The sequence below is a fragment of the Silene latifolia genome, chromosome 11, assembly GCF_048544455.1.
Source record: "Silene latifolia isolate original U9 population chromosome 11, ASM4854445v1, whole genome shotgun sequence".
NCBI classification, from domain to species: domain Eukaryota; kingdom Viridiplantae; phylum Streptophyta; class Magnoliopsida; order Caryophyllales; family Caryophyllaceae; genus Silene; species Silene latifolia.
This window is the reverse complement of record NC_133536.1, coordinates 22507775-22579863: the sequence shown is the minus strand read 5'-3', so window position 1 is coordinate 22579863 and position 72089 is coordinate 22507775. Positions and strand designations below refer to the sequence as shown.

The 72089-nt window shown below is 37.3% G+C and overlaps 5 protein-coding genes across 7 annotated transcripts; 4 read left to right on the top strand and 1 right to left on the bottom strand.

The window, feature by feature from the left end:
- The first annotated feature begins 18624 nt into the window (after positions 1–18624).
- Positions 18625–19607, top strand: LOC141613224 (uncharacterized). The gene is made up of 2 exons (XM_074431963.1): positions 18625–18701; positions 19144–19607. Exons 1-2 carry the CDS (start codon positions 18650–18652, stop codon positions 19500–19502), a joined length of 411 nt encoding a protein of 136 aa, XP_074288064.1. The 5' UTR covers positions 18625–18649; the 3' UTR covers positions 19503–19607.
- A 665-nt stretch (positions 19608–20272) lies between these two features.
- LOC141613223 (uncharacterized) lies at positions 20273–23931 on the top strand. The gene is made up of 2 exons (XM_074431962.1): positions 20273–21942; positions 23352–23931. Exons 1-2 carry the CDS (start codon positions 21499–21501, stop codon positions 23784–23786), a joined length of 879 nt encoding a protein of 292 aa, XP_074288063.1. The 5' UTR covers positions 20273–21498; the 3' UTR covers positions 23787–23931.
- Positions 23932–30542: 6611 nt separating this feature from the next.
- On the bottom strand, positions 30543–36516 carry LOC141613084 (uncharacterized). The gene is made up of 5 exons (XM_074431819.1): positions 36292–36516; positions 36042–36178; positions 35671–35726; positions 31202–31274; positions 30543–31041 (listed from the first exon to the last, which is right to left on the bottom strand). The coding sequence occupies exons 1-4, from the start codon at positions 36514–36516 to the stop codon at positions 31219–31221; spliced, it is 474 nt and encodes a 157-aa protein (XP_074287920.1). The 3' UTR covers positions 30543–31041; positions 31202–31218.
- A 3780-nt stretch (positions 36517–40296) lies between these two features.
- On the top strand, positions 40297–42453 carry LOC141613219 (putative disease resistance protein RGA1). Its single transcript, XM_074431959.1, has 2 exons — positions 40297–41777; positions 41982–42453. Exon 1 carries the CDS (start codon positions 40463–40465, stop codon positions 41405–41407), a length of 945 nt encoding a protein of 314 aa, XP_074288060.1. The 5' UTR covers positions 40297–40462; the 3' UTR covers positions 41408–41777; positions 41982–42453.
- Positions 42454–44561: 2108 nt separating this feature from the next.
- On the top strand, positions 44562–51128 carry LOC141611376 (putative disease resistance protein RGA1). Of its 3 annotated transcripts, none has more exons than XM_074429900.1 (4): positions 44562–44764; positions 45513–49700; positions 50600–50673; positions 50774–51128. In XM_074429900.1, the coding sequence occupies exon 2, from the start codon at positions 45795–45797 to the stop codon at positions 48819–48821; it is 3027 nt and encodes a 1008-aa protein (XP_074286001.1). In that variant the 5' UTR covers positions 44562–44764; positions 45513–45794; the 3' UTR covers positions 48822–49700; positions 50600–50673; positions 50774–51128. The 3 variants fall into 3 exon arrangements, with proteins under 3 accessions (XP_074286001.1, XP_074286002.1, XP_074286000.1); XM_074429899.1 differs by lacking the exon at positions 44562–44764 and having other exon boundaries at positions 45315–49322; positions 49419–49700; XM_074429901.1 differs by lacking the exon at positions 44562–44764 and having other exon boundaries at positions 45314–49700.
- Positions 51129–72089: the final 20961 nt, after the last annotated feature.

Below are 72089 nucleotides of genomic sequence, written 5' to 3'. Positions count from 1 at the left end.
TTCTGACTCTCTTTTATGCAGGATCGTGGAGAGTGCGGTAAAGGTGTAACAAATGTACAACCTGGACACCATGTAATTCCATGCTACCAAGCCGAGTGCAACGAATGCGAATCGGGTCTGTAAGTCGGGATTTTTGTGGAAACGGAAAGTTCGGGGGCAAAGACTCGGAGTTTGAGTTATGATGAGTGACCACAAGAGTCGTTTCTGTGTCCCGGGTCTTATCTTTTCAAATTGTTTTAACCAGGCTTCTATGTGATGAATGCTCCATGCTCTGCAATTTTTAAAAGCAACACTAAATTTATGTGCATAGGGATTGAATGCTATAGTTACGAATTATAAAAGACAGTAAGGTCAACAATAGGAGTTGCAGGTTGCTTGAATTTTGAATTTCTTTCGTGGAATGTAATAGGCTCTAATTTACTGAAAATTTGCTTTAAGGGAAGAGGATGAGGAGGGAGAGAAAGGAGGAGTGTGGATGTAGACGAAGGAGGAAGGAGGGATGAGAAAGAGGGGCAAATATTTGGGTGCTTTTATTTAGGCATTTTTTATGATATTGTTGCAAGTTTGATTGATTTTTGTTTCTTGATTTTGGGTTTTGATGGAGTTGTCGTAAATTGGTTTACGATTGTATTTTTATGTTCACATAACTGATGCATTAATAGTATTATTTTGGTCAGGATGCGCACAAATTAGGTCATCAATGAAAGAAAAGCTTTCCAAAGATAGTGGTGACATCGACTATATGCGAAAGAAATGTTTAGCAGACCATTGTATAAAAATGCTCCAGCCTCCATGATGGGGATTTTGAAGCACCAACGAGGAATGGTTGGGCTTAGTTTCGTGCATTACATTGCAACTTTAATTGTCAAAGGTGGGATAAATTTAATTATTGTCGTGTTATTACCTATTGGGACTCTAGAGTAAAAGAAATGAACCTATAAAAGCTGCCTTTTTCTTATGCTCCGTGTTCGGTTGTTCTCTAATTATTTTGCATTACACCTCGTGCTCTCATGTTTTCAAGCATCTTCGCCAATTATGCAATAACTACACTATACTTGCTCAACTATTTCTAAAATATAATGGACCATGCCCCTTGCTGTTGATATGCTTCCGACTTATCTTCACTTGGCATTTCGCCAAATTGGGGCACCGTGCCCGGTAGGGTGCGGTGCAACAACTAGTAACATAAAAAGCACCAAGTATACTCTTCTAAAGTCACGTTATCCTATGAAACAAAAAAGAATGTATTGCAATAAAAATAACAAATTAATGGAAAAAAAACAAACAAAGTCATGGCCTACGATATGATGCTCATGTGAAATTGACACGGTTAATGATGAAAATAATGAAAACATATGAGAAACATACTAAAAGTTACGAATATTGGTCAATGATGAAAATGAGCAACGGACTTATCGTCTATTCAATTTAATTACACGGTAAATTTGTATCACAGTTCTTAATGTCCCAATTAAGTAGTTCCATATACTTTTATCCGGTATTACGTCGAATTACCCATATAATATCTTAACTTATAAAAAAATTGATATTAAAATGTTATGATTCTCATCAAACTACATGAATTATAATTCAAGTGAAATATTTTTTGGAGTCTGTGTTAGGAACAAAAATATCAACAAGTTTCATATTACTGAGGTTATAATCATGCGTAAACTTAAACAATTAATTTCAAACGCCCATAATTATTACAGGTACAAAAGCTAGTTATTGCTAAAACATCACCAATATCATTATACGGAGTATCAAATATTGTCACAGAATACCATGAGGCACGTAAGATGGTCCTTTGACTTCTTTCTAATCCCATTAGACCCTATTACTAGGACTCATGGTGGCTCCTCATTTCATAATCGGAGGAGCCCGTATCCTGCCATCGTACACTCTCTTATTCCACGTTCAGGTTTAAGTTTAGGTTCAGGTTCAGGAGGTCACCCAATTTAAGGCTTAGATTGTTTAAGCTTGCGGTTTGGTATCGAAACAAACAATGTTAGGGATTAGAAGACGATTCCATGGAATTGCGAGAATTACGTTGGTCATTACATGTTGGGGGCTCGGTATAAAGAAGATTGTTCTATTGTGACGTATGGTAATAGCCTTAATATTAGTAACGGCATATATATTTGGGTGTTTGACATAGATGAGATTGTCCTCTCAAATTTGACATATTATGCTAGTCCTAATGTTGAGTTTGGATAAGCGTCTTCGCTTTTACGTTTATCATTGTTTTTTTAAAAAAAAAAAATTAGTTAAAATTTTCGATCTATAAACGATATTTGTTGCGCTTCTCTTAGCTTATTTATCTTCGTGGGTGCTCCGTTTTTTATATATCTGAGTTGATTATTTGTATTTATGATGATATAATTTTGGGTTATTTCATAACAATAATCCATCTTATTGGTAGTCTGCAATAATCACTCTATCCTAACAATAGTCCCAATTAAATCCAACCTACGCATCATGCCTTCTAATAACGAACCAACTGATATTTTTTGAATTTATGTTGGAATATTTGATAGTTTTTGGACAACTTAGCTGGTATATATGAAGTTTATGTTGTGAAGAAAACCACCCATATATTCTCACATGTGAGTGTTCCACATTGATAAACTTTATAAGGCAAGAGGCTACTCCCTCTATTGTCAATTGGTTTAGAGTGGAACCTCCTTGACCTTATGAAGCGGACTCTCTCTCCTTCATTTGGGTGCGGCTCAGGCCCGTTGCATGATTTAACATGGTATCAGAGCCCACGGTTATTATCCTGGGTATGATGAATTAACTGGGCTTATTATTCGCAACCGTTGGAAAATAATACGGTTTCCTTTGACGGCTGGAAGAGAGGCCTAATTGCCCCCCAAACCGATTTAAATGGGCCTCACATGTGAGGAGGGAGTGTGAAGAAAACCACCCATATATTCTCACATGTGAGTGTCCCACATTGATAGAAGAGGAGGGGAGTTACCACTTTATAAGACAATGGGCTACTCTCTCTATTGCCAATTGGTTTTAGAGTGGAACCTCCTTGACCTTATGAAGCGGACTCTCCCTCCTTCATTTGGGTGCGGCTCAGGCCCATTGCATGATTTAACATATGTGTAATATTTTCAAGTGATGAATTAAGAACTTGGTTTATTTTATACACATAAACATCACAAAATATCAGTTGATTCTCGTTATTAGAAGGTATGTTGTTTATGCTGGATTTAATTGGGATTATTGATATGATAGAGTTATTATTGCAGACCACCAATAGGATGGATTATTGTTATAAAATAAGTCAATTAACCTTTTTTTTGGTATATATTATGAAGGGCGTTCCCGTTCAACGAGACAAAATTCAACCAATGGCAAGTTCAAGCAATTGCACCAACAATACAATCGGTCCTTGACTTGTACAAGAGATTGCTAAAACTTGAAGTCAAAGTTGTTTTCCCGGAGCTAAAGAAGAATTAAATGATACTTCAAGTAAGTTTATGTACTTTGATTCTAGTTCTTCTGGTCTAAATAGGGTAAAATTTGCAAGATATTTTGTGATATATTCCACTATAACTTAATATTGTGACTCAGACAATGTTCTCGTATGTGTTATCCTTGGCGCTCAATTTATGTGGAAACAGTTATCCACTCGTCATATGCAAAGTGAATTGATCGAGTAGCTATTGAGGGGATGTGTAAATTATGATTAAAGATAAAATAAATACATTTATTATTTATATAGGTACGAAATTATTATGTCATAATTAACAATAAAAGGGTCATGAAATACAAATAAAAGGGTACAAAAGATTGATCTGTCAATAACTTATTGAAAACCATCTCTCCCAAATTTTAGTGTTAAAGTTAAACGCCTTAAGGGCTGGATCTAAAATATTAGGATTGCTCATATTAGATTGTTCGTAGTATGTATATGATCCTCATGTGCTAATATGGCTAATAGTGTGATTCCAGTTCAAGTTATGTCCATTAGTGATTTCAATTGATCTCCCTTGTGACGGGTTACCATTTGTGGCGGATATTTTGTGAGTTAAAATGGTAACAAAATGGGTTAGTGGAGAAAGGGGACCACATGAATAGTGTTGCAGAGAGAGAAAAAGTGGGTACTTTGTGAGGTAAAATGGTATCCGTCACTCAAGAGTGACGGATATGTGCCGTCACAAACAAGAATTTGTGCAGTGATTTAGTTCTATTTCCATACTCTTTAAAAAACCCAAAATCCCCTTACTGTAGCTGTAACAGTAATATTTACACTTCCTGACCATTTTGCCCTTCTCTATTTCCCTCTTATCTACGTCACTCTTCTTCTACACCATTCTTCTCTCTTTCACATAGTGCACCATTTTCTGCCATTTGTTCCATTATTCTCCTGAAGTGCATGCCTAAATCATCCCATTTAGTCCACCCAGTCTCCCTCTTACCCTCTCTCACACACATTTCCTTTTCCTTTTTACTAATTACATACCTCTGATCGAAGGACAACGGTAGTTGTTGAGGACGGAGGTTGGAGATCGACGGTATGCTGTCTATTTTTTATGTTATTTTTTTATTACTATCATGGCCATTTGATTTAGGTATCGACATTTTCAACGGGTACTCTTTCTTTGCTTTGATACTCAGCTATTTTAGAAGTTTAGAAGTTTGATCAAGTAATTTTTGATGATATATATAGGTATGATCTTGCGTGATGGTGGTTCCATCGGTTGAATTGATTAGCTAGGTTTTTAGGAATTTGATGGGTGAGATGATGTCGCGGATTTAATGGTTATAATTTTTGCGCCTCCAAGTACAATCGGGAGCTGTCGGTTCTGATGACGGTGGTGATACCGTTGATGGGCTGTTCTTGTTGCTGGTTCTCAAGGTTTTGGTCATTATGGTCACCAGGTAATTAAATCATTTCCTTTTAAGTTGCATGTCATTCGTTAATTAAGCATTCCCTTTAATTTGCATTTGATTTTAAACAACAACAACAACAACAAAAACGGCGTCGTCGTTGCGAAGGCACCGCCATGGTAGTTATTGTAGTCGATCGTTGCTCTCGGCATTGGTCCTTTCACCGTTGCTATTTTATTTCAGTTTAATCCCTGGCGATTTCCGATCTCGTCTAGGCCTTATTGTGCTGGAGTTGAAGTCAATATGTTTTTATCACCTTCTGGATTTGTTGATTTGATGTAGTTGTTTACGTGTTTTAGCATGCTGATTGTGCTGACTTTGTTGCAGGGTTTAATCCGATCGGGGAGTCAAAGTATACCAGCGATGTTAATTGGGTTGCATGCTTCGGAGCAGTCAAATGCTTGTGATTGGTCCTCCTATAGTTGCTGGAATTATGATTGATCCTCCTATAGTTGCTGCGATTATTTACATGGTACATGTATCGACTACTACTCTATACTCTTACAGTCTTACATACCATTCTGAGTTGTTATTGATTTTTGCTTTCAGAAAGGGGGTCATACTTTGCTATCTACCTTTGGGCCTTTATGTTTCCGCTATCTATTGTGATGATGCCTATCTACCCTGTTCTTATAGCTGCACTTTTTAACAAGTTTACATCGCTACATACACTCTAGCTTGACAGTTTTTAGCAAGGTTCCATCAGGTGTCATATATATTAACGGCTTCTTTACTGTGGCGTTGGGTGATAAACAGCTTCCTGAAGGAGAGTTGAGGCAGAAAATTGAGAATCTTGCTTCTTTACTGAAATTTCCGTTGAAGAAATTATTTGTGGTTGATGGGTCGAGAAGGTCCGGCCATAGCAATATGAGATCTCTTCTCTTGTATGAATATTCTGCCTTTCAGTATATTTTGTAATTTCTTGCTACTACAATCACTTCACTGTAAATTTTGTTTATGCTATGGCTTGGATGTGATTTCGGTGGCTATATTTAAATATTGCGTTTATTAGGTAGTTCTTTCGGTATATTTGCAGATTGATTTCCGAACTTGGTGAAGCATGATATTTTTGAAACCTTGTAACATTTTAGTCGATAGATGTCTGCATCTTAATACTCCATCTTACATTTGTTGATTTTGGTAATATCCATGAACAATCTCTAGGACAAAACAGGGTCGAGAAATAGAGTTGAAGTTTATTTTATGTACTGTGTGTAATACTAATTCAACTTATCTGACTTTATTTGATATCCGGTATTTCTTTCTCGAGCACAGTATGGTTATGGTTTTGTTCGCTGGAACCGTCTTTTGTTTTCTCTTGTTCCTCATCTAGAGCTGAAATTTGTTTCTTGTTGCTTATGATTGTCAACTATTAAATTGTAATATTTAAGCTTTACTCGAGTTCATTGACAAGTTTCGTCATGTTTGGTACTTTGCTTCTTATGTTTTCTTAATTCTTGACACTGAATGACTGTGATTTTGCAAAGTCTTTTAATAATACCTCCATTTTTTGCTTCTTTTCCCATTTGACTTTTTGGTCAAGAATTCCATATTTTGACCTTGAACATCTTAAAAGTTATAATGAATTGTCGCAATATATTTATATTTATCATTGAAAAAACTTTCAGAAATTATATTTTCAGCCAAAAAAATGGCATAAATGCACTAAAAACGTGGTCAAAGAATTGCAATGAAGACCCTGCAGTCAAACGGGAATAAAACATAAAAAATGGAGGGAGTAGTAATCCACGTCTCTGGCTTATTTGAGTACAATTTTGTTTGCAAGAGCTTTTGTGCTGTTATAGCAGCCAATAGGATACTTAAATTTTAGCATTGAATTGAACTTCTTGTTAATGATATTTTGTACCTTGCAACTTGGGAGTCCATTATGATTCACTCTCATTGGCAATTGTTTCAATTCTTGTCAGGCTTACATGTTTGGTTTCTTCTAGAACAAGCGCATAGTTCTTTTTCACTCATTGGTTCAACAGGTAAACAGTAGGGATTAACCCATCTTAGTGAAAGTCTGAAGTTCAAGCACATGAATGTCTCGGTAATAATGGAAAATGTCCTTTGAATCTTCATATTTGCTAATTGTTTCTGGAATTTGCTATGTTAATAGTATGAATCCTGGTACAGGGTTCTCCTGCGGTTGTCATTCGCTTCTCATAAAGGTTCAAGATTTAGATGAGCGGAAGTACACGGGCAATGGGTCTGCCAGAGGTTAGTGTACCCTTTGAGTTATGGTTTTAGTTTCGCAATTTTTTTTTTTTGAGGGAAAGCTTCGCAATTTCAAGATTTGTTTCCATGCTAGAAATTGTGCTTAGATGCGAGGTGCAGTTTAAAATAGGAGCTCTTCCGAAATTAGCAGTTTATACTTAAGGTTAGTGTGAATTTTAACGATGTCTTGATGAGGGGGCGTTTAGGTAGACGTATTACGGTTACATCTAACTTAATTTGAACAACTAGCTTTTTTTTTTTATAGAGAGAAAAGAAATAAGTTATAGTGCTTTATACATGCTAAATTAGCTAATTATAGATTTAAATGGTGGGAGGAAAGTATAGTCTAAGGAATTTTGTACGGTTTTTCATTGAATGCATACTAATAGAGTAATAGGATGGGCAAGAAATGTTACAGACATTCAAACAATTGGATTTTTTTTTCCATCAACTTTGAGACACATTGTTAAATTTCAGTTTGAATCTTTCAGGTATCTTACATGATTTTGCAAAGGCTTTCTCCCATAACTCACTTAATCAGTAACTGCGTAAAGAGAGTGGTCGTCATTGTCAGTGCTGTATTATTATTCAGGACAACAGTTTCACCTATCAATGCTCTTGGTAAGTGCACTAGCTTCGACCATCACCTTTCACTTCACCAAAAACACTATAAACAGTTTCACCTATAAACATGAGTATAAATCCAACTTGGTCTTCATTAGATGGATTTATACTCATGTTTGATTTGTTAATAATTATTATGTTGCATTGCTTGCTAATTTTTACCAATGCCTACAGAATTGTGTGGTAACTTAGTGTGCTTTACTATTCTTCTCGCTTCTCTTTTTCTATATATTTAACGCTTATTATGACTGACATTAAATTTCTTTGTTATTCCAGTGGCACACTAGAGATATATTGTTCGAAGGATATAAAAATTTAAGGTATTATTGGACCGCATACTTCTCTGGAAAAGGTTTGTGTCTTAAAGTGTTATATTTGGTATTATATTTCATTTCGCTCCTCTCTTCCCCTTACAGTCTTAAACGTTGCCTCATGCTGCAAGGCTATTTCGCCCTTTCAGTTCACCAAAAATAAAACTCGCTCGATTTGTTTGAACACCACATTTCCAAATGACGACATGACGTAGTATGTTTTAAGAAAGGAACAAGTGAGAAGGATGTGAATGTCAAGTAGCCTGAAGAGTGAAAGTAAAATCAGGTGGAGGGACAGTGGAACCAGGGTACCGAATTCATAATATGCCTTATTCAAACTGTCAATTCACTCTTGAATCTATAATGAATATGATACGTTGGAGTATTAAAGTCACATAACATGTGGATCCGTAACATTAATACTAATAGTGAATATGATACATTGGAGTATTACGTGAAGAAAACTTTGAAAATGAAAGCATTAAGCTTCGGCGCCTGAGGGTAATATTACGATTTTAATCTGCTGAGATTTTTTTAGAGTATGATGATTTCATAGTGATTTGTTGACTCCCTATCCTTGAAATTGACTTCAACCTTGGATATGCTGATTCGCTGAACAGAGGCAGTTTATACATTATTTTAATTGTTTACAGTGAATTTGTGATGATGTTGTCTCTTCGTGTTCAGAATGAAATGGCATCCCTTGAGCACAAGAAAGCGGAAGAGAATGTTCTAAGACTTTTTGAAGAGTAGCAGGTTATTACCTCGCCTTAAAATCAATATTTGTGTTTCTGTAACTGTGTTAGTAGCTCATTCTCCTGATCAAAATGTGTTTATCCGACTCGTGCGCTAATTCTGCCCATGTTTTGTTGAGTGAACAAGAGAACCACATAGGAAAATCTTGGAGCTTCAGAAAGAAATGGCATCAGTTGAGCACAAGAAGGCGGAAGAGAATGTTCTAAGACTTTTAGAAGAGCAGCAGGTTATTACCCCGCATTAAAATTAATCTCTTTGTTTTTTAACTGATCAGTTAGTAGCTCATTCACCTGATCAAGACGTGCCTATCCGACTTTCGCACTAATTCTGTCCATGTTTTGTAGAGGGAACAAGAATAACGACACAGGAAAATCTTGGAGCTTCAGAAAGAAATTGATCATAGGCAGGCTTTGGAGTAGTAATAGAGCAACTTAGAGGAGCTGTTCAATTTATGGAACATTTGGACATAGATGCCGATGCATAGGAAAAAACAAAAAGAGAACAATGAAGAGTTGAAGGATAAAGAAGAGGAATTGGAGGATTTAAGAGACCTCACCACGCTTTGACTATGAAGGAACGGAATTCTAACATTGAATTGCAGGATCATGAAAAGAGCTCATCAATGTAAGTATTCTTGTTCACCGAGTTATGTTCCTTTGGCTCTTAATTTGTACCCGTGTCTGGTGCGATACGCAAGTATATGTTTGAAGTTTGAACTCGATCTGTACTATGACGACTTCACCACTTCTAGATAAGTGGCGGAGGGAGGGTTGTATGACGAATAATGTAGAGAAAGAGATTGACATATTAAGCATTTGTATGATATGTAGTGATTTTAAGCCTTATTTGCAGAAAAATCTCTCCTTTCACTTTAAATACTGTAAACGCTTCAAATTTGTTACTCCATATATATTGTATTTCTTTCAAAGAGGTGTCCCTGAGCACGTATCCTTATTTTAGAACAAGAAAATCAGGTCGTGTTGAGTCCAGCAATCGAACTTGTAACTGAGTCTTGACAAAATGCTTTCTTATCCGTGCTTGAAAGCATCATCTGACTTCTCTGTAGGGACTGAAAGACGCTACCGAAGGCGGTCACCCTTCAATTGGTGTACAACTAATGGGCTCACTTGATCACAAAGAGTTTGAAAAGGTTGCCAGAGACAGGTACCCATCTGAACCTGTCCCTACGAAAGCTGAGGAGCTTATGGCCCAGTGTCGCCGATATCACATTGTAGATTGTGACGGGCATCCTTTCAAAGTCGTCGCTGAGCATGTAGTCAACAAAGTATATTTGCTCAACCAGAATGTTGGTGACGAAGAAGTCAAACGTCACTAATGATGTAGAGGTTAGTTTAGCAGATAAAGTTATAAATGGCCATATTCATGTAGTATGAATTAGCAGCAAATTTGTCGTTATGACCCTCGAGAATAAGAAAATGTACCCTTTCGAGAGGTGAGAACGATGCCAGGGCATTTGAACACAACCATTTTCATACTCAAATTGTGAACTAGATCAAACAGCGTATAAATGTGTATGACCTTTACCTTCATTTTCCGCTAAGACTGTTATTATTGTAGTTTCCATCCGTCTTGCCTGGGAATGAGTATCGAAGAAGCAAAGGAGTTGGATCACTTCCTAGGCTTTGATTGTGTGACTGAAGATGAACCTAAATGAGGAAACAATTCCTCTTCTGTATCACAGCTTAATTTTCTTGCTATTTTGATAGGTTTTTCCATGCATGGTTATTGATTTTTAAAGCTTTATCTATTTTTTCTCCCAAACCTTAGGGTTGTGCATGAGGTTTTGCCTTCTCCGTATTTGCTGGAGTCTTGTATAGTGATGACCTTATATGAGAATCTTTTCCTGTGCATGTGTTTTGGAGTTTGGAGTGGATTATTAGCAGCTCTAATGTGACTTTTATATTGTCCTTGTAGCTTCCAAGCCTTACAGTTGAAACATTGGAAATCGGCATAAAGCAAATTGCATGGGATCTTTTGGCAGGTTAAAGTCATACCAGCATGAAGATAGAAAGCGCAATTCATCTATTACTTTGGTCGCGCAATTCATCTATTACTTTGGTCCCTTAGGCATTTACTGAGAAGCTTGTATACAAGGTCAATTATTAGTTAATAGTTAGTATTTTATGGAGTTTTCTTCACGAGGACTTGTTGCTTTATTGTTTCCCATTTCCCTTTTCAACCAAAACCTCCCAAAAAAACGTCGAGCACCTGAATATTTGTACGAAATTTTCTTTTTCCCTTTTAGTTTTGCTTTGGTAGGTTGCATTTTATGTGCCATGTTGCGGCTCTGATAGCCATTGTAGTAACCCTAGAATGCGTTAAAACGTAACCTTTCGTTGAAACTTTATAGATGTTATACCCATGAGCTATTTCGGAGGTGTGTTATCATGTCCTCTTTTGTTGTTATACTTCCGGCTTACTTCCGCTTAGTATTTCACCATATTGGGGCACCGCGCCCGATAGGGCGCGGTGCAACAACTAGTATGTCCAAAAAAAATAGGATCTAAGCCTAGTTTAATTGCCAAATTAAATTAGATGGCATTAAGGTAGAAGAAACAATAAACCACTTTCTTAGGCTGTATATTGTGCACAAATTCTCATTATAGACGGACATTATCCGTTTATACGTATAGACGGGATATCATTTTCCCTCACAAAATATCCATTTGCCATAAAGTGGGAAGCACATGGGGGTGTCACACCTTGTCCCCCCTACCCATTTTATTAGAGGTCTTTACCCGTCTGTTCGCATCACCCGTCTATACTAAGACCTATTGTATATTGTGATAGATGAAACCCCCTCATACCATTTACTGAGCTGGAGTGGAAGTCACATTGACTCTGATATCATAATAGATGAACCATCTCAACCAAAATTTTAATATGTTGATTGAGGTTCACCTATCATATTATCAATTAGTTTCACTATAGACGGATTATCCGTCTAAAGTGAAATACGGGTCAAATATGTTTAAAGTGGTGATACTTTTGGACCCACCATGCTTAAAGTGGATGGATGTTTAGCATGTATATACGGAGTATATAACTATAATCGAATATCTTCTATTTATAATGAAAATTTGTGTTATATTTATTTCTATTACATTGTACATTTGTACTTCATCTTCAATTATTTTTAGATTAAAATATTGAAGTGCCTGTAAGCGTGATATTGTTAAATAATCTAATATGACATTTTACATTTTTACACGATAAAGACTTGTTAACTTCGTCTCAACAACCATCTACAAATCACATTTTTTAGAGAGTAAAAAGTATTTTACAAAACTCATTTCATATAAGAGTAGGTAAGTCCAAAAATTTGACTTGAATAAATTAAAGTGTCGAATAACATTTGAATTATTTAATGGTACATATTCATCATATTAATAAGACGGAGATATCATGACAAATAATATTATACTGGACTATTAAGCTTGTGCCATTGTGCCTTATATGTTTAATAACGCTATTTAAGTGAATATAGCAAATTTGATACTCCTAATTCAAAGTAATATTTATGTAAAACCGCATTTTAAAGTATTTGAATTAATTAATGTAATAGGAAACCGGATGAAGCTTATGTGAAATCAGTGGAGTACAAATCAAAGCATTGGCAAAATTGGAGAAAAAGGGGTGCAGAATAATAGGGAACTAGCTTTGTACCCGCAAAAATCGCGGACTTGTTCTATTTGTCTCATTTATTTGTTTTTATTGACGTCCATCTTTAACTAAAATATAATTTTTTTTTAATCGCGAATAAGCTATAAACCAAATATTTGTAAATATTTACTTCTTTTACATTATTTTTCATAATCAAAGTAATATAGATAGAAGTTTTAATTTGAATTTTATTTCCATATATTTTAATACATGTTAATATTATTCATGAATATTTTGTAGTCAACAATTTACTATAGCTAATTTTATAAATATAAATGTTTGTTTAAATTTTTTACAAATTTGTTATTTTTATGTATTTATGATGTACGTCATAAATAATTAAGCTAAAAACGGTTGCGTCGTTAGATCGATAAACAAAGCACTCCAAGATCGCGGTTACATATCTGATAGGTTTTTTTAAGAAAGTTAAATGGATACTATTTATTTAACTTTTCCTCAATGTCTATACTTTTTATCAAAAATATACATGTAAAATAGAGAATCTCGCCGATGATGAATGGTGATGCTTTGTAAGCCAACTAAAAGAGTAAAAAATATATTTTCGTTTTTCACATTTAGATCCAAATAATGTAATCTCCACTTTTTAGTAGCCTCCTCACAATCAATAATCTGCAAATTGAGATAGTTAAAATTAAAATTAAAATTAAATAAACATTATCTTAATTACAAAATTAACTATATAACTTATTAAACGTTTAAAATTTTAAAATCTTAAAAGATAGAAATATGGAGTACTTTTAAGAAGACTATGAACGTTTGAATCACATGCACATATACACCTTATTTTTCACTTTTTCGCAAGTGTGCTAATTACAATATTTAAGATGGCTTTGAAATAAATCAAAAGTAACAATATGAGAAATTGTGAAGCTTTAATAATCCAAGTTATTGGATTTTTCATTTACCACATATAAGACCTTTTAGCTACTATCTTTATTACTAATGAGGAATTATATGGATAAATTTTACGATTTAAAATTTTAAATAATGAGAGTAAATTCCTAATTTATTTTTGTAATTTAGTACATGATCTTATGGTTTCCACTAAAAATTATTATTAGTAGCTTTATAATCCAAATTATTAGACTTTTTATTTACTACATATAAGACCTTTTAACTACTATCTCTATGGTTAATGAAGAGTTAGATGGACAAATTATACGATTTAAATGATGAGAGTAAATTGTTACTTAATTTTTATAATTTAAATCATGATGGGTATTATGAGTTCCATCCAAAAATATTAGTAAATCTTATGAAGAATTTTAATAAATAAGTCTGATGTAGCCTTAATATTAACCAATATAAAAATGACATGTGAATTAAAATTAGATGTTTCAAGTAGCCTTTTAACTATATTGTATTTTATTTTTTACAAAAACAGAGTTATAAAAAAACAATTTACTAAGATCCTCTAAATTCGAATTAAAAACCAAAAATGTTTTGTTTTTATATCAAGTGAGACAATTACGTACCAAATAAGTTTTAATATCATTAGAACATGGTTCAAGGACGGATATCAAGTTTTTGTCAACTAAATCCTTCTGTTGCCTACACATTTTCCATGTAGTTTTTTTTAACACACTATGTTAATATTATGAGAAGACAAAGGAAGCATCACCTAAAAAAATAGAATAAGAAACAAACATAAATTTAACTTGTAAGAGGGTTTACATAAAGATAGTATAAAATAAATCTACCATAAAGCGATATTAGCGGATAAATTACAAAAAATTGTGCATTTTACAATAAGCTTATATAAATTAAACAAACAAAACTCGTAGAACATACCTTATGTATAACGTAATTAACTGCACAATCCAACTTTGCAATAATAAGAAAATTGTAGACCTCACAAACAGATCAGGTCGTGTCGTGTTCGTGTTCGTGTCAATATTAAACGGGTCACCACTACCCCAACCCTAACCCGACCCAATTAAATAAACGGGTCATTTGACTCAACCCTAACCCGACCCATTTAATTTTTCTATAACCCAATCCGACCTGTTTAACCCATTTATCTTTAAGCAGGTCATTTTTAACCCACTTAACCCGTTTAACCCAATAAACTAATACAACAAACTACAATTTATAATCCTAATATTTCAAACATGATGAATGAAAATGTTAATTCTTAAGTTGTTTTGTTGAATTATTGATCAAAGCCAAATATATTATGACAATTTTAAATAAATGGGTTATTCGTGTCGGGTTCGTGTCAAAAGACATCAAACCTAACCCGACCCATTTAAGTTTCGTGTCGTGTCGTGTCAACCCAATTACTTAAATAGGTCAAAACGTCTTGACCTTAACCCGCTAACTTCGTGTCGGGTTCGTGTCGTGTTTTCGGGTCGTGTCAATGATTGCCGCCTCTAGAAAATTGTACCATTCCATCTGCAAAAATAAATCAAGGTTAGAAATACAAATTGACATCAATAAAAGTTATTTAAACAATACCAAATAAAATACAAATCTTATGTATGATATAACTTTATTTTTTTCACAATGCAAATGATTAATAAAATTATATGCAATGGAAAGTTTCAATAACCTATGAATATGCCAAAAGGTTAGAAAAAAAGAGTAAAAAATAAAAGTGCTTATTTTAAAGACTTTACTTATATTAACTTAACATCAAATAAGAAGTTAAATTTTATGGGGAGAAAGGAATCATCAAAAAGGAAAAGGAAGAGTTAAAGAGAAAATGAAGAGTTAGAGATGAATAAAGGGTCATAAATGTGATAATAAGTATTCTATCTTAATTCTATGAATAAATATTATTAATTAGTCACATATTATCAAATGAAAGTTTCTTAGTGATTCTACGTTGTCGCATGTCTTATACATATGCTCAAAGTAGCCTTTTAATTATATTATTGTATAGATATGACATGTAGATTATGATAGGTAATTTAGCATGTCTTTAAGTTAGATATATAGATTTTGTATTTAGATTATAGAGTTATTGATTTTACATACATAAATATGGAGTAAGGAGAAATGTAATGTCAAGGTTTGCATAAGAGTGGTTAATAAATTATCTTATGAAATTAAAATAAGACATATAGTTGATGGTTGATAGTTTGGCTTACTTTTTAATTATATTTATAGATTATTATTATTATTAAATCCATTTTGCATGAGAGTGATTTAAAAATTATCCTATGAAATTAAAATTATCTAAATTTAGTTTTTTATCATTAATTATGAGAGTAACTTTTAAATGTGGAATTGATATTTTTTTTCATGTGTACTACTATGCTAGTAATTCCTCACAATTAATTGTTGTCATGTCACATTTGTCTATGTGGCGTTTAATATCTAGCCTTTTAATAATATTTATAGATTTATAGATATTGGAGATCAATGGAGTGATTTATTGGGACCTCACCCTGGCTTAAAAGGACCTTCAAATTGCCCGATCCTATGTACTATATCGCCTAATTTGTTCGAAGACATAAGAAGAAATTACATTATATAGTATGTTATTTTTACAACAACATAAGAGATATTGGGAGAGTTAGGTGTGTGAAAGATATGGACGACAAGGTTCTGGTTCAGGATAAGGAAATAAGGACTAGATGGAGTTCTTACTTTGATAATTTATTCAATGAACATCAGGAACAAGGTTTTGGGGATGTAGAGATAACTCCAAGCATGGTTAATCGGGAATTTGTGCGTAGAATACAAAAGAGTGAAGTTAGAAAGGCGTTAAGGAAGATGGGGTCAAAGAAAGCAGAGGGACCGGATTGTATACCCATAGACGTTTGGAGGTGCTTCGGGGAGAAAGGGATCGAATGGGTAACCATGCTCTTCAACAAGATTTGGAGGAGCAACAAGATGCCATCGGCTTGGAGGAGAAGCACTCTTGTCCCTTTGTACAAGAACAAAGGTGATGTTCAAGAGTGTTCCAATTATCGGGGAATTAAACTTACGAGTCATGCGATGAAGTTATGGGAGCGGGTAATCGAGCAAAAGCTTAAGAGATGTGTAGACATCTCGGATAACCAATTTGGATTTATGCCCGGGAGATCGACTATGGATGCGATTTTTATCATGAGATAGTTGATGGAATACCATCGGGACAAGAAGAAGGACTTACATATGGTTTTTATTGACTTGGAAGAATTTCCTATTACCATCGGGGTGCATCAAGATTCCGCACTTAGTCATTTTCTCTTTGTTATAGTTATGGATGAGTTGACAAAGGATATTCAGGATGACATCCCTTGGTGTATGATGTTTGCTGATGATATTGTGTTGATTGATGAGACAAAAGAGGGGGTGGAGAGAAAGTTGGAATTGTGGAGGCAGACTTTAGAGACTCGTGGGTTCAGGCTGAGCAGGAGTAAGACTGAGTATTTGAGGTGTCAGTTCACTAAGGTGGCGGGGTTGAGATCGACAGAGGCGGGGAGTATTATTTTCGATGGGAATGTTGTTGAGTATTTGGATTTCTTCATATATCTAGGATCTATTATTCAAAAATATGGGGAGTTAGACGGAGATGTGGCTCACAGAATTAAAGCGGGATGGTTGAAATGGAAGAGTGCTTCAGGGTTTCTATGCGATAAAGATATGCCCCAAAGATTAAAGGAAAAAATTTATCTCACGGCAATTAGGTCTGCCCTACTTTACGGCTCCGAGTGTTGGGCCGTGAAGCATTGTCACATTCAAAAGATGAGTGTGGCGGAGATGCGCATGTTGAGGTGGATGTGCGGACATACAAGGAAAGATCGGTTAAAGAATGAGGTGATTAGGGAAAATGTAAAAGTGGCGCCAATAGAGGACAAGATGATGGAAAACCGACTAAGATGGTTTGGCCATGTGAGAAGGAGACCTATGGACGCACCAGTTAGGAGGCTGGATACTTGGAGAACTGAAAATGTCCCTAGAGGTAGAGGAAGACCGAAACAGACATGGTTGAGAGTGATAGAGCACGATATGAGAGTTCTGGGGCTTGAGGAGAGTATGGTGACGGAGAGGGCACAATGGAGGGAAAGGATACATGTGGATTTTTAGTATTTGATGTTTTTTTACATATTTAGTGTTTTTTTATTTAATTTAAAGAAATTAAATTATTTATTCTTCTTTCCTTTATTACACTTTTTTACCAACCACTTTCTTATAGATTTTACCTGGTTCATTTCGGATCCTTAATTCTATTTCGGTTTTTAAAAATCGTTTTAATCTTTTCTCTCGATTTAAATTTTAAGTTTTTATAAAAGAAAGCCGGAATTCGATTTTAAAACCTCTAAGTTTACCTTGGCTTTCCATTACATTTTCGTTCTTCCTTTTTGTTTTTCATCTTCCCTTTTTTTATTCGCATTTTGAGGCGTGCGTTCACCCATGGACGGTTCGAAAGGATGATTCATGTCAGCCGACCCAAATTATTTTGGGATTAAAGCTCTGTTGTTGTTGTTGTTGTTGTTGTTGTTGTTGTTGTTGTTGTTGTTGTTGTTGTATGTTATTTTTGTTGAAATTACTAAAAATGTTGGACGACATGGAAAGAAATTACATTATAATATATTTTCTATTTTTTATTGTTGTACTTTCAAAGGTTAGACGATAAAAAAGAAATTACTTCTGTGATGTGTTATCTATCGGTGTACTTACTAAGGTGACAAGATTAGTGATACGCTTGCTATGAATCTATGATACGGAGTACTATATACTCGTAGAAAACAATAATTACCTAAAGATTTATATTTTGCTCGTGAAAAATCTCGGCTATGCCAGAGCAATTAGTCTCCCTTGTGACGGAAGGTATCCGTCACAACGGAGAGACGGGTTAAATTGATACCATATTGTTGTAAATGGGCGAAAATGACCCGTCTAGCATGGGAAATGACAAAAAGAGAAGAGAGAGGAGGGATTTGACATTTTGAATAAACAAAGAATAAATTGTTGGTTGGGTTTCCCATTCTGACGGTTTTCATCCCCCTCTCTCATCAAATCCGCCTAGTAAAATCCCAGTCAAATAATTTCCTTCCCTCTCTCATCAGATTTCCTCATCATCCACACCCTCTCTCTTCAAATCCTAGAAAAACCCAAATATTCAATATCTTCATCGTCTTCATCATCCCTGATATGCAAAATAGTCTTCATCATTATTCATCGTCTTCATCACAATGGGCAAGAAACAAATGGCTAGGAGGACACCGCCGAAGAAAGCAATGGATGGTATGATTTTTGTTTAGGGATGTTGCTTTTTTTTAGTAAACCGAATAAACAAATTCGTCTTCATCATTATTCATCGTATTCATCATCATTTTTGTTGAATAAACCAAATAAACAAATGATTATTTTTTATTAATAAACCGAATAAACAGATATTTTTGTTGAATAATTATCTTTTTGTTGAGTATTATGACATTGTTGTTGATTAAAATGTGAGTATTATGACATTGTCAGATTAAACACTGTCAGATTATGGTTTAACAATTTTTTTGTTGAATAAACACTGTCAGATTAGGGTTTTACAATTTTTTTGTTGAATAAACACTGTCATAATTATTTGATTTTTACAATTTTCTTGTTGAATAATGCATGCATGTAAATTTTTGGTTGAATAATTTATTGGGTTTTACAAAATCTAATATTTCCACTATTGATGGATGACTAGGTGATAAGAAAGGTAAAGGGAAGATTGCGACGCAGAAGGGTAAAGAAAAAGCGACATCGGGGATTTCCTTTAGAGATCCGGTGGATACGCAAGAAAATGAAGAGAGTGATGGCTCAGAGGAGATTTCAGAGGAGTCGGAAAACAGTGGTGAGGAGGAAGGCAGTGGTCAGGAGGAGGACATAGAAGACAGTGATCAGGAGGAGGAAGGAAGTGATGAGGAAGATAAGCATGTGAAAAAGTCAGAGGATGGGGGTTTGGCAGACGCTCTTGATAAAGTCGTCAAAATGGCAGCGGCTCTTGGTGTAAAGAAGAAGACGAAGGAAGAATCGTCCGTGGTAAACGGTAAGGTTCATATGTGACCATTTTATTTGACGAATGTGATCAATTTAACTGATAAATGTGCCGTGGTTAGCGTTATGTGGCTCTGTTAGGGTGAATTGAGGTAATATTTACAGGGTAACAGATATGCATAAGACATGGTCACAAATTTGACAGTTGTAAAATGTATCCACATTTGTTGTGATGAATAAATGTCACTGTTTGTTAGACTGGCCTGAACTAATATTGACAGGGTAACAGATATGCTAACACAAGGTGACATATTTGTCATATTTAAAATGTGACGACATTGTCTTGTGCTGAATAAATGTTAAATGGTTAACATATCCTTGTGGCATGTATTTGTGATGAAATGTGACCACCTTAGTGAAGGGTACTTAACTGAAACTGGTAACATCATCTGTATAACACATGGCGACATTATTAAATCATTATTATGTGACCATTTTTGTTGGACATTGTGACCATCTTAGTGAAGACTACATATAGCAACATCTGTAGAAAACATGGTAACATTATCAAATGTATATTATGTAACAACTTTTGTTAAGAAATGTGACTACCTTGATGAAGCCTAAATGTCTTAACATGGTATCATAATAGACAATAGATGAACACACATGAATTAAAATCATAACATCTATGTAAAACATGGTGACATTATCAAATCTATATTATGTGACCACTTTTGTGAAGAAATGTAACTATGTTGGTGATTTGTAAATATGTTGACATGGTAACATAATAGACATTAGATGAACACAGATGAATTAACATCATAACATCTATATTAAAAATGGTGACATTATTAAATCTATGTTATGTGACCACTTTTTCGTAGAAATGTGACTACCTTGGGGAAGGCTAAATATCTTAACATGGTAACATATGGTGACATTATAAAATCTTTATTATGTGACCATCTTGCATATATGTTAACATGGTAACATATACTTTAGTATTCAGCTGTAACCATCTTGCCTTATAGAACACATTCTAAAATGGTTACATTATTCCTCAGAGATGGTTACATCTGTAATATGTTGTGTGGTGACAATCTTACATGTAAATATGTATGCTTGTTTTTAGGGAGATTTGCATGCTAAAATGGTAACATAACTAGGCAGTATGGTGGCATGCTTTTGAAGTTTACAAAGTTGACCAATTATTTGCAGCAGATTCTTGAAAAGTAGCAGCTGTTGTCGAAAGACCGAAGAAGGTGGAGGTTGGTCAGGGATCGAAGAGAAAGTTACCCGAGGGGGCAGTGGTTCAGAAAAAGAAACGACAAAGGAAGGAAGGAACGTATGTTAACCATTGAATTGTTTCTCTTCATGTTACAGCCTTCACTTCATGTTACCCATGTTATCTTTTTTCTTTAACGACTAATTGTTTATCTCCTATCATAGGAAACTGAAGGCGGTCGAGGGACATGGATCACCAACGTCCCTGCACTATGTCATACAGCATTTATCGTCAGCTCAGAGGAAAGATGTGGAAGATATTGGGTTCGGAGGTCTTCTAGAACTGAAGGCGTCTAGGTTTATTCATACCGTGGTTGATTGGTTGTTGGAGCACTACGATACGCACACTAGGCTGATGTTATTCAACAGGTTTGATCGTTTCTCAATCAGTAAACATGATGTGTATGATGTCTTTATGTTACCATGTGGGGGTGAGGATGTGCCAACTGTTAATGACGATAAGGAGCTATTGCACGGATGGAGAGAGAGGTTCGGTGCTTTACCGAACAAAGAAATAGTGTTGGACAAGGTTAGGGGTGAGATGCTGCAATTGGTGGAAGGTGGATCAGAATTTAAGAAAATGTTTGTCTTGTTTGCGATGGGATCGTTCTTGGTCCCAACCGTTCACAATCGTGTTGACACTAGGTTGCTTGGGGCAGTGGAGGATGTTGCTGCCATACCAAAGCTGGACTGGTGCTCTTACATACTGGATCAGTTTGACTATTCTATTGAATCATGGAAAGGGAACGAGTCCAAAAGTATTGGGGGCTGCTAAATGTTCTTTCAGTTAGTCTACTTTCACCGAATGATTTGGAGGGGTGAGCCTGAGGCCAGAAGACTGCCTTTGATACAACATTGGCCATATGAGGCAGTGAAGAAGCGAGTTAAAGAGGAGTGCAAAGCTTACACCATCCATAAGGGCTTCGGGATAGGAGTGTTGGACCTGACCACGTATCCTATATCCCTTCATCTGGAGAAATCATTCTACAGACTACCGGTTGAAGGACTTGATCATGACGTGGAACCTATCAGGCAGGAAGCGGCTCGTCCGGCGGAGAAAAGTACGATTGCCGATCAGGAAGCGGAAGATGTCAGGCAGGACGAAGCTCCTCCGCTGGAGAAAGGTTCGACTGCCGAGGACGAGGGATGTAGGACTGTGTCTTTCGCACTACCAGATGACCTTCCTTCAGATGAGGATCTGCGCCGTCTGTACAATGACGTAAGTCCGACCACATTCATTTATGTTTGTTGCAGTTTGAAATTTGACAGCATGTTATGTCTTGAAATCTTTGAAATTGTCACATTTTTTATAAAATTGCGCCCATTCTGGTTTACTTATGAAATTAGACCAATTTAGTTTTGATATGTAGGAGTTGTGTTAGAATGAAATGCCACAGCAAGTTCTGTGTGTTTTTTACTATAAAGGGTGACATTTTGGCAAACCATGGTAACATTATTATGGAATATTAACATGTAGTGTGTCTTTAAACTATAAATGGTCACATTTTTACTTAAGATGGTTACTTTCTGATCTACTTTCACAATGTGACCCTGGTAGTTATGATATGTAGGTGTTATAGTATGTAATGTGTGGAAAGGTAGTGTGTCTTTAAACTATAAATGATCACATTTTTTATTAAGATGGTTACATTCTGATCTACTTTCAAAATGTGACCCTGGTTGTTCTGATATGTAGTTCTTTTAGATTAAAATATGACATCATGTTCTGATTGTTTTTTACTATAAAGGGTGACATTTTGGCAAGCCATGGTTCCATTATTATGGAATATTAACATGTAGTGTGTCTTAAAACTATAAATGGTCACATTTTTACTTAAGATGGTTACTTTCTGATCTACTTTCAAAATGTGACCCTGGTAGTTGTGATATGTAGGTGTTATAGTATGTAATATGAGGACATGTAGTGTGTCTTTAAACTATAAATGGTCACATTTTTTCTTAAGATGGTTACATTCTGATCTACTTTCAAAATGTGACCCTGGTAGTTCTGATATGTAGTTCTTTTAGATTAAAATATGACATCATGTTCTGTTTGTTTAATACAGTGAAGGTTGACATTCTGATAAGGAATGTAACCATTCTTATGGACTGTGAGCATGCGACCATCATCGGTCAGATATGTAGGTGTTGTAGTATGAAATGGGGGAGAAAGTTGTCTGTAGGTATCTGTTTAAAATGGTTACATTCTGACTTATGATGGTTACATAATGATTGACTGTTAAAATGTGCCAACGGTCGTTGTGATATGTAGTTTCATTAAGTACAGAAGGTTGTTTGTGTGTAAGTTGTCAGAATGTACCAATGTTCTATGTGTTTAAAACTCAAAATGGTCACAAAGTGACTAAATTTACTGATATTCCTGTGGACTGATGACATGTTACCATAATAGATGTGATATGTAGGTGTTTGTTGATCATTTAAAATGATGTCATTCTGTCTAAAGTTGGTTACATTTTGATTCAATGTTAAAATGTGAGCATAGTAGGTGTGATATCTACTTGTCTTAAAAAGTGTTATTAAAAGCTAGGTATGTTGAACCTTATATTGGGGTATTGAGGTTGTGCCAATGTTCTATGTGTTTAAAAAGTCATGTTTATCCATGTACAGGGGCGAGTACTGAAATGGTACCAGACAAAGAGGAACCAGAGGTTGATTTCGCGCTTACATCGTGAAGTGGCAGCAGAAATGGTGGCGGATCCTCCATTGTCTCAGCAGGTGCGGGAACAGCAGAGCGAAGATGGTGAAGCAGCGGGTGAAGTGGAAGAGACCTTGACGCAGAAATTGGATGGTGACCCCGCATCCTATGTCGACTTTATTGCCATGCTTGATCAGGTGGACCAGGCTTTAGAGAACGTGGTTCTCCCGCCCTCTTTTTCCTTGGGGATAGAGGACATTGGCACACAGGCTCCAGGCCGCTCGTACGAGCTCAGGTACACTCGTGCTAGAGATCGTCCGCAAGGTCTGGTTAACAACAGCTCTAAGGATGTCAGCCGTGGCCAAACCCGTCCAGTACCAAAGCCTGGGGGCGGTAAGAGGAAATGAAGTGGGGTCGCGTTAAGTTAATGTAACTGTCAGTTGTTAATAATGAAGACTTTTTAGCTTTTCGTACTGTTAAGGATGTATTATTTTGAGACTGCACTTTTTGTGCTTCGGGATGTGAAGGAACTGTGAAACAGTCCTTGTTTTGAAAACAACTTCTGAACTACCTGTGTTGTGACAATTAAGACTCGTGTGGTCACTTTATTAATAGTAATGTAGTTACAGTAATATGTCCCAATTTTATTAAGCAGGTGTTATCATATTATAGACAATGTCAACAATCATAGTGCCATATGTCAGCAATCATAGGCCATATGTTACCATTTTTAACTAAAAGTATAGTTCCTAATTTATAAGGTAGAAGGGTAACATTCTACCTTAAAATGACTACACATCTCTGCTTTATAAAATGTGTAAAAGTTTTTTTAAAAAACATTATAGGTCCTGATTACAATACACAAACTTTATGAAATGGTCACATTATAGACAATGCCAACAATCATAGTGCCATATGTTACCATGTTTATTTAAGTTAAAGGGGTCACATTTTAAAATGATAACATCTGTGCTTTATAACATGTGTCAAAACGTGTGTAAAAAACACAAGTTTATAAAATGGTCACATTATACACAATGGCAACAATCATAAATCCATATGTGACCATGTTTAAGTAAGGTAAAAGGCTCACATTATACCTTAAAATTATAACATTTGTGTTTTATAACATGTGTAAAGACATCGTGGTTAGTCACTTTATCAATTTTATAATGTGACCATTTTATAGTTCACTGTTATCCTTTTAACCAGAACTTATTATCGTCATAGGTACTGATGTTACCATTTATGTGAAAATTTGTTTGTTAAAAGGGTAACATATTTAGCAAACAATGACAACAATGATCACATGTGGAGCAAAATACGCATACATTTAAACAGCAAAATAAGCAATTCAGATTGTAAACAGTAATCCGCCTCAATTAGGTTTTAAGTGCACCCAAATAACAGGCATTTAAACAACAGGAACATACAAATAAAAAAGGGCCACATTACGCCATTGCCTTGGTGACATTAACCGGTTACGACCACATTAGTAGAAACACACTCGGGATTGAGGCGTAGATAAAATATCATAGCAGACGCGGCACAGCGACGTACATAGTACTCTCCCCTGCACCACCATCAGACCCTTTCCGGGCCTTCTTCCTTGTCCCCATGTTCCTTTTTTTCCGTTGACTTCGACCCTTTGTTGTACAACGTATAGGGTCAAGAATTGGAGGCACAGGCACAGACACTTCTACAGTTGGTTGATCTTCCTCCATATTAAGCTTAGCAAGCAACAATTCCACCTTCTCATTCGCTTTAATAAACAGTTTATCCACGACAGCTCTTGCATCAGATAAATTCTGAGATTTAGTGATGAGGTAGTTCATAGCCGTCAACATTGAACGACGCCAATTGATGGCGTCATGAGCGGCAGTTCTGCGTATGTCGCTTGGGAGGAGCCTCTCCCAAACTGTAGTCTTTGAAAATTTGGTCCATCTACGTAGTATGTACCTGTCCGGTATCTCAACAACAGAATGCATGTGTAGGACACGGATGATGTGACTGCAAAGCATACCCTTAACCTGGAAGTTTCGGCACGTACATTCTGTTAGGTTGTTCTTGCAATCATAAGTCACGTGGTGGTCGTTCTCATCGTGGCTCGCAGGGGAAACACGATACAACAACACCTCAGGGTCATCAATCGGAAGGATAACAGCACGAGTACCCATGGCAAGCGCAAACTCTTTCTCAAAGACCCGAAACAGTTCCAATGTGTAAACCTGAGATGCATGTAGTAACAAATCCACTAGAGGGTACACAGAGGATGGTGTAGATCGTATGCCATTGAATTCTTTACGCTCTTCCTCACCTCGCCATCTTTTGACCGTGTTTTCAAATATCTGAAAGAATTCAGTGACGGAAGTGGTTTTAGAAGCTTGGAAGCCCATCGCATGGTTTGTGCTCTCACTCCTTTGGGACGATAGAATCCCGGCTGAAAAGAATTGATTGTTCAAGGCAGTGCTCCATTTAGCTCTATGTTTGTACTATCTCTTAAACCATGAATGGTTCACTAACCCATATTCTGTCAACATTTTGTGCCAAGTCTCCTCAAACTCAGTCTCACTGTAGCAACCATGGAGGCATTTGTTGAATAGGTTCTGGAACGGACGATCACCCTTTAACTTCCCGAAGTGAGAAATGGCGTTTTGTTGAATGTGCCACTGACACAGACGATGTCTCGTTTGTGGATAAACCTGTCACCAGTTTAACGGATAAAGTATTAGACACAAATGTTGATAAACCTGTCAGCAGTTGTAAACACACACAAACTTGCTGTCACGTTTCTTATTACAGCGTGTACATATCATGACTATCATGGTCACATTTTAACAGTATATCAGAAAGTAACCCCAACTTTGGTCATACTGTCACCATTTTAAGTTTAAATATTGTTACCTAAAACGGCTACATATCATGCTTATTATGGTCACGTTTTAAATGTAACCCGAAATGTGACCCACTGTAGTCCTAATGTCACCATTTACAGTTTAAAGACTAATATATATGACAAGATAAATAAAATAGCTTTGGTTAAAAAGGTAACACTGAAGTCTAAAACGGTGACAGTATGCAAAGTATACAAAATCAGTCATACCGTTTCAATGGCGTTTGCTATTGCTTGGTCTTGGTCAGTGAAGATCGATATGGGACGAACATCGTCACCCATGGATTCGTTGAAAACATTGAACAACCACTCGAATGATTCTTCCCTCTCGTTCGACAGGAAAGCACAACCAAACATGACATTCGACCAATGGTTATAAATACCAACAAAGGCTCCACAGATGAGATTGTACCTATTGGTGCGATATGTCGTGTCAAATATTTTAACATCTCCGTACAACAAATAGTCCTCTCTCATCATCGCATCCCGCCAGAATAGATTACTTAATCTTCCTTTTCCGTCAAACTGAACTCGGAAAAAGAACCCCGGCTCCTCCGCTTGCCTTTTAGTCATGAGGTTGATTAAAGTGGCTGCATCGCCACCTTCAATTGATTTCATCTTTAATCTGTGAACATAATTAATATGGTCTCGCTTTGTGTGGCCGACAAACGCATCACCCCCAGCCGCCGCCGCAGCAGCAACCCTAAATTGTACTGAAGGAGGAACATGCGCTTCAGTCATTGCCTTAATCAGCTCACCCTCCGCTTCTGTGATCTTGCGCTCCGACCTATGATGATGCTGCCACTGGACGGGTGTGAAAGGGTGATTATGTTCGGCCACATGCTGAACTACCACCCATGATCCATCACTGTTTACTTGTGTCCTAACAAAGGCTTCGCACTTACAGCGAGTAATTGCTGCATTCCTCACATTTCTAGTACTGACTTGGTTATCATTCGCATGTACACCTTCGCAAGAGCACCTGAAGTATTTCTCAATCAGCGGCCTGCCTTTCACGTCGGCCCTACGAGATGTTGATTTCTTGATACTAAATCCCTTCAATTGCGAATGTTTCTTATACAAGCTGAAGATGTGTTCCCATTTTCTAGCTTTTATTCCAAGTAAACAACCTGATAAATCAGTACCTATAATAAGATAATATAAGCATTGGTCACATTTCAGACTAAATATGCGGTCACCTTTGAGACTAAAACAACTACATATCACAAATAAAATGGTAACATTTTTGTAGTACATAAAAAGGTAATCATATTTAGTCAGATTGTCACCATTTTAAGTTGTAAACATACAGAACATGCTGTCACGTTTCTAACTAAAACATCTACTTATCATACTATCATGGTCACATTTAAGACTAAAACAGGATGTATCCAACTTTAGTCAAACTATCACCATTTTTTAGTTTTTGAACACACAATATTGCTGTCACGTTGCAGTCTAAAACGTCTACATATCAAGCTATCATGGTCACATTGTAACAATTTATCAGAATGTAGCCAACTTTACTCAAACTGTCACCTATTTAAGTTTATAGATTATTACCTTAAAACGCCTACATACCATAACTATCATGGTTACATTTGAACAGTTCCCCGGAATGTAACCAAGTTTAGTTATAATGTCACCATTTAAACTTTGAAAATACTCTCACGTTTCATACTAAAACAACTTCAAATCAACTTATAATGGTGACGGTTTAACAGTGTCACCATTCTAAGTTGTAAACACACACAACTTGCTGTCACGTCTCTTAATTAAACGTCTACATATCATAACTATTATTAGCTAAAACGTCTACATACAATAGCTGTCATGGTAACATTTTAACAGTAACTTGGAGTGTAACCAAATTTACTCATAATGTCACCATTTACAGTTTACAGACTATCTATGACAAGATACACAAAATAAGTAGCTTTGGCTAAAAAGGTAACACTGAAGTCTAAAATGGTGACAGTGTACAATAGACAATGCTAACATATATGAAAGATGATAATCTTAAGTCATAAAGTCAGAACATTGAACCCTAAAATGGTGACACTATAACGTGAAGATTATAAGCTTAAGACGTCTACATACAATGAATATGATGGTCACATTTTAACAGTAACCCGGAATGTAACCAAGTTTATCTATAATGTCACCATTTTAAGTTTAAAAATGCTCTCAAGTTTCATACGAAAACAACTACAATCACAACTATAATGGTGACATTTTAATAGTACATCAGAAGGTAACCATATTAAGTCAGTGTGTCACCATTATAAGTTGAAAATAGACACAACTTGATGTGACGTTTCTTAATAAAACGTCTACATATCATAACTATCATGGTCACATTTTAACAGTAACTTGGAATGTAACCAACTTTACTAATAATGTCACCATTTACAGTTTAAAGACTAATATCTATGACAAGATACACAAAATAACTGGCTTTGGTTAAAATGGTAACACTGATGTCAAAAATGGTGACAGTGTACAATACACAATGCTAACATATTGTTGTGTTATGATAATCTGAAGTCATGAAGTCATAACACTGAGCCCTAAAATGGTGACACTATGACGTGGAGTGATAGTTTGTTGCAAACGCATTTGTGCTTCTTTAATAAGGTTAGCTGATGTTAACTTATACACAGGTAATCTTCAGCTTCAACACAATAACATCAGATGTCTGTCTTTCACATGAAAAATATGCTCATTCTGTAACTCATGAGCAAAAGCTTAACAAATTGAACAATCTCATGAACGAGACATCTGCTTATGCAGCTACCATTATTCATCTAAAGATTGACCTGAATATACAAAATTGACCTAAAATCTGAAAATCTTCAAATGAACACATAAATCGTCTAAAAAAATATACAATAAATCTGTAAATCTGCAAATGAACAAATAAAAACTGTAAATCTTCAAATGAACACATAAAAATCTACAATAAAATGTTCTAGTAAATCTTCAAATGAACACAACTATGAATAACAACTTAATAGATACAATGCTTTATATAAAAAATTGACCTAAATCGTCTAAAAAACTCATCAAGAACACATTAATCGTCAAAAAAACTCATTAAGAACATACAAAATCATCAAGAACATACAAAATAGAAATAGTTTGTTGATTATTGCATATCGTCCAAAAAAATCATAAAGAACATCAAAACAAAGTAAAAAAAAACCTTTGCTCATCAACATCGTCGGAAAATCATCGTCTTTACCATCAAATAATTCACCATCAACGGTCTCAACATTACCAGTTTCCGGTTCAAGATGAGCAGTCTCGAAATCAACAATTTGTTGATTATTATCATCCTCCATTGCCGAGTTCTCGTCTAAGGCCATGGTTTGGTGAGTCAAATTTTAATCAATGATTATGATTGTAAGAAAGCTATGAAAATTTGATAAGAATTATGAAGATTTGTGAGGAGAAGATGAAGATTGTGAGAAATAATTTGAATTATTTTTAGGGTTGATTTGAGTGGGAAAGCATGGTGAAGACAGTGATAGATTAATTTTGACGTAAAGCTTGATGGGGTGGTGTAATTCATGCATGTATGCATTTAATGCCAATGTACTTCATGTTTCCCACTCAAATTATACCCAAATTTTTTATATTAAAAAGTAGCCCCACACAATTGTACAATCCGGCCCATTTAACACAATATGGTATCGATTCGCCCCGTCTCTTGTTTGTGACGGATAGCGTCCGTCACAAACAAGAATTTGTGATGCCAGAGTTCAAGTCTTAAAACCATATTCTACCTTCCTTTCTCTACGTTTCTCCCTCTGTTCCATTTGGTGTCCCACTCTAATCACATTCTAATACATTAACAAAATAATATAACACAAATTCTCATTATAGACGGACACTATCCGTCTATACGTATAGACGGATACCATTTTCCCTCACAAAATACCCATTTGCCATAAAGTGGGAAGCACATGGGGGGTGTCCCACCTTGTCCCCCTACCCATTTTATTAGAGGTCTTTACCCGTTTGTTCGCCCCACCCGTCTATACCAAGACCTATTGATAATATAATTATTGCAATATTTTATTTTGGAACAAGTGATGTGTCAAAAAGTGAGTGGAGTGACATATATAATGGGACAAAAAGTGGAACAAAGGATCCTTACTGCTCTTTTCTATCGAAACAATTGAAATAACCGAGCTTCACTAAACGCGATAATCAAATGGCAGAATTAGAAAGTAGTGTTAACATAATTACAAAAATATCTGGATATAATAGGGGATATAATTACAAAATTATTCGGATACAGTAGGACATAATTTCAAAATAACTCGGATACTGCAGGACATAAGTACAAAATTATCCGGACACTGCAGGACACAATTACAAAATTATCCGGATACATGAGGGCATTAAACATTTACAAAATTTTACCACAGTGAAATATAGTCAGGGGATGACCTTCCTTGCCCCGAAATTCCCTTGCTGGACCAAAACAAACCTTGAGATGCATCAGTCCATAATTATCCATATATTTAACCTAATCTTACAATCTAAAGGGGTGAACAGTGAGTTACAATGGTGAAACAGAGCAAGGTTGTAGCCACTCTAGTCTCTGGAACACCTTATCAATGACTTGTTTCAAGTTCTTGCATCCGATGATCTGAATTTTAGAGCTGAGACCCTCTAGAGCTTTCACAGCAGACTCAGGAACGACACACGTCTTGTACCCAAGTTTAGCCAATGTATTAACACTCTTCTATTTTCGGAACCTGCAATTGAATGATGGCTTTAGATTGAACCCAACATATCCTGACAACAAAAATTATGACAGGAGGAATTCTCGCAGTTGACCCCTATAAATAATGTGACATTAAGCGCTAAGTAACTACTCTTAATAAACGAGGAATATATCAAACTGTAAATGCTCACCGTGATAAGCTCGCCACCTAGGCCAATTTCTCCAATAAATGCCATATCATTTGGAAGAGGAAGCTCCATGAAGCTGAAGATAGGGTCATTTTGTAAATGTTATTTTCACATTTTCATATGTGATCATGTAATAGAGCAAACATCATGATTCGCCGCAAGGCGCAAGAGCAAAAATTGCAGTAGCCGAAGCGCTGCAAAAGTGAGATTCGACCATGTGTTTTTGTCATAAAAGATATAATGATACAATTTTGGGAGTCTTTTTCCAAATTAAATTAAAAACCCAACTCCAGTCCTAAGCTCATTGACATATCAATGACAAAGTCTTTACGAAGTCAACTCACGCGTGATGTGCTTACTAATCTGCCAAACATGTGGTTACTAATCTTCCATCTTCATTACTTACTTGGACTTTGTAATCCTAACACTTTCTGCATTTACAAACATAAAATTAAAAAAATTAAAAACTCAGAGAGATCATTCCTTTCCCACAATCATGGACCTGTCAAATACGTTGTCTTTAGTTCAAGTTATACTTGGTGCTATCCAAACTTTGCTTCAGATGCACTCAGTATGCTCTATTTCTTACTGCAAATCCCAGCTTGATGACCTCCTAAACACAGTGGAAACCGTCAGAGCTGTTCTTATGGATGCTGATGCCAAGCAGGACTCGCTTAACTCCCAGGAGAAGAATTACATTCAAGAGCTCAAAGATGCTGTTTACGATGCTGATGATGTGTTAGATGAGTTCCTCACTCTTGCAAAGCAGAAGCAACTCAAACGCAGCAAGGTGAAATCCTTTTTTTCTCGCTTTAAGCTTCTTACTCACAGACTTTCGAGTAAAGTCAAAATGGTTAACGAAAGGTTGAACAAAATTGCCACTAAGAGTGATAAGTTTAGTTTTAAGGTTGACTTTAAGCCTCTGAAATTTACAAAGGAGGAGACGACTTCTTTTTTGTGTGATCAAATCATCGGGAGGGAGGAAGATGTGGAGGAGATTATAGGTGTTTTGTTGGGTTCTGTTAATGTTGATCATCCACCTGTTTCTTTTCTTGCCATTGTGGGCATGGGAGGCGTGGGAAAAACCGCTCTTGCCCAACTTGTGTATAACGATCCTAGGATCAATGAGGCATTCGAACTGAAGAGGTGGACATGCATTGCTGATCAGGATGAACAGTTGGACTTGAAAGGACATTTAGGGAAGGTGGTGAAAGGATCATCCATTGATGATAAAATGTCTTTGGAGGAGATACATCATGAAATTAAGAGGCAATTAGGAGGCAAAAAGTTTTTGCACGTGTTAGATGATGTGTGGACTGAAAGTTATGATGAATGGCAGCGGTTTGAAGGGTTTTTGAAGGTTGGCGGAAGGGGGGGTTGGATAATTGTAACTACACGCTCGAAAACAACTGCCCAAATGATTGCGGGTGATAGAGTTCATGTGCTCCAAGGTTTGTCAGAACATGAGTAATGGCATTTGTTTAAAAGGATGGCATTTCAAGCAGTACAAAGAGATGATGATGAATCGGTTAAACTTGGCAAAGAGATTGTTAAAAAGTGCATCAATGTCCCGCTTGCTATTAGAGTGGTAGGAAGTCTTTTGCGTGGTCAATCCAAGTCTAAGTGGCTGTCATTTCACGACAAAGGGTTAGATAGACTAACCCGCATACTGATGGCAAGTTACAATCAACTTAACCCTTCCTTGAAGTCTTGTTTTCCCTAATGTGCTATCTTTCCCAAGGATTGGATGATTTGTAAGAAAATGTTAATTCGGCTTTGGATGGCACAAGGCTACATTAACTCGGAAAATTTGGGCGAGGGCTACTTTCTAATATTGCTTCAAAGGTGTTTTTTCCAAGATTTACTCGAGGATGAGTTCGGGGAGATTGTGTTATTTAAGATACATGATCTCTTGCATGATATTGCTGAAAAAGTAGCAGGGGAAGAGATTTGTAGGTTCAGTTTTAATACTTCTAATGTGAGTAAATGAGTTCGCCATCTCTTTTTTGTGAGCAACCCTCAAGCACATCACATCTTCAATTATACCCATGTTCGTACATGTCTTCAACTTATGGGTAGAGTGGACGAATTACTAGCAAGTAAATCAATACCGAAATGGACATGCTTAAGGTTCTTAGATTTGAGTTATTCGGAGGCCAAGAGTCTACCAGAATCAATAGGTCAATTGTTGCATCTGAGGAGTTTAGACCTCTCATACAATACCAATCTAGAAGTTCTTCCCAAATCGATAACAAAGCTAGTTAATCTACAAATTTTGGATTTACATTCTTGCAACAGTTTAAAACAATTGCCAGATGATGTGAGCAAGCTAGTTGATCTAATCACCTTAGATATAGTTGGCTGTGACGCACTGAGATATATGCCAATGCCGGCAGCCATAGGTATGTTGACCAATCTCAAAACTCTATGCCAATTTGTGGTTGGTGCTCGACCAAGTTCAACTTCAAAGCAATGGTTTTATGGGTTGGTAGACCTAAAGCACCTGAACAAATTGAAAGGGGATTTGAAGATTGAAATAGCAGTACTTAAAAATGCAAAATTTGTGAAGGAAGAACATGGTGGTGGAGGCTACTTAAGGAGTAAGGAACACCTAGAAAAGATTGTAATTAACTTTAGACGCGGAGAGGAGTATGAAAGCAGGGGTCTGAGCAAACATTGCTGGAGGAGATGGAGCCACATCATGATGTCAAAGCATTGGAGTTGGAAGGGTATCTCGGTGAGACAATACCGAGATGGCCAGGGAGGAGGGATAGCTCGGTGTTGTTCGATTTTCCTAATCTTTACACTTTACAGATCCAAGATTGCAGTCAGTTGCTCTATCTGCCTTGGCAGATTGGCAAACTTCCCTGCCTTAAAACGCTCGATATTTGGAATTTGCCGAATGTGGAGTATTTCATGGATGAAGACTCAGAAACACTTGTCTCGGGTGAAGGATCATCCTTCTTTCCCTGCCTCCAGAAACTCACGATTTCTATGTTGCCTAAGTTAAAAGGGTGGTGGCGGAGATCAGAATTAGGGTCCCTCGTGGTCCATCTTAATGACAGTGGGAGTCGCCCAGAAGGACATGTAGAGTGGGTATCATCTCCCTGTTTTCCTCTGCTAAAGGATCTCCTTATAAATTCTTGTGAAAAGATGATGTTTGTTCCTTTATGCCCGCGACTCGAAGATCTCGAAATATTTGATTCCAGAAGAACTATGAGTTGCACACCTTGTGATGACCCACTGACGCCATGTCCCAAATCGAAGACGCTGCACATCAGCGACTTGGAGTGGCTGAAATCAATGCCAATCGAGTACTCTGTGTTTCTTTTATATATTAGTATACTCGACGAGAAGAGAATGGAGAGTTTGGGAGAAGTGGAGGAGTTTCCGACCTGTTTATTGTCTTCCCTGCGAAGCTTACGCATCTCAAGTTGCCCTCAACTTAAGAGCGTGGGAGGATGGTTGGATCATCTTTCTGGCCCCTCATCCGACACATCTCAACACTTGAAGTGCACCAGTAGAAAATAGTGTTATCAGATACAGAGTAGACCACTCTTATTTCTATTGTGTATTTGTCTTTATCATTGTATTTGTGTTTACCATTGTACCAGGTAATTAAGTTCTGACTTATATACACCCAAGAGTATTTTCTCTTTGCAGGATAAGTCGAGTCGCTATCTATCTTAAACGCTTTAGGTACCTGGACTGAGTTTGCCTGACAATGTGTTCATTCTCTCAACAGCGTTTTTTAAGCTTGTAAGCGAGATTGCTCATTGCTGCAACAGGTTTACTAGCATCTTGAATGGTCTATCAGCTTACAGTAACAATGATATGATACAGAAATCACCACGCTTTCCATATCTAATGCCTAGGTCCACAGTCCACTGTCGGTTGCCCAACATTGCACGGGTATATTCTGCCTGTAGTTTAAAAGGCGTGAAGTGGATGCACGCACCTCAGTGACACGGGATGTGCTTTTAAACAAACTCAGTTTTTCAAAATTTGTGCAATATTTCCCTTGGTTGGACTTTTTCAGGAGGGTTAACAATGTAAGGGAGTAAACACCAGGGATAATCTGCCAAAGTGAAGGGTATCATAAAAGAGAGGAAACTATTGAAATCGCATAGTAGTGCGCCTCGCTAACTACATCTTGTCAATAACGCGCACTTAAGGTGCACCCGGGCATTTTGGCTAATGCCACACTAGACCATGGCACGACCAAAGTGCGCTGTTTTAAACTATGCTCTTGCCTATTCCTCTTACCACAGGTTGGCAACTTATGTTCTCAAATTTTTTATCCAGTTTACTTCTACCTCTAAATCCCTCTTCATTCAGGTATTACAGCTTTGTCAAAGGCTCAAACTTTCTTCACCAAATAAGTATATCATGCTCGAATTCAACAGAAGTACGGAGTAACAGTCAACAATACATATAATGCAACATAGCAAAATTGGAAACTCGATTTATACCTGGCACAATACCACCACGAAGCACCGTATTAACTTCTTCTCCGAACAAGCCAGGCCTGAAAAACACCAGTCAAATTTCAGCCCTCATTCTCAGTATTAAGCAAAATTTGGGGTTATTATCCAATCTAACTGTTAAACCTAACTAATTAGACCGCGATAATTGACTCGCAGCCTAACAACATCTAATGAAGGCAGATAGGCAATCAAATCAAACATAAAATTAACAAACAAATTTCATATTTTGAATAAACCTAAAAAAAAAAAATATGATATTGATTCTTGTCAATTCTTCTAGACTCGAACTATTTGAACTGAACTGAACTTATAAAATCCGACTTGAACGAAAATTAACAACCAAACAGGCAACTTACAATCGAATACGCTGATCGGAATGATTAATCCCTGGATTCACATCATCTAAGATAACCGGCTCATTTTGGCCAACGCTTTGGTCAGGCAACCACGAACTTTTGATCACATTATCAGAAACCTCAGACTCATTAAACTCCTGTTACATTTACCCCCCCCCCCCTCATTTTCCGACGCCGGAAACGGTAAAAAACTCATCACCACATCCTTACCCACTTTATCATCACTAGTTACAGGTTTAATTGAACAAACCCTAACACTAGGTTCAGAAATCGGTTCTTGGGGTGAGGAATTCTGTTCGGATACCCTATCGATGTCGTTGGAAGGCGATTCGGGTGATGATTTAGGGGTAATTGAATCATCTGAATGAAAATGGCGGGAAAAAATAGAGTTTAGTGAGGGGAGAATAAGGTTGAATTTGGGGGAATTACGAAGAAGGGAATATCGTGAACGGCGAAGGATATTAAATGCTGTCATATTTTTTGAAGGTTGAAAACTTGCATATGAGAGTGATGATGATGATGATGATGATGTTCATACTTTACAGAGAGTATAAACAGTTGAATTTGCAGAAACGCGCGAAAATAACGAGAGAGAGGCTATGTGATAGAGACAGGCTAGAGTTAACGTGGTCTAATAGGAGCCGCTTACATTACAACCTAGGTAGCACGGACACTCCTCCTAATCGGCCTTCCCGTGTCAGACACCTGTGTCGGACACGACACTCGCCGGACACACGTCAAAACGTGTCGGACACTTGTAAAACCGTGTCTAACTTTCATCTTTTATTTGGGCACGTGTCCGACACGTGTCCATGGTATTTTGAGCCGTGTCCATGGTATTTGGACACACCTTTAAACGGAATCAAGTTGAATTTAAGGTAAATGGCGTGAATTGTTATATGGTTGAATTTGTTGGGGAAATAAGTTGAATTGGGAGCAAATGATGTTCTTTAGACTAGTAATGAGATGTCGAAATAAATTGATTATCAGGTGGTTTTTGGTTTTGAAAATGAGAATGAGTTAAAATTAACGTTAAGTTTTACCTTCACTTATTTAAATTTAATATTCAATACTTTTTCAAAATTAAAATCACACATAAATAACTATAAAATATATACTTTATTAAATTTAAATGACGTGTCCCGTGTCCTAAATTTCATGTGATGCCGTGTCGCGTGTCCGTGTCGTGTCAGTGTCCGTGTCCGTTTTGGTGCTACCTAGATTACAACAACATCATAGCCTTAATCCCAAAATGATTTGGGATCGGCTGACATAAATCATCCTTCTGAACCGTCTATGAGTGAACGCACGCCTCAAAATGCGAATAAAAAAAGGGAAAATGAAAAACAAAAAGGAAGAACGAAAATGTAATGGAAAGTCAAGGTAAACTTAGGAGTTTTAAAATTGAATTCCGGATTTCTTTTATAAAAACCAAAATAGAATTAAGGATTCGGAATGAACCAAGTAAAATCTATAAGAAAGTGGTTAGTAAAAAGTGTAATAAAGGAGAGAAGAATAAATAATTTAATTTCTTTAAATTAAATAAAAAACACTAAATATGTCAAAAAAACATCAAATACGGAGTACTAAAAATCCACATGTATCATCTCCTTCCATTGTGCCCTCTCCGTCACCATACTCTCCTCAAGCCCCAAACTTATGAGCCACTTACATTAGTTACATTTAATTCGTGCCCGTCTCAAACATGACCAACTGGGTATATTCGTTTAAAGTATAAACGGTTTAAATATGTCATCACTTACATAATAAGACATGATAATATCTCACTTGTTGTTTGTCTTATTATGAAGGTGGTGTGATATTTGACTCGTCTATAATTTTAGACAGATAGTGTAAAGTGAGAATTAGTGATTAGACAGAGATGTTAATTAATCGGGTCAATTTTAGGTCTAATCAAGTTGGATCGAAACGGATCATATTGAAATGACGAGATCAGGTCATAACGGATTAACCGACCCTTTCGGATTGAGTCGAGTTCAAGTCATGTCGTTATTTGTTCGGATCATTTCATAGTAAGCTTGGAGTGCTAATCATGGGTTGTATCGGGTCGCAAGTCGACTTAACAAAATTGTCTGATCCAAATGATCGCCCCGAATAACCCAACCCGACACCTGAACCTGACCTAAACCCGAATTGATCTGATTCAGTATAACTCGACCCGAGTGTTTATTGTTGCAAATTGAATTCTTATTCACAAATAACTTAATAATAGTGGACCGGAATCTGAATTGACTGGCCTAATCCAACCCGACACGAAGTCTTCAAACTCGAAATGACCATACCCGATTAACCTGTTTGAAATAGCTTTACAAAGTTGGGTTTGTGAGCTGTTACTCTACGAGAGACTTGGATGTGATCCTAATTCAGGGGTTCATCCAGATAGGATTTGGTTGAATTGGACCGTCGGATAACACATAGCTGGATATTAGTCTTATTGAATCCATCCCAAACCCAACGTTGTCATCCGAAACGTTTATACCGAAACATTTGTAAATGATCAATGTCGAAGTAAATTGATTATTAGGATAAATAGAATAACCATAAATCGAAATATTCCTATAACTTAATAATTGATTATAAATCTTCAAAAGTATTTGATTTATTTTTATTTTTCCTAAGATTAATGAGGTGTTATTAGTTAAAATTAGCAAATGTTGTTTTTATCTGATAAAATGTCATAAACAGATAACAAAGTATATTCCAATAAAATTCCAAAATTTGTCGAATTAATGTTGAAATGTTGATATACATGAAGTCATGAACACAAATTTAGTTGTCCCAATTCAACCTAAACGAAAATTAGGATTCAACCTCGAGTCCCATAAATCAACACTCACTCACCCGACAAATGGCCTAATAATTATAGTAATTAGTTTAATAATAACATGTATAACTGTATAAGCAATATCAAATTGACACGTACTTACACAATATATGCGGTGAAAAATAAAAGTAAAAAAAGAAAATGGTATCACAATTAATAAGAACTACGAATGATTGACAAAAATAAGAAAAGTGAAATATTTTATGAATTTTCATATTTAAAAAATATGAAATATATTTAAAAGTGGAGGGAGCATGAAACACGCATATCATATTATAGAAACTCTCAAGGGCTGGTACAGGCCAGTGTTCAGTTCAGAGCTATATTATAGAAACTCGATAATAATACTGAAGTGAATGCCTATATTATTAGGCAAATTAATTTGAATCTACTTTATGATACAAAGTTATCATCAGTTAATCTTGAACATAAAATGACAAATATTTATTAGGGCCGAGTACGGATCGAGTATCAAATCCAAAGTGCTAGTTCGGATCAGATATCCATATTAGAAATCCTGAAATTAGATATCCAATATCCAATCCAAATGTTCGGATATCTAATGTTCGGGTATCCAAAATAATCGGATCAGACGTGGATATCCATCGCATATCCATACTTTTAAATTCACTTTAAAATTAAGTTTGAAACACGATTATATTCATAGCCTTACATGATGATTTTATTTAGTATTCTTACTCCAATGTTCCCGACATAAAATTTAAATACCACTTAGATATTTTTCTAGTATTTTAAACATTAATTAAGTTGTATACCAAATAAAACTTTATATTTCTCGGAGTTATACTAGAAAACTATAGTTTCGGATCGGATCGGATATCCTAATATTTTAATTCTAATATCCATATCCAAACCAAAACCAAAGATTTTGGATCAGATATCCAAACCAAACTTAATTTTCGGTTCGGATATCCAAAACTTCGGATCGGATTGGATATCAGATCGATTTGGATAATTGTTTTTTTGCTCAACCCTACTATTTATTATAAAATAGCCACGTTTTAAAATTCCATTATAACGCAAAAACATCACAAACGAGAATTCGTGCTAAGTGAATGCCCTCTCACACTTTAGGTCCAAATGGTTATACTATGACCACTTTAGGTCCAATGGTCCATATACTAGCACTAACGGGTTGCCGGACTTAATTAATGATTCATGACCTAATACAAGTACTCCAAGTACTAGTTAAAAGAAGGTGTTTTAGCCGTTAAACAATTAGGAATCTCAAAGTTAATTGTAAAGGGTGATAATTTATGTGTTATTAACTCATTTCGCAGTACTTGGCAAATTCCATTGGAAATCTCTAGTATTATCAAGGATGTGAAATTAGACATTGATTTGTTCGATGAATTGATAATACCAATTAGACCTTCATTTGTTAGACAATACCAATCTAGAAGTTCTTCCCAAATCGATAACAAAGCTAGTTAATCTACAAATTTTGGATTTACATTCTTGTAGTAGTTTAAAACAATTGCCAGATGATGTGAGCAAGCTAGTTGATCTAAGCACCTTAGATATAGTTGGCTGTGATGCACTGAGATATGTGCCAATGCCGGCAGGCATAGGTATGTTGACCAATCTGCAAGCTCTAAGCCAATTTGTGGTTGGTGCTCGACGAAGTTCAACTTCAAAGCAATGGTTTTATGGGTTGGTAGACCTAAAACACCTGAACAAATTGAAAGGGGATTTGAAGATTGAAATAGCAGTACTTAAAAATGCAAAATTTGTGAAGGAAGAACAAGGCGGGGGAGGCTATTTAAGGAGCAAAGAACACCTAGAGACGATTGCCATTAACTTTAGACTCGGGAGGGAGTATGGAAGCAAGGAGTCTGAGCAAGCACTGCTGGAAGAGATGGAGCCTCATCATGATATCAAGACATTGGAGTTGAATGGGTATCATGGTGAGACAATACCGAGATGGCCAGGGAGGGGGGATAACTCGGCGTTGTTTGATTTCCCTAATCTTGTCACTTTGAAGATCAAAGATTGCAGTGAGTTGCTCTATCTGCCTTGGCAGATTGGGAAACTTCCCCACCTTAAAACGCTACAGATTTCGAATTTGCCGAATATGGAGGATTTCATGGATGAAGATTCAGAAACACTTGTCTTGGGTGAAGGATCATCCTTCTTTCCCTGCCTCGATTACCTCCAGATTTTTGAGTTGCCCAAGTTAAAAGGGTGGTGGCGGAGATCAGAATTAGGGTCTCTCGTGGTCCATTTTAATGACAGTAGGAGCAGCTCAGAAGGACAAGTAGAGTGGGTATCATCTCCCTGTTTTCCTCTACTAGAGATACTCAGAATACACTGTTGCAATAAGATGGTGTTTGTTCCTTTATGTCGGCAACTCGAACATCTCACCTCGTTATCAGCCGCTGTTGTCATATCTGAAATTGAAGTGGCTGAATCAATGCCAATGGAGTACTCTCAATTTCTTGTAAGTATATTCATAAGGGATGAGGAGACAATGGAGAGCGAGGTTGGGAGAAGTAAATGAGTTTCCGACCTGTTTATTGTCTTCCCTGCGATACCTGAACATTGATGATTGCCTTAAACTTAAGAGAGTGGGAGGATGGTTGGAGCATCTTTCTGCCTTGGAGAGTATGTCTATCAGTGTGAAAGTAATCCTAACAATATTGTTACATCTAGTTAGGTGTTAGAGCTTAAATGGAGCATCTGCTTATGGATTAAACTCATCCTGTGTTTGTGCAGGCTGCTCTGAGCGATACAGGATTACTATTACCACGAGTTCAGGTCATTGCCATTGACGCTATATTTTCAAGTGATCAGCTGGGAAATTGATGTCAGTGATGACGAATTTCTACAGTTTGACATATCCACAGTTCGTCTTAATTACATTCACCAAGGTTCCATAATTAATTTTCCATTGCAACTCTTCATATATTTGATGATATTAGCTACCATAGTCGACATTGGTTGATGACCAAAGTCAAATGAGAACAATATAAATAGGATGAAGGAAGAATGCTAATTTTGATGTTTGTTCAACTCTTCATTATTTCTCGTTTGGCTTGTACATTATTTGAATGCTAATTTTGATGTTGGTTTAGGTGGGAAAAAACTATACACTAGATGCAACTGCAGAGGAAGAATCCCAAAATGAGTTCAGCTATTTCCATTTCTGTAAACCGAAAAGGTCATATTTGTGGCCTAACCAACCGTTGTGGTGGCCGTGGGACCGGTCTGGATCCGAGTGTAATCCATGACATGATCTCTGTAGCTAAACATGTTAGTGAGCAGTTTCTGAACAAGTTAGATTCTGAGATAGCTGTTGCACAAGTTCGTCAGGAGGAATCATGAAATGAGTTAACCTTTATACCTAGAATTCTTATTTCTACTCTCTAGTCTCTAATGGCGATTTTTGGCATAGGGATTATTTGTTAGTCTGTATCTTTTGAAATGATAGTCAAGTAGAAATATTGCTACATGTGTGTACATTATAAAATGTTTGCTTTTGTCCTGAAATTATGGTATTACTATGGATTTCCCGGGAGTAAAACTGCAAGGGATATTCATTCAATACATTATATTGGTTCCTTATGAGAGCAATTGAATCTTTCTCCTGTACTATGAGACCGAGTCTTCTGACTTACATGTGTGTTTTGTTCTTTATTCACCAGTGCCACCGAGATTAAATAGTCTCGACTTATGACTGCCGGCTTTCTGTGCAACAGAGCACAAGTAGCAAAAGAGAGGGTTATCAGTCCAATAAAACATGGCCTAATGTACCCTTGTTGCTCTTTTCAACTGACGACTACTGAAAATACACAAGCTAAAGCTGGCAATAATATTGTGTAACTTGGTTCCAAAATGAGTCAGTTTGATTGTTAGATGCGTTTTGGGTCGGATCAATTGAATTAAGTTAGTTTCTGATTCTGGGTGAAATTCGGGTGTGTCTTAAATCGTGTCATTTGGGATATGGTATATTCCTCGTTGGGGCCTGGGGTTTTTACCTATGTTTCCACACTATCCATTAATCACGAGGACAGAGGATCTAAGTTTGGGTCATTTCAAATGGGATTTCTGAAAGTAGATAAGAACAGGTTAACAAATTGGAAATAAATGACTAACTAAAAGTAAAATTCGGGTCATTTTTAATTCAATTGGTTTCATTTGTGACAGATATATCCGTCACAAGCTTGTGGACGGTCAAATATTACCCACATGGTAGATAAGACAAAAACCAAAATACATAGAAAATTACAAATAATTTGTTTTTATCCTCCCATGTGGGTTTTATTTGACCCGTCACAAGCTTGTGACAGATATCGACCGTCACAAACGAAAATTTGTGTTTTAAATTTGATGATCTCAAAAAATTGGGTCATTTAAAATCGGGTTTTAAGTTTTGTTCAACTTAACTACACGTCAGATTAAATTGTGTGTTTCCCTTTCTAATTCTATGTAATCCTCTTATTTGTATCATTCCCAAACTATTTCATTTCACACCAAATATTGCACTATTCTTATCTAAAACGAATATATCTGTTTTAAAATTAAAACGGGTCAAATAGAATAGATGAGACAAGATATGTTTAGAAAGTAAAAACTAGTAAAAGACTTGTTACATCTAGACTTGGCAAAGCTGACCCGAGACCTGAAAATGACCCAAACATGCGAACTGATATGACCCGAAATCCGAATTGACCCGACCCTACCCAGACCCGATCCGAAACTTGGTTGACCTAATGTTGACCCGGCCCAAGATGACCTGACCCGAAATGACCCGACCCATAATTGACCTTATTGAAAATGACTTAAAGTAACCCAAAATAATCTAAAATGTCAAGTATTAAGTCAATAAATGTTACTTACACCAAATAGTGTTTCATTTGTTACAATCATCCCTTATAAATAGTTAAATTTGCAAAATAGTATTTCATAATCAAAATAGTACTAACTAAAGTGTTTTAGCCATTAACTCAAAAGCGACCCGACCCAAAATGACCCATACTCGAAAGTGACCTGACAAAAGGTCACCCAAAATGACCCGAAATGATCCAAAATGTATGACAAACCCGAAATGACCCCACTCATACCCGACCCAAATGACCCATTTACCACCTCTAGTCATATCTATCCAAATAAAATATTACTTGACCCATTTTAATATTAGGACCGATATAATAAAGCACACCGATTACCTGCAAGGCTGCAAGGCTGCAAATATTGTGTTGCAAAGGGGAAAAAAATGCAAATACACACGGATATATTCGAGCACAATTTCTCTCCCTTTCCTAAAAAGAAATGGAGAGGCAAGTTTCTATTATTGTCCGGATTGCATCTTGGCAATATCTAACGATTCTCAATTTACGCATAAAAGTAAAGGAAAAATGAGGGTGAAAGGGGTAATTATTATTAAAATAAATTGTGAGAGGAAATGGAGAGAAAGGAAATGGAGAGGATCCAAATCCGATATACTCCCTCTTATTCACAATAAACCTCCCATTTTATTTTGACACAAAAATTAAGGAAACTCACTACCCACCATATAATTAAATTTGGACCACACAAATATACTACCCCACCATACAATTAAATTTGGACCACACAAACACTTACCAAAAAAGAAAATAGGAAAATTATTGTAAATAGACGGAAAAGGAAATAAAGAAGTTTATTGTGAATAGGAGGGGTATTCCCTTTAACCTCTGAAAGGGAACACATGAGTCCCCAAAGGATCGTCAAAGCAGAAATCCAAACCAAATCGAGTGAAAGAAAGAGAAGGGTAATTTAGTCAGACCACAATAATTCCAGTGGCGCAATAGACTGTACCCGTGGTGTTATAAGAACACCAAAACGAAGACGATGAAGCCAATCCAATTCATATCACGTAAGATTTTGATCCTTTTACCCTTGTCTGATTTTTATTTTGGCAAAAGATGTTCTATAATTGTTATAAGAGTATTTTATTCATGTATAACGTCTTACAAGAGATTAATTAATTAATTGATACGGAGTATGAATTTGGGTAAAAAATTACGAAGTACAAGAGTATAATCTTACAAAAGGGTACCGGGTGTAATCGAGCCGATTCGATACCGGCTTGGTGAAGCTCGAAATCAAGTGGTCTATGAAAAGCCGAACGACAACTAGTCTTGTTATAGACGTAGACGGATATATCCGTCTATAGCTAAAGATGAGTCAAATAGCTTCAAAGTGGTGACATTTTTTGCCCCACCACCCCACTTGTTGCTTATCCTATTAGGAATGTGATATTGTATTTGACCTGTCTTTAGTTATAGACGGATATATGCCGTCTATAATGAGATTTTTGTGCCTAAGGTAAGGGCATTGACATGTCAATGACAAAGTCTTTACGAAGTCAACTCAATTTAGTAACCACATGATTTCTGCTGTAAATATGTGGGGTTACTAATCTCACATCTCCATTCATTATTGGCGGCCCTTCTAACACTTTTTGCATTATCTATTTTTCTGATTTCTTGCATTTAAAAAAAAAAAAAAAAAGAGAAAATCTCAGAGATATAATTCAATTTCCCACAATCATGGATCTTTCAACAACCTTGTCTTTAGTTCAAACTATACTTACTGCTATCCAAACTTTGGGTCTGATGCAGTCAGTGTGCTCCATCTCTAACTGCAAATCCCAGCTTGATGACCTCCAAAACACTGTCCAAACCGTCAGAGCTGTTCTTGAGGATGCTGATGCCAAGCAGGACTTGCTCAACAGCCAGGAGAAGAATTACATTCAAGAGCTCAAAGATGCTGTTTACGACGCTGATGATGTGTTAGATGAGTTCCTAACCCTTGCCAAACAGAATCAACTCAGAATCAACAAAGTGATCTCCTTTTTTTTCCGGTTTAAGCTTCTTACTCGTAGACTTTCAAGTAAAGTCAAAATGGTTAACGACAAGTTGAACAAAATTGCCACTAAGAGTGATCAGTTTAGTTTTAAGGTTGACTGTAAGCCTCTGAAATTTATAAAAGAGGAGACTTCTTCTTTTATATGTGATAAAATCATCGGGAGGGAGGACGATGTGGAGAAGATTATAGCTTTGTTATTGGGTTCCAATAATGTTGATCAGCAAAATGTTTCTTTGCTTGCCATTATGGGGATGGGAGGTTTAGGAAAAACCGCTCTTGCCCAACTTGTGTTTAACGATCCTAGGATAACTGAGGCATTCCCACTGAACAGGTGGACTTGCATTGCTGATCAGGATCAAGAACAGTTAGACTTGAAAGGGCATTTAGCGAAGGCGGTGAAAGGATTATCTGTTAGTGATAAAATGTCTTTGGAGGACATACATCATAGAGTGAAGGAGCAACTGGGAGGGAAAAAGTATTTACTCGTGTTAGATGATGTGTGGACTGAAAGTTATGATGAATGGCAAAAGTTGGAAGGGTTTTTGAAGATAGGGGGAAGGGGGAGTTGGATAATTGTAACCACTCGCTCAAAAACAACTGCCCAAATGATTGCAGGTGATCAAATGCATGAGTTGCGAGGTTTGTCAGAATCTGATTCATGGCATTTGTTTGAAAGGATGGCGTTTCAAGCAGAAGAAAGAGATGATGAACTAGTTAAACTTGGCAAAGAAATTGTTAAAAAGTGCACCAATGTTCCACTTGCTATTAGAGTGGTAGGAAGTCTTCTGCGTGGTCAATCCAAATCTAAGTGGCTGTCATTTCATGAAAAAGGGTTAGACTCTCTTGCTGAAAGTAATGATCCAATAACCCGCATATTGAAGCTAAGTTACAATCAACTCAACTCTTCTTTGAAAGCTTGTTTTGCGTACTGTGCTATCTTTCCCAAGGATTTGAGGGTTAGTAAGAAAATGTTGATTCAACTTTGGATGGCACAAGAATACATTAATTCAGAGAATTTGGGCGAGGACTACTTTCTTATATTGCTTCAAAGGTGTTTTTTCCAAGATATGTATGAGGATGAATACAGGAAGATTGTATGGTTTAAGATACACGATCTTTTGCATGATCTTGCTGAAAAAGTAGCAGGCGGAGAAATTTGTAGGATAAGTTTTGATACTTCCAGTGTGGGTAAACGAGTTCGCCATGTCTCTTTCGCACCACATATGAGTTTTGATACTTCTAGTGTGAGTGACTCTTATGCACAACATATCTTCAATAATACTCATATTCGTACGTGCCTTCAAATCAAGAGTCGTTTGGAGGAGTGTAGAGTGGGCGAATTACTAGCAAGTAAATCAATACTGAAATGGACATGCTTAAGGTCACTGGATTTGAGTTATTCAAAGGCCAAAAGTTTACCAAAATCAATAGGTCAATTGTTGCATCTGAGGAGTTTAGACCTCTCATACAATACCAATCTAGAAGTTCTTCCCAAGTCAATAACAAAGCTAGTAAATCTCCAAACTTTGAATTTATATAATTGTAAGAGTTTAAAACAATTGCCAGATGATGTGAGCAAGCTAGTTGATCTAAGCACCTTAGATATAGTTGGCTGTGATGCACTGAGATATGTGCCAATGCCGGCAGGCATAGGTATGTTGACCAATCTGGAAACTCTATGCCAATTTGTGGTTGGTTCTCGACCAAGTTCAGCTTCAAAGCAATGCTTTAATGGGTTGGAAGACCTAAATCACCTGAACAAATTGAAAGGGGAATTGACGATTGAAATAGCAGTTCTTGAAAATGCAAAATTTGTGAAGGAAGAACAAGGTGGGGGAGGCTATTTAAGGAATATGGAACACCTAGAGAAGATTGTTATTAGCTTTAGACGCGGGGAGGAGTATGGAAGCAAGGAGTCTGAGCTAGCATTGCTGGAAGAGATGGAGCCTCATCCTGATGTCAAGGTATTGAAGTTGAAGGGTTATCATGGCGAGACAATACCGAGATGGCCAGGGAGGGGGGATAACTCGGCATCGTTCAATTTCCCTAATCTTGTCACTTTGAAGATCAAACATTGTAGTGAGCTTCTCTATCTGCCTTGGCAAATTGGGAAACTGGCCCACCTTAAGACGCTAGAGATTTCAGGATTGCCGAATATGGAATATGTGGTGGACTCAGAAACACTTGTCTCTGATGAAGGATCATCCTTCTTTCCCTGCCTCGATAACCTCAGTTTTCATAAATTGCCCAAGTTAAAAGGGTGTTGGCGGAGATCAGAATCAGGGTCGCACGAAGTCAACCCTAGTGAGAGTGTGAGCAGCCGAGAAGCACGATTAGAGTGGGTATCATCTCCCTGTTTTCCTCAACTAAAGAATCTCAGTATAAAATATTGCGAAAAGATGATGTTTGTTCCTTTATGTCCGCAACTCGAAAGACTGGTAATATATGATTCCATAAGAGATATGAGATGCACACCTTGTCATCAGCCACTGTCGTCACATCCGAAATTGAAGAAGCTGGAAATCAACAACTTGGAGTGGCTGAAATCAATGTCAATTGAGTACTCTCAGTTTCTTGTACAGATATATATAGATAAAGATGAGGGAATGGAGAGGTTGGGAGAAGTTAATGAGTTTCCGACCTGTTTATTGTCTTCGCTGCGATACCTGAGCATATATGATTGCCCTCAACTTAAGAGCGTGGGAGGATGGTTGGAGCATCTTGCTGCCTTGGAGTATTTGTATATAAATAGCTGTCCAAAATTGGAGTTGGGTGGGATGTCATGGCATAACCTTGCTGCTACCCTTCATTCCTTGCATTTGATTGGAATTAAAGAGATGGAGGAATTGCCAGAGGGAATGCAGTACTGCACTTCCCTCCGTGATCTTGACATTTGGCGGTGTCCCAAACTGAAATCCATGCCGAGATGGATGCCCAAACTCACCTCTCTCCAGAAACTTGACATTGCGCTGTCTTCCGAGAGTTTGTTTGAAAGATGCCAAGAACCGAATGGGGAAGACTGGCCCCTCATCCAACACATCTCATCATTTGCCTTCTCATAGAGAATAGTCTTGTGGGATACGGAGTAGAATTTAATACTCCGTATGATATTATGGGAATATTATCAAATATTAATATATTAAGGAATTAAAAGATAGAGGTCGGATTTGGTGGAGGTGGTGGTGTTAGTAGTGGTCGGTGTGTGGGGATTTCAGTGGTGGTTGGTGCTGTCAGTGGTAGTCGGTGGTTTAAGTTGGGGTTGAGGAGGGTGAGCTTGGTTAATTAAAAGTATGGGCACTTTGGTCATTTACTAGCTCAAAACATGTACAAAAATATAAATGTAAACAATCAAATGGAACTGCCCAAAACGGAATACGTAAACCATTCCAATGGAACTGAAGAAGTATTAGGTTAGAGATATTAAGAGAATAATGATAGCAGCAGTTATTGTGTTAACCTTTGTACTTTATAAAACGGTTTTAATTTGAGTGTTTGTGTTTAGAAATTGGACTCTATTTGTTTAACTATTGTTATCTGAAGGTGTCGAGGTTTAGGGAAAAGAGGTATGCCAAATAAGCCTTTAGCAAGGGTATATGATCTGCATTTTGCCGGTACACAGGAGCATTGCATTCTGAATTGTGCTGCTTTGTGTTGTTCAGGCAACTCTCAGTGGCATTTCACAGGTACTTGGTAGTTGGTACATAGAATAATCGGTAACGAAAGTAGCAAGGTAAAAGAAATTCCAAAAACCTGTGACAAGAAGCTAATTATGGGCATGCTAAGCCAGAAGCCAGGACACTCCTTGAGCTTCAGCTGTCATTTGATTTGGTTTTCGACGGAGATTTTGAAATTTCTCACAACTGCAAAAATGGAAGCATTCATAATATAGGAGACCTAGCTGCGAGCCTGCGACTGGTGCACAGTGTCCATGCAAATATACGGTGTGTGGCTTGCATTCTTATTTCATTGGATTTTAGCTTAATTTGAAATTTATAGGTGCTGATATGCTATACTGATTATTCCACTCCCCTGTTTAGAAGTCCCTCTAGAGACTTGATATAACTTCTTTACATGATAGTCAAATGATATGAACTTCGGCAGCTATGATATCGCTGTACACTCTAGAGACTTGATATAACATGGGCATTAACACATTGTTGTTCAATCAAACATCAAGCTTATTTGATAAGATTTGTACACGAAGAAAACGTTCCTCTCTTTTTGAAATACTAGTCAAAGTGGAAATACTGCTACATGTGTGTACACGATAAAATGTTCAGTTGGTCTTGACCGTCTAAATTTAAGACTTCTCACAACCTCTTTTTATTTTAACCTCTATTTTAAACGTGTGCGACAACCGTCTGAAGTTATGACGGTTTTAAACAAAAATTGATGTTAAATGTTCGGTAGTGTTGAGAAATAGTGGTGTTATGGGCATGCTAAACCCGGGCACTCCTCAGCTGTCATTTGATTTGGTTTTCGATGATGGGTTATGACATTTCTCACAACTGGATGATTGGAAGGATTCAGTTATGGAATACCTAGCTTGGTGGGTGAACTGTCCTTTAAATTATACTTTGTGTTGCTTACATTCTTATTTCTTCGGATCGCAGGACCTTTCAGCTCAATACTACTTAATATACTGTATAAAATGTATAGCTATCGAGATGGCAATGCTGATCATAGGAGTATAGGACCCCTCTGTTCGCCTGGGTTTCGTTATGTATTTTAAGTGAACTATTTGATAGTTTCCTGTAGCTTTTTATTTCATGTTACGAAGATGATTAGCTTATTGATGTTTTCAGAACTAAGAGGTTAATTACTGAATCTGCCTTTGCAGACGACCGCCATGCGCGACAGGATGATGATTTTGAGGATGGAGATGAGGACTCGGAGGATGAGAAACCAGCCAATGTAATATTGCATTCAAATAACTATCTTTCGCTTGTTCTTAGTTTGTTTTTTTTCTTTTTAATACGGAAAGTTACCAACTTGCTATGTCTTCTGTTTGTAGGTGAATGCTGGTAAAAAAAAAGACCTAATGGTGATGCAAAGACACTCAGTCCAAAAAAGCAAAGATAGCTACACCTCAGAAAACTGTGGTCATTCCAACTTTGTTACTATAACTCGGTTGCAAATATCCGACGTGACATAGGGGCGAGTGTCACGTCTATTTTGTGACCAAATTCATGGTTTTGGCTTAACATGGAATATAAGGATGTCATGTATGACTGTTGTAGTGTCGTACGCGAAATATGCTGCCAAAGTAAAGTGTGAAAGCATCACTAGCTAGTTTAATTTCTGTGGTGTCATGTAATTGAATATACTTGTGATTTATTATATCTGAATGCAAATAAGGGCATTGTTCACGGCTGCAACAAATAATACTGAAACACTCTTGCCGGTGACAAAATTCCCAAGTCCAGTGGTTGCGATGTTTCATGCGACATGCCGTTCTTGCAATAACAGGACCTTCAAGTCAGACTCGGCTTTTCAATCCCATGGCGTAAACTTTTATGAAACTGTTTCGATCTATTCTTGTATGGCTTAATAGGTTTTCAACAAAAAAAAATATATTGTTTTTCATTGAATATTTTGAGATCATGACATTAATTTTCCACGCATGATAATAACATAACTAACATAATAGAAGCTTCTCTTGTGATGCATAATACTCACTTGAGATAATTGGATGAATTTTTTTTTTGGCTAAACAGGGTTATTTACCAAATTAATTAGATTTTTAGGGTTGATTTCAAACTATTCGGGTGAATGGGTTTATTAGAATTGTTTGTGACGACAATTCTAGATGACCATTTATTAAGTTTATTTGTTTATGTTCATTCTTTAATTTTTTTTATGTGGGTTTTTAGTGGCTTTTCTTTCTTATAAGAGTTCTGGTTGATGCCCTTTTTTTTCTTAATTACTTGGTAATTTTTTATTTTTTATTTTCGTTTACCGTTCTTATCCTTGCGGATGATATAGGTTGATTTCAATCAACCTAGTTTCCCCTCCTTATAAAAATTGAAACTTAATGTTATTATAAATAAATCAGTATTATAAACTTACTTAATAATCAAGCGCTTAAAAGTCTCGCTTGGTTGATTATGCACATAGTCCAATCAAAAAACTTTCTTCTTCGTCGGCATGATGGCTGCTAGCACCCAATGAGTCTTACATCAAGAGACATCATCATTATTAACAAGTACATATATTAGTTATCAAAATGCAATTGTAGGGGGAAACGTAATATTAATTTGTTTATTACCCGTTTTCATTATAAGGGGCAAAAACCAGCTTCTTGGTTGTCGCCAATTGCTGAGCAATATAATCTATCCGATCTTCGAACAAAAAAATTGTGATAAACATAGATAAAACATAGGGGCATAGGAATCCGTATTGATCACATGGAATCTTGTTCTCGGGGATCACTCACAATTTCAATATCCTACATTATTACGGTATTAATTCCGGTATTTAAAACACTATCTAGTAGTCAGAATATTAGAATATGAAATTATTTATTAAGAAACTTACTTCATCCAAACAAATAGGTGTTGGACATCAATCTCGTCTAGGCCAGCCCAAATGGCTAGCATCTCCCATGACATAATTGCTTCGCGCTCAACCCCTACAATATGCTCCTCGAGCGGAATAATTATCAATTGCTCGTTTGCTATGTGATTGCAAGCCTCCGAATGCAGTTTCCCTATCGTCACCGTTCTTACTTTTAACATGTAATCCTTCCCGGAATATTTTGTGGAGTTTAAACTCCTAACATCTTTCAGTTCGGGGAAATAATGATTCTCTGATTTTGTGCTACTACCACCAGCCTACACATGTAGATAATCAAAATAATAAAAAATCCAAAGGTAACATATCCTAGCTAGCTAGTTGGAGTAATAAAAATAAAAGAGTACTTAACTAAATACCTCATCAACCTGCTCTTTCAATGATGAGGTAGTAGTAGCAGGTATGACTGAGGACTTGGGCTTATCCGTCTTTTTTGTCCACTACACAAAATTTCCATGCTTTTTAGAAATACAGAAAAAATATAAATAAAGGGAGGTTTTTAAAAAAAAATGGAGAAGTTAATTAAATACCTCATCAAGTTATTGTCTGGGCGAGGTAGTTGGCATGTCTGGGGATTTAGGCTTATCCGCCTTAGCCGGCTTTTTTGTTCCCTACAAAAAATTTTCATGCTTTTTAGAAATACAGAAAAAATATAAATAAAGGGAGGTTTTTAAAAAAATTGAGAAGTTAATTAAATACCTCATCAAGTTGTTGTCTCGACGAGGTAGTTGGCATGTCTGTGGACTTAGGATTATCCGCCTTAGCCGACTTTTTTGTTCCCTACAAAAAAAAAATAACATATAAATTTAACATATAAAAATATTCAACAATTAAAAATTTAACATATAAAGGTATTTTTTCTAACCCCTACTGCTTTCGGCTGAGGCGGAGACGAACGAGCCAGAAAGATGTTAGATTTAGGCCATTGGATGAAACTTCCAACCGCATCTGCCAGAATGGTAATGTCGTCACGAACTGGGACGGGCAGTTGAAAGTTTTCATGGCCTGGAAAGACTTCAGTTATCTCCACTTTTCTATGATTCGGCAAAAGTTTTTCGCCATGAACAACCACTACACTTTCCGCTGCTGATTTGGTGGGCACTTCTACGAGAGCCCGGCCAACACGCACAATTGGTTTCTCGAATTTAGGGTCAGCAAGAATAACTACCCTCCTGTTTACGGCCTGAAGAATATACATACATTATTATATCCCAAAATTTAATAGAATTCATATAAATTTAACTAATAATTAAACACTTCATGCATACCTTACTGAAAACAGTGAACTGACTTGAAGGGGATGTATGCTGTTGTTTTCCATCAGACGTCTTCTCAAGTTGCATCTCCTTTTCAGACTCATTATTTACCTAATAAAATTAACCAATGACACGATGTCAGAAGTTATAGCATTAGAGCTGGCAGGGAACACCCCCTGATCTTACCCAAAAATAAAAAAATAAGGAAGTATTAGGTACCTGATCGGCTTTAGTTGTTACAACTTCAAAAGCATTAGGTACCCGATCTTTCTGAATCTCGTTGACCGATACTTCCTTCTCATGTATTGCCAAGGTAGTAGTGTTCTCGACCTCTTGACCAATCTGTTGTACCTTATTACCCCCTTTAATGACATCCTCCATCATCTTCACTTCTTCTTCGGAAGGCTTGCCTCCAGCATTCATCTTTAGTAGTACGGATGCCAATAACTGAACCTGCGTGCCAAGAATGTAATGTTTCAACAATTTGTATCCCAACAATAACATGTGAATTGAACTTAAATGAAAATAATAGAATAAATGGTACCATGTCAGCCTTCTCATCCTTAGTCTTCCTTTTCTTCTTTTTCGGGGCAGTTGTCCCATAATATTTCGTTACTCCAACCTGTAACGGGACCCCCTCAATCGACTTGGATGTTCGGGTCGGCCGATCGCTCTAGCAAGAACGTCATCACGACCATTGGGAGTGAATTTCCCTTCTTCTACCTTCTTCAATACCTTGTCCTATAATATATTAAATAAACTTCAAATTATATTTGTGGCTAAAATAATAAAGTTAGTAATGAAATCGTCTTAATAAAATAATGCTGACTATGTTGGCCAACACTTCCTCATCATATTTGTCACGCGACCGGGATCCTTTAGGCGTGTGCCCTTCTTTATAAGTTACATGCCGATCCAAGTCGGTCACTCCCTTTGCCACCTACACATTAACATGGTAACAGTTATGCATGTAAATGTGTATCAAGTCCAAGTGTGATTAAAAAAATCAAATCTCACAGGGGAATGCATGCTACTTACGAGGTTGTCTTCTATCAATCTGTAACCGCCTCGAGAACCATACCATTTCCTCTTCTTGCATGAAATGTTAGCACGATTTCTTCTGCTAACGGCCTTCAAATTATATAAAAGCGCAAGTAGATGAGATAATAAAAAGATTATATAAAGAACTCATTAATTAAAAAAATGATAGGTAAATCGTTAAAAGGCGAGAATATTTAACCTGAAACTTCTCACTAGTTCTCATCGCTTTGAAAATATCCCATTGTTCCTGACTGATGGTGGGACACTTGTTTGCCGGTGGGCTCTTACGCATCTCCCTCGTTGCCTTGTCCACATACAACCAATCCCTAGCAACGTCACACTTCCACTGCCTTAAGACAATCCCTGCCTTCTACATTAAATACTTATCATGTCATTCATCGGCAATATCAAAAGCTTCCTTTATACGAGCCAAGTATAACTCCGCCAATTTTGGATTCAAATTTCTAATATCATCTAAATGGATAGGCACAAACTGTCTTGTGCAACATCCAATCCAACTGGATAAAAAACCCGCATTTGGACCAGTAGGGAAACCCTTCGAGTTCCATTTTATTTTAAGCGGCTCTTTAGCGGCTATAGCTGCAAGGGCTGCAGGGCACTTCGTAGCACCCCTCTCACCAGGCTTATTATCATCCCCAAACTTGTTATTCTTTTGACTTCTTTTCCGTTTTTCACCCATGATAATCCTAAAGCCCAAATATGAATGAAATAGTAAATGAACAACTTAACAACGTCATGCAGAGTATTATCTAAAACCCTAAAGAGGAATGAAAATTTAAAACAACAGTTTGAGCTTCTAAAATCCTAAACCCTAATAAGAGGAATGAATTAGATGATGAGGGATGATAAAGATAACAAAGAAGACGAAAAACAAACAGATGCATGAAAAACAAAAAAGAAGATCATCTTAAAACCCTAATGACGAAACACAAAATTAAAGTGAACATACCTGATCATGATGATGATGATGATGATGATGATGATAAAGAGAACGAGCAGGATGATAAGGGAAGGCAACGGAATCTGGGCGTCGAAAACTGGGCGACGGCCGGTAACAAGAATGTAGAAGGCGGGGGAGAGAGAATAATAAACTCAGGATACAAACGGTTGAACTGATGTTGTGTGTGTTTGTGTGGTATGCTGTATGTGTTTGTAAATTAGTTTTTTATTAAGACAAACTATTGACAACAGGTCCTCAAAACAAAACCGTTGTTATATGTTAATAACAATGGGTCAATAAAAGTCAACCGTTGTCATAACTTTATTACAACGGTTAAAATATACCCGTTGTAATATATTTTCACCCAATTTGCGCCAAAATGAAATATGTCTAAAAAATCAATGACAACGGGTAGAGGTACTACACCCGTTGTTGAAAATAATAACAACGGGTGATGGACTATAACCGTTGTTGATAGTAATAACAACGGGTGTTGTTAATACAACCGTTGTTGAAAGTATTAACAATGGGTAATTTCAATATAACCATTGTTATTGTTGAACCCTTTTTTTTAAAAAAAACTACTGTAATTCCATTACAGCCCAAATCTGTAACAATACATACTGTAACAGTAGAAGCACTATATACTACAACATTATTTCAACAACAGCATCCACATCTAATAATAAGATCAAGAAAATAAGACAACACCAGCATGCATGCATACTGCATATCTACAGGATTTACCATGCCATGCAAATTTGGAAATCTTTAACAATGACCATTTTTCTATTGGCTTTTAAAGCTACCAAAAGCTAAAGACATACAACACATTTCAAACTTGCTATAAATTCAGAAAAGAGGCACCCATTAGCTCCCCACAACTCACAAATAAATTAAACCACCAAATTACTGGTCTGGAAATGACTCAAAATGTTGGTCGTCCATATCACTGTGTCCTGATGAATGCCCCAGGCCACATAGATATAGACAATGGAAAATTTGCTACCAAAAGCTTTAATCCTTTGAGGAATAAGCTTATTGAGCTGGGATACTCGGTCAGCAAAGTTAAGCCACAATGGGGGCCGTGGGGATTCAAAGGGAGTCTACTCATTCAGTTTGGAACATCACCTCCACATGCAGAATCAACATTTAAGCTTGACATGATGTTTCAACTCAGAGGCCATGGCAGGAACGACTGGAATGCTCTGAATAGGTCAACACTCGAACCATACCTCTGGGTAGCCACATACTCGGATGCTGAGCTTCTGAAGAATACCGTGGACTATGTCCAAGTGCCGTATGCGACCATCATTGAGGGGTAGTAATCGGCCAGGTCAAAAGCGTCGATGCCTACAACCAGGTTGTGGCTGTTTTCCAAGCAATGTACCCCTAAAACCTCTACAAAATGTGTCCGTGTCTATGGCTGAAACTTCCAAGCAACGTCGTGTGTTATTTGTTGAGTGTCAAACTGTGTGTGTCTGTATCCGCCTATCATAAGAAGTGTCATGAGCCTGTATAAAAAGGCAACTTAAATAAAGATAATATGTAACCGTGTGATCTTGTAAGATTTCCAGTACGTTTGTATTAAATATGCAGTTCCTTCTACTAATCTGTTCAGTGGAGATAGTTATTTTAAAAAAAAAAAACTTAAAGGAAGATATATATATATATATATATATATTAAAAATAAAAATAAAAACTACTATTTCATTATAAGATACAGTGGGTAGATAATATGAGAACGGAGGAAGTAATAACTTACGTTATGGACCATCTCAGGATCGGGGACGTTTCTTGGATGTCATAGTGTAGATACCTCATTTCTGCACCTCCCGCAAACCACCCGGTGATGATTGGGCCGCATGTTTGTTACGCAGAACGATTTGTGACAATTCTTAAGTTTATCGTCAAGTGATTGCTCAAACATTTATGTCTACCTCTTAATTGTCATCAACGTGCCGATACGGTCGTTTTGGCAGTAATTAGAGTACATTTGGAGTCCGGGTCAAAAACCGTCTTCATTTCCTAAAACCGTCAAATCCCGAGTCAAAGCAATGTGCTTGTCTACCTAAGGTTAGGATGTCATAAAATGTTGAGATTATATCTCATTTTGAGTCTCATGTCACTTCATTAGGCTAAACTAAAAGTTTACATTACAAAATGTGCATTTCATTTAGCTAAAATGATAACCCGACCTTTAGGCCAGTTTTACGAGGTGATAACAACTTTTTTGGGTCGGGCCTATTTCACAGAAAGTTCTAGATCTTTTTTTAGCTTTCTAACGCCACCAAAATCACCTTAATCCGAGTCTTGTAGAGAAAGTTATGCCTAAAATACGAGAGGCTGTCAAACGCGCTTTCTTGCGGAGGAGGAACCCGCTGAGGAAAGGACGCAATAAGTGTTGCGCCTCTTCCAAGGGACGCAGCACCTGCTGCGCCTTTTCCTCAAGGTTTTCTTTTTGTCCAAGTTTCCGTATTTAACCTAAGTCGGTTATTTCCGGATCTTTCTCTTCTTACCATAATTCCGTCGTGTGATTAGTATAAATAGAGACCTCCGGTCTCACATATTTCTCACGCGAGTGTCCGCCCTTCTCTTCTCCCTTTGCATTCTAGACCACGTTCTTACTTTTTGGCGTCTACGTGCTTGAACTTTCGACCACGTAAGCTCGGATCCTTCTGAGTACCAGCCTCGTTTTGCATGACCGACCAATTTGACCAACTACACCATAATCAACTTTAATCAATCTGTTTTAATTCCTCTTACGAGGGCACTTTCGTTACATTCAAGTCGAGCATCACTAATCGTAAACTTAGTTCATCTCGTTTCGTCAAACATGTAAGTCTGAGGGTGTATAATCCCTATTTTATTTATTGTTCTTCATTTATTGTAATCATATTGTAAGGTTTATGTCGAAAATATCATTAAACCGATTTCTAAAACCCTTTGTTAAATCCCTTTTTACGGATTATCAGAGGACAACCGTCGAGAAAGGACGCAGCAACTGCTGCGCCTCTTCGAAGGGACGCAGCGTCTGCTGCGCCTCTTCGTGAGGCTGCCGCAGTTCCTGTTTCCTTTCTTCTTCCTTCGTCCTCTGTCAATTCGTTTGTTTTGTTTTGTTTCGTTTATTGTTCATTGTTCGTATAACAATCTGACCATAATAATTTAACGTATTGTTCATCATCATTAGTATTTAATTTGTCATTAAATCCCGACTTAAATCCCAAATAACCAATATTTACGGGTTTTCGTCATTAAAGTCAAACCGGGTTTTAGAGATTCGATTCATTCATATTGGGTTTCTGGAATTCGATCTTTGATATATTTCCACCTGTTTATTATCATATTCATCATTAGTCCATCATTAATTCATCATATTTGACCTAATTAATTTGTTAATTATTAATGTCTCGTTAATCTTGTAATAATTCGTCCTATTTAGTTCATCCATGTTTATTGCTTTTATGACCCTCAATCATATGTAAATAATCTCCTAATCACTTCCATCCGAGTAAATATCATTAATCAATCATTAAATTCACCAATGAACATTAACGAATTGCAATTCCGGCTTCACAGCCAGAACTGAGCCAAGGAACAGACGCAACAACTGTTGCGCCTCTTCCAAAGGACGCAGCTCTGCTGCGCCTGTTCCTGGCTGATTTCTGTCTCTGAACTCCCGTATTGCCTTGACCTAGTTTATTAATTACGTATTAACTAACTACTAATCGTATTATCACCTTTAATTCCTGTTCGTTAATTCCTTTATTCTTTCTTTTCTCAAATTATCCGTTTTAAAGGTATTTTCGACATAAATCAATGAATCCGATGTAATTATTGTAATTTTCTATTATTGTATTATTTATCGCATTTGTATGATTTATTTACATGCTCTCACATGCAATCAATCTTAATCCCGATTCGACCCAATTGTATGTTAAACTACGTGTTTACCGACTTAGTATTAATTCTCACATGCTAGGATTAAAACGTTGGGTGTTGCATTGCATGCATATAAATTGACAATATATCGAGTATAGACGATTTTCCCTAATCATTACTAGAGGCCGCTATCGAGGCGGATTGTATTAGGTGTTCGATCAAAAGAGCTTCCTAATACGTACCCTCACCCCTTACTCCAGATCTCTGTGAACATCCGTGTTCATTGGCATCCACGAGAGTCATTCTAGACATAGAATGCTAAGGGTAACGAGTTATTGGTGTTCATGTCACTACTTTATGTCTTGACATGACACGAGGTATTCGAACGGTTTCCAATTTTTCACAATAAATTGGTGGCGACTCCACAAATGCAAACGCTTGTTTCCCAAGCGCCCCCGTGGCCCATGTCCACAGTTTGGCGACTCCGCTGGGGATAATACACTCACGTGTAGCTAAAAGGGTGAAACTTGAACAAGGTTAGGGAATAGTTTGTACAAGACAATTGTCGGTTTTCATAACTCGGTCTTCCTAGATCGTTTCATTCGGCCTTCCTAGGCCCAACCCAACCCATTCGACCAATCGTCCCGTCTAAACGGTCCTAATTCTTATTTGGGCCTAAGGATGGATAGCGGTTGACATCATCCATACCATGGTACTTACTCTTGTTTGTATCAAGGACCTTCACTACTTGAGGAAATGGACTAGGAATCGGCCATACTCTTGTTTGGTACGAGCCTCTCCACAGACTTCGGGTTTGATTGTTCGGTATGGCAACCCACTCTTTAAACCAAAACCCATTTTAAATGCACTCAACATCCCGTTATAATGCTTGTATATATGTTTTTATCATATGTGATCACTATTTTGTAAACAAAACCATTTTGTAAAATAAAATCCTTTTCAAAATATAAATATTTTCAAAATAGCGCAAAATAAGCCTAAACTCTGTCCATATGTCGAGTAAAAAATTCGGGCCTAAAACCCATTTCAAAACCAAATACAAAACAACAACAAAAAAAACGAATAAAAAAGAAGAAGAAGAAGAAAAACAAACAAAAAGTCCAAATAAAAATCCAAAAAAAAAAAAACCAAAAAACGTTTTATTCAAAATATTTTCAAACCGTGTAAATGTAAGTATGTAAATTCAATTGGGCGGAGTCAAAATTCAAACCGACTATGTCCTAGTCGGAACTCTGTCGAGTCATAAACCCGTCTTCCTTTACATGTTGGGTCTTTTCAAAATTCAAGTCAAGTCCTAAGGCGTCACGCCGTCATTTTGGACTCCCTACCCCAATTCAGTTAGGATCTAAGCATTTTCGACACATCGAGTCACACATTTCGAGGCTCAACACACGAGTCTCAATGGGCCTCGTATTTGAGTCTAAACTACAACAGTCTTCTTAACACCTATAAGCAAACCGCGAGTCCAGAATCAACATGTGTCATCAATCCCGTCAATAAAGTCAATCATATTAGGGTCACTCCGTCAGAGTCAACACTCGAGTCTACAGTCAAAGTCAAACACCGTGAGTCCAAACACGAGAGGTCACTCACGACATCTCCTGGATTCACAAATCAAGAGTCTAGTCATCGCATCTCGTTGCATGTCCTTTGTTTGTTGCCTTAGTATGCGTGATCCCGTGTCAAATCAAGTTGTAATGCGCATCATTTTCTTCTCGGTAGGAATTCCGCAATTTCCAATGAAAGTATTCAAGAACGTTTATCTGTCGACGTCAAGGGACTAAGTGCTGCAATCATTAAGCTTCAGGCCACCATCGAAGACTTGAGCGCTCGTGTCATTAATATGGAAAACAAGATAGATATGATGAAACCTTTACCATCTTCTCATACCCTAAGGCCAGGGCATATCTTCAACACGACTCACCCATCTAAGAAGGCCAATGAAGGCAAGGGAGTTAACCTTTTGGAAACTCCACCCAGAAGGCCGGGACGAGCTTATAGGGAATTCGTTGACCTCGGAACCACATATGAAGTAGCTCTACAAAGACTAGTTTCCCAAGGAAAACTCCATCAAATCGGTCCAACCCCAGACCCTGAAAAGATATTCCCTAGATGGAAGGGCGATTCGTATTGTCAGTACCATCAAGGTAGGGGACACGATACGGAGGAATGCTTTTGTCTAAAGCATATTATTCAAGATATGATCGAGGATGGTAGGCTTCTTGTGCCACCTTCTGTCAAGAAATCCAAGAAAATCGACCCTCTTGGGTCTAATATCATTAAACATGACGAAGAATCATCTCTAGACTGTTCTCATCTCCTCGATCCTTATGACAACAAAGATATCAATGTCCTCGAAGACGAAGATATCCAAAATGGAATGCTCATGCTTTCCATGGCCTTCGACAACAAATCTTCCAAAATAGAGGGAGCTATTGATAGCCTAAACTCTTGACTCTCCAACATAGAAAACCAGTTCGCCGAGATGGGTAAGAAGCTTGATACCCAACCTCTTAAGATGAAAAGTCTCCAGACAAACCCTCAACTTGACAGTCCTAAGGAGAAAGCAACAAATGGACAACCTATTCTTAGTTCTTCTCATCCAGGAATCAAAATCAATAAAGGCATCCTCATGGACCCTTCGTCAAAGAAACCTAAAAACCCTCCAAGGTCATTTAAAAAGGCTTCCGAAAATAAGGGCACACCTCCTAGGAAATTTACCAACATTGGTATTAGATACGCCGATGCCTTTCAGAGACTCATGGAACAAGGAATGTTGAAGCCTATAGGACCTACGCCTAATCCAGAGAAGAAATCCAAATTCTGGGATGAGAATGCCTACTGCAAATATCATAGAGGCAAAGGGCATGATACAGAGAAATGTTACAAATTAAAAAACGTCATTCAGGATACGATCGAAAGCGGGAGGTTGTCCCTCTCAACCTTTAATCCACAAGGTAGCTTAGGCAATCCTCATGGATATACCACTTATCAAGAAACTCTTCTTGATTGTTATCCTTCCAGTGTTCCCAATGATGAGGACGGGGTGCTCAAATGGGTGAATGCTCAAAGTCAGATGCCGAAGCCAGTTGCTGGAAGAGTAAATGTTCAAGCGTGGGCCGATGATTACGAGTCTAGCTCTGTAATCGAGTCAAAGTCCGAGTCCGAGTCCGAGTCTTAGGCTTTCTATCCCATAATTTTGTCATAGTGTCTTTCTTCGTGTCCATTTCCGTTTCTAGTGACAACCCGGGGGTCGTCCCACGAGTCACATGTCTTTTCGAGTCTATCTTAAGTACATTCATTACTCATTTCAATAAAAATACACTTTTCATCCATATATTCTATCCTATATTATCTTTTATCCTTCTCCTGTGACAACAAGAATTGATTTGAGACATTTTAAAACGAACAACACATGACAGTCAATGTGAGTGCACTTGTATGATGTTCCATTCTAAGTTGTAGAGGACTAGAAACTCCGTGTTCATTTTTCTTTACCTATTCCATGTCTGGCAATAGAAACCACAATATAACCCTAGTCTTAGACGAGCCTATCTCAAGAGATTCTAGGACAAATCCAGACCATCTCCCTTGTTGACAATCCATGACGGAAGGCAAGCCCATTCCCCACAATAAACAACCCTGTTACTAAAGACCAACCCATTTCACGCCAAAGGTGATAGTCTAACCCAAATCCATGGTAGCAATCAAGTCCAAGACCATACGAGCCATGATCAAAGACAAAAGGCTCATTCAAGAGAAATGACCAAGATCAATATCCAAGACGAAAGAGTTGAAATAAGAAGGCTCGATCAAGCAAGTCAATGTCAATATCCAAAGTCAAAATTATCCTCAAAAACCTGAATCAAGAATCCGAGCAAAAAGCCGAAATATATTCCAGACCAAGAATCTTAGTCTGAATCAAGAACAAGCCTGAAATCAAATGTTGAACGGAATACTGCTGAAGTCTAGGTAGAATCAAGACACCAACGAAGATGGTCAGCTAGCACCCTCACTTAGCTTTTCATACATCATACACCCTAAGTCCTTCTCGAGACCGTTACGGGGAGATAGTTAGGAATTTTGAGAATCCTCTCAAGCTTGTCAAATATACCCATCCTTTACGGCCAAGACCTGGAAATTTGAACCTACATCATTTTAACCCACCTATATGTGCTCAGGCTACATCAAGACAAGAGACTCCGTTTTCGAGCCATATTACAAGCCATAGCCTCATAAAGCCTTAACTCCACAAAATCAAGCTCCAGAGATTTGTTCATCAAAGCCTATTATTACCGAGCTCCACATTCCAAATATCCAATCCAGTTTCACCTTGACCCATACACGGAGTCTTCAAATACTTTGCTACCTAGAATGGGACATACTCATATCATCTTTAGGGTCCACCTTTGAGTGTGCTCACATGACAAGGAAATTTTTACACACTTAATTATACCTCTTTGGTCTATGATCAGAGGGAGTTATCTCAAATCGATTCTTCGAGTCACCAAAGGAATATTACCCTTGTGACCCCTGCACTTTAAGGTCCTAACAACTTAGCTTAGGCACACACTTGAACTACAAGCGTGGTTTGATTTCACCTTTTCAGGTGGATACGTAGGCAGTCCTTTCTTACACAAGAAGGATACAACCACAATACCCAAACAAAATTAACCAAACCTCAGAACTACGATCTGGTTTGATTTCACTTCACGTGAATACGTAGTCCTCAAGGACACAACCATCCCCACTTCCAACTTTCAATCTCAATTATCAACCACCTCAACCATCAACTTTCAACCTCTATTTCAACCTTAACCTCAATTAACATCCTTTCCACAACCAACACCTCTATACTGGGGGCTCCTTATTGTCGCCCAGCCTCTTTTTACCAAAGTCCAGAGTCATGTTGTCATCCTGGGGGCTTCTCTTCCAAGATGCCACCCTTCCTTTATTCCTCCAAGTCTAGCTAGTACTCGATCCGGACAATGACAAAGATCTTAGATCAATTCTCCAAGTCATCGTGCCTCAAGAGGGGTCTCTTTTACAGCAAACGATGGTGAAAGAAGTTCTAGTAGACAGATGATCCATGGCTCATTCCTTGCCTTTATATGCCTTCATCATTCTTGCAATTCTCATACCTTTGGAACTGGTACGCATTGTCACCCACACTAAGCTAGGGGTTGCGCATACTTAAGCAAAGTCTGTCAAAGTCATCCCTGTGTCGCGTCAAATCTAATTTAATATTGCGTCAGTCAAACCTAAGTCTACATTTTGCGTCGTGTCCTAGTAGGTCTACGCCGCGTCAGTCACGTGTCTAAAGCCCATTGAATATGCATAACACATTACAAACGACAAACTTCTTTGAACAAGTTTTAAACAACTTTTATAAAGAAACGACTTTTGCAAGCCTGTGTGTTTCCTCATTCGAGGTCCATGTGATAATTGCTTACGTGCATATATTAGCTTGCATTCTTGTGTGGCTACTAACCATGCAGGTAAGTATCAGAAGCAGTACTTTATCAAGACTTCGCTTGCAACAATGAGCGGATTTTATCTGACGATGTTTCAACACACCTCAACAATTCCCCAGCAAAGAGTTTACTGTTCTTCTCGAGACACGGAGATTCAACCACAATAATCACCCAACGAGAGTTCGCTTGAGGATAGAGACATGCAGATTCCCCAAAATCATCGTTTTATTCCCCAGTGAGAATTTGCTTGAGGACAGAGACATGCAGATACCCCCAGGCGATCCTTCATCCCTTTAGGTAACCCTTTTCAGGATAAACCTTCATATCTTTTAAGTAACCCTTTTCAGGATAAACCTTCATATCTTTTAGGCAACCCTTTTTCAGGATAAACCCTTCAGATCTTTCAGAAACTTATCTTAATATTTCAGACAACCCTTTAGATAACCTTTGGGATAATCCTTCCTTCAGCCTTCCTCCCTTCAGATAATCCTTTATTTCTTCAGACACTTCAGGATAATCCTTTCAGTAACCTTCAGATAACCCCTTTTCAGTTAAGTCCCCTTTCAGTTCTTTAGAGAGCCTTTCCTTTAGTGAGAGATAGCCTTCAGAAGTATTAAGAAGTTTCTTCAGAATCCCTGTGACCCCTAATGCCTTCAGACACCAAGTTATCTTCAGATCAAAGAGTTTTGCCGAAGCGTCTTCAGTCCCGTTTCACCCAGAAGTATCTCAGGTATGGTTTCTTCTTATGGCTGGCGAGTCTCCTTACGTAGTCTAATGGACTTTAAACGACCCTCCCCGATAGTCGACAGACTCTAAAATGTTCCCGATGACAGGTCCTTGGCTCAGACCCCTTGAGCCGCCTCACGTCGCCATAGTCGTCAGGTTGTAATATTCGATTGACCTGATGGCTATAATTTGACTTTCGCCTTGTCCAAGCCTCGGTCAAAGTGGGGGCTCTGTAGATACCTCATTTCTGCACCTCCCGCAAACCACCCGGTGATGATTGGGCCGCATGTTTGGTACGCGGAACGATTTGTGACAATTCGTAAGTTTATCGTCAAGTGATTGCTCAAACATTTATGTCTACCTCTTAATTGTCATCTACGTGCCGATACGGTCGTTTTGGCAGTAACTAGAGTACATTTGGAGTCCGAGACAAAAACCGTCTTCATTTCCTAAAACCGTCAAATCCCGAGTCAAAGCAATGTGCTTGTCTACCTAAGGTTAGGATGTCATAAAATGTTGAGATTATATCTCATTTTGAGTCTCATGTCACTTCATTAGGCTAAACTAAAAGTTTACATTACAAAATGTGCATTTCATTTAGCTAAAATGATAATCCGACCTTTAGGCCCGTTTTACGAGGTGATAACGACTTTTTTGGGTTGGGCCTATTTCATAGAAAGTTCTATATCTCTTTTTTAGCTTTCCAACGCCACCAAAATCACCTTAATCCGAGTCTTATAGAGAAAGTTATGCCTAAAATACGACAGGCTGTCAAACGCACTTTCTTGCGCAGGAGGAACCCGCTGAGGAAAAGACGCAGCAAGTGCTGCGCCTCTTCCAAGGGACACAGCACTTGCTGCGCCTTTTCCTCAAGGTTTTCTTTTTGTCCAAGTTTCCGTGTTTAACCTAAGTCGGTTATTTCCGGATCTTTCTCTCCTTACCATAATTCCGTCGTGTGATTAGTATAAATAGAGACCTTCGGTCTCACATATTTCTCACGCGAGTGTCCGCCCTTCTCTTCTACCTTTGCATTCTAGACCACGTTCTTACTTTTTGGCGTCTACGTGCTTGAAATTTCGACCACGTAAGCTCGAATCCTTCTGAGTACCAGCCTCAATTTGCATGACCGACCAATTTGACCAACTACACCATAATCAACTTTAATCAATCTGTTTTAATTCCTCTTACGAGGGCACTTTCGTTACATTCGAGTCGAGCATCACTAATCGTAAACTTAGTTCATCTCGTTTCGTCAAACATGTAAGTCTGAGGGTGTATAATCCTTATTTTATTTATTGTTCTTCATTTATTGTAATCATATTGTAAGGTTTATATCGAAAATATCATTAAAATCGATTTCTAAAACCCTTTGTTAAATCCCTTTTTACGGATTATCAGAGGACAACCGTCGAGAAAGGACGCAGCAGCTGATGCGCCTCTTCGAAGGGACGCAGCGTCTGCTGCGCCTCTTCGTGAGGCTGCCGCAGTTCCTGCTTCCTTTCTTCTTCCTTCGTCCTCTGTCAATTCGTTTGTTTTGTTTTGTTTCGTTTATTGTTCATTGTTCGTATAACAATCTGACCATAATAATTTAACGTATTGTTCATCATCATTAGTATTTAATTTGTCATTAAATCCCGACATAAATCCCAAATAACCAATATTTGCGGGTTTTCGTCATTAAAGTCAAACCGGGTTTTAGAGATTCGATTCATTCATATTGGGTTTCTGGAATTCGATCTTTGATATATTTCCACCTGTTTATTATCATATTCATCATTAGTCCATCATTAATTCATCATATTTGACCTAATTAATTTGTTAATTATTAATGTCTCGTTAATCTTGTAATAATTCGTCCTATTTAGTTCATCCATGTTTATTGCTTTTATGACCCTCAATCATATGTAAATAATCTGCTAATCACTTCCATCCGAGTAAATATCATTAATCAATCATTAAATTCACCAACGAACATTAACGAATTGCAATTCCGGCTTCACAGCCAGAACTGAGCCAAGGAACAGACGCAGCAACTGCTGCACCTCTTCCAAAGGACGCAGCTCTGCTGCGCCTGTTCCTGGCTGATTTCTGTCTCTGAACTCCCGTATTGCCTTGACCTAGTTTATTAATTACGTATTAACTAACTACTAATCGTATTATCACCTTTAATTCCTGTTCGTTAATTCCTTTATTCTTTCTTTTCTCAAATTATCCGTTTTAAAGGTATTTTCGACATAAATCAATGAATCCGATGTAATTATTGTAATTTTCTATTATTGTATTATTTATCGCATTTGTATGATTTATTTACATGCTCTCACATGCAATCAATCTTAATCCCGATTCGACCCAATTGTATGTTAAACTACGTGTTTACCGACTTAGTATTAATTCTCATATGCTAGGATTAAAACGTTGGATGTTGCATTGCATGCATATAAATTGACAATATATCGAGTATAGACGATTTTCCCTAATCATTAGTAGAGGCCGCTATCGAGGCGGGCGGGATTAGGTGTTCGATCAAAAGAGCTTCCTAATACGTACCCTCACCCCTTACTCCAGATTTCTGTGAACATCCGTGTTCATTGGCATCCACGAGAGTCATTCTAGACATATAATGCTAAGGGTAACGAGTTCTTGGTGTTCAAGTCACTACTTTGTGTCTTGACATGACACGAGGTATTCGAACGGTTTCCAATTTTCCACAATAAATTGGTGGCGACGCCACAAATGCATACGCTTGTTTCCCAAGCGCCCCCGTGGCCCATGTCCACACATAGTTTCTTCGTTAACCCAAATACCTTCACGATGGTCATCACGCATATAGATGCTTTCAGTGTCCTCATGATCAATGTCAACATCGTCGAAATAAGATACAGTGGTAGAGTGATCCATTCCCTCAATAACGACATCCTGATCATCATCACCATTATCGGATGGACTACTCCTTCTACTCCTTATAAACAGTACAACAGACCACTTCTTATCCATAGGTTCGGTGACATAGAATACTTGTTTAGCTTGGGTTGCCATTATGAAAGGATAATCCTTATTATTGCCAACCTTACCCAGATTGACGAACGTAAATCCCATCTTATCCTTTTGGACACAATGGATGTTGTTATCAACCCAGTTACATCGAAACAAAGGCATTATGAAATCAATGTAATCTAGTACCAATATTTCTTGAATAACACCATAATAAAGGCATTTTCCCCAAATAGGCTTTTTATCTTTTGAAGTAGCAAAGTGCATTACCTTAAATTCAGAACTCACACCACTATTTTGCATTGTGCTCAACTCATCTTGCTCGCGGGTGTAAAAAGTATATCCATTAATGGCAAACTGTTGTAAAAGGTGACCCTGGCATTTGGACCTAAACCAAGACGTAGTAACCTAGGAGAGATGTCATCACTAGTTTGATTCGTACACTCTAAGACAATATTCCTAAACCAGTCTACAAACATCTTCGTATGCTCGTTTTCAATCCACTTCTCGGTCTTGTTTGGGTGATCGTATTTTGAGCTCATCTTTGTGTTGTTGAATATAAGGTTGTACCTCATCTTCGTTGTTTAACACATACATATGTGCTAAATGCAACATTTCACGTGTCACAATTTTTTCAACCCGACCCCTAATACCTTTTCCGGTCATCCAGTCACTATGACGATTCTTAGGAACGCCAGTCAACTCCTTAGAGGAGAGATGAACGTAACAATATGAAAGAGCTTCGTCTAAAATAGCGCGTTCAGCAATACAACCTTCCGGACGATACCGATTAGATGTATAGTCCTTGTAGACTTTCATCAATCTTTCGAAAGGATACCGGTATCTCAAGTACACGGGCCCAAGGTACAAAATCTCCCTAACCAAGTGAATGGTCAGATGAATCGTGATAGTGAAGAAATAGGGTGGAAAATACATTTCCAACTGACAAAGAGAGGTTACAACGAGGTCCTGCAATGAATTTGCGTCATCGGGATTGGTGAATTTCTCGCATATGGACTGGAAGAAGAGGCAGAATCTAGTTATAGCATATCTTACCTTTTCAGGTAAAATGGAACGAATAGTCACATGTAGTAATTGTTACATCAAAGTCTGACAATCATGTGACTTTAACCCGGTGAGTTTTAGGTCTTGCATCGACACTAGGCTTTTGATGTTCGACGAATAACCATGTGGCACTTTAATTCCATTCAAGCATGCACAAAACTCTTTTTTTCTCATTCCGTGAAAGGGTATAAGCTGCTGGCGGTAAAAATGTACGATTACCTCTCTTATGTGGTGCCAACTCTAGCCTAATACCCATCATTTTCATATCTTCCCTAGCTGCGGCGTTATCCTTTGTTTTACCGGGAACATTCAGAAGGGTATTGATAATATTATCACAGACATTTTTCTCAATGTGTATGAAATCGAGGCAATGCCTGACCTCCAGGTCAGGCCAATATGGAAGTTTATCAAAAAATATGGATCTTTTCTTATACCCACGAGTAGACAATTTAGAGCCGCTCTTCTTCCCATAATCTATCTCAATATGCTTTACTTTCTGATAAACTTCATGCCCACTCAAAATTCTAGGAGGTTGACGAAGTTTTTGTCTTCCATTGAATGCTTTCTGCATCTTGTGATAACAATGGTCATGATACAAGAACCTCCTATTTCCCATATACACATACTTACGAGAAGACTTCAAGTATTCAGACTCGATATCCTCCCCACACAATGGACAAGCCTCTTTCCCATGAACTGTGTGCCCAAAAAGGTCGCCATAAGCCGGATAGTCAGATATTGTACACAATAACATCGCTCTCAAATTGAAAGTTTCGTTCTTATATGCATCAAATACTTCTATCCCACTATCCCACAACATTCGCAAATCATCTAGAAGAGGTTCCAAATAGACATATATATCATTTCCAAGTTACTCATATGGAGGTAAGTTATAAATAGCCAACACTACTGGCCAAGTACTATGTTGGCTACTCATGTTTCCGTGTGGGTTCATTCCATCAGTGGACAGCGCTAGACGTAAGTTTCTAGGTTCATTGCCGAACTCAGGATACTTAGCGTCGAACGATTTCCATTGCATACCATCTGCCGGGTGTCTTAGCTTTCCATCATTTATTCTTCCTGTTTCATGCCAAGTTAACATTTTTGAATCATCGGGATTCGCATAAATCCTTATGAATCTTGGTATCACTGGAAAATACCACAACACCTTAGCCGGGATCCCTTTCTTATCCTTATAACGCCATTCCAAATATTTAGGGCAATTGGTTAAGTTTTGATATAATTTCTGATACAATATGCAATCATTTGGACATACATATATTTTCTCATATTTCATAACCACTCCTCTTATTAGTTTTTTCGCCTCATTTGTCTTAACAGGTAGAACATTACCATCTGGAAGCAACTCCTTTATCAAGGCTAAAAAACTAGTGAAACACGTGTCATTCACCCCATTTGCCCCCTTGATATTATACAACTTCACCACAGCCTAAAGTTTTGTGAACTTACAACTAGGATACAGAGGTGCTTCAGACTCACACAACTTCTCATACATGTTGTTAAGGTCATCCCAATTAATAGTGTCATCACCTACATCTTCAAAAGCATTCGACTCATCATCATTCTCTTCATTATCTATAGACCCAACATTCAACTTCTCTACTTCCAACTCAAAAAACTCGGCAAACTCAGGATCATCAGTTGGCCTTTCGTGTACCTCAACATCATCTTGTTCAAAGCTATTCTCGTCCTCTAATGGTTCCCCATGAAAAATCCAACGTGTATAGGATCGACTAAATCTCCACATTTCTAGGTGTATTTTAACGTCCGGAAAAGCCATATACCTAATATTACCACATCTTTCACAAGGACATGCAATACTAGAAGAACCTTTCAAATTGTTCGAAACGACTTCATAAAATTCAGCTAAACCATCCTTATAGTTGCGGTCACTCATATTTGCATCAATCATCCAAGTTCGAGTCATTTTTCTACATTCATAATATATAGGCAACTAATTCAGAAAATCCAATAATAGGCAAACAAATAAACGAAATTCAGGAAAGCAATTAAGCTAAATTATCAACAAATTAGATAATAACCCAAAACAAATTCAAAAATAATCGACATTCATAGGCCAGGAAATTGAACATACAATCCTATATCTATAAGCGTTGCTAAGAAACATATATACCTGATTGATAAACACGATGAGGGAGAGAAGACGGTGACAACAGTGACGGAGATGAAGACAGAGAGACGATCAGGGAGGAATGGAGGATGATATTAGTGTATAGTAGCAGTATTAGCTTGTGTTTGTGTTTTGTAGCGTATAGCAGAATAAAGAAATCCGTTGTTCTTAAGATTTGCATAACATTA

What these genes read in the sequence shown, in the direction of transcription:
- LOC141613223 (XM_074431962.1), top strand. Translation starts at nt 21,499, where the DNA reads ATGTTCTTTCAGTTAGTCTACTTTCACCGAATGATTTGGAGGGGTGAG. An exon ending in TGCGCCGTCTGTACAATGAC is followed by an intron (nt 21,943 to 23,351) that starts GTAAGTCCGACC and finishes ATCCATGTACAG; the next exon opens with GGGCGAGTACTGAAATGGTA.
- LOC141611376 (XM_074429901.1), top strand. Translation starts at nt 45,441, where the DNA reads ATGGATCTTTCAACAACCTTGTCTTTAGTTCAAACTATACTTACTGCT.
- LOC141613224 (XM_074431963.1), top strand. Translation starts at nt 18,650, where the DNA reads ATGGGCAAGAAACAAATGGCTAGGAGGACACCGCCGAAGAAAGCAATG. An exon ending in GCCGAAGAAAGCAATGGATG is followed by an intron (nt 18,702 to 19,143) that starts GTATGATTTTTG and finishes ATGGATGACTAG; the next exon opens with GTGATAAGAAAGGTAAAGGG.
- LOC141613219 (XM_074431959.1), top strand. Translation starts at nt 40,463, where the DNA reads ATGCCGGCAGGCATAGGTATGTTGACCAATCTGCAAGCTCTAAGCCAA.
- LOC141613084 (XM_074431819.1), bottom strand. Translation starts at nt 36,516, where the DNA reads ATGACAGCATTTAATATCCTTCGCCGTTCACGATATTCCCTTCTTCGT. An exon ending in TTTCTGAACCTAGTGTTAGG is followed by an intron (nt 36,179 to 36,291) that starts GTTTGTTCAATT and finishes TAAATGTAACAG; the next exon opens with GAGTTTAATGAGTCTGAGGT. An exon ending in TCGTGGTGGTATTGTGCCAG is followed by an intron (nt 31,275 to 35,670) that starts GTATAAATCGAG and finishes CCCTATCTTCAG; the next exon opens with CTTCATGGAGCTTCCTCTTC.